We start from the raw sequence: 72,089 nt of genomic DNA, 5'->3' as shown, positions 1-72,089 counted from the left end.
TGAAAAGAGAAGCCGAGTGTGGAGGAAGATGCATGTACACCCTATACTTGAAATTTCCGCTTCCGTCAGGTCTACTGTTTCACTACCTTCCACAGTCACAATCTGCTGTTCACTGGACGTACTGACATACACGCTTCACGTACAAAAAATAGTATGCGGACAAGAGTGAGTTTTGTATCCCGCCTGGAAGGCGGCGCGTGGGTACGAGAAGGAGCAGCAGGAAAATTACGTCGGTACTGCAGTGAGTTTAAAAATGGTTTACTGGTGCGAGAAAGAATACATAACTTTGTACAGATGCGAAGTCTTCGACCCGTCATATGGAGAACCAACTGAAGCAAAGTTTCCTGGCTGGCTGCACCTGATGAAAAGGGGCGAAGCAGTCCCGGAGCTCGTAGAACTCGACAGCACCGGCTAGAGGGCGCTGTCGTCTGTGTTTCGTGGTAGTGCCAACCTTTGAAACTATGCGTTGCTATCGATACCACAGTGAGTGGAAAACAGAAAGATGACTGCTTGACTAGTGAGAATTGGCGAGCTGCCGTATCCTGAACAGCGAGTGACTGCTGCGCTAACGGTGGTGTGGTTGGCTACGTATCTGGCGCCTAGTGTAATAAAGGTCGAAGTATATGAATCAAGCCTGCGAGTCAGCAAAGGTTACCCATGCCTGATCTAAAACATCGACCGAGGATATACTTTTCTAGATTCCAGGAGATTACAAGCGCACTAAAACTAAACTAAACTGAACTCCATCCGAACAGGCCTGGAAGGCCCAACGGTACGACCAACCGCAGTGTCATCATCAGCCAGCAGGCGTCATTGAATGCAGATATGGAGGGGCATGGTGTCAGCGCTCTGTTCTCCTGGCCATTGTCAGTTTTCGTGACCGGAGCCGCTACATCTTAGTGAAGTAGCTCCTCAATTGGCCTCGCAAGGCTGAGTGCAACCAGCTTGGCAACAGCGGTAGGCAGACCGGATGGTCACCCATCCAAGTGTGGTGTCACCGCCAGACACCACACTTGCTAGGTGGTAGCTTTAAATCGGCCGCGGTCCCTTAGTACATGTCGGACCCGCGTGTCGCCACTGTGTGATCGCAGACCGAGCGCCACCACAAGGCAGGTCTCGAGATACGGACGAGCACTCGCCCCAGTTGTACGACGACTTTGCTAGCGACTACACTGACGAAGCCTTTCTCTCATTTGCCGAGATATAGTTAGAATAGCCTTCAGCTAAGTCCATGGCTACGACCTAGCAAGGCGCCATTAACCATTTTAAGATAGAGTCTCACTTGTATCATCAAGGAATGCTGTATACAAACAATGGATTAAAAGTTAAGTATTATAGCAGCTACGTACTTTTCTTGCTACCATTCATTACGTATCCTGTTTCAGACCTCTATCTAGCCTACGTGAGATTACGCGTGCCTTTCAGCTACTTCAGTGTGGCGTAGCTGTCTTGTTACGCCACAACACCAAGTGCTAGCCAAGCCAGACAGTGCTGAACTTCAGTGATCTGACAGGCACTAGTGTTACAAGTGCGACAAGGTCGTATTTAAAACATATTACTAACGTAAAATGAAGAGCAGAATGGATACACATCACTGATGTCCACAATGCAGAGAAAATTGCAGAAGAGGTCTTTGTCTGGCAGTGCGTATCAAACGGCTCGTGGTGTTTCATAATATAAATACACATTAATGACAAAATTAAAACATACAGCCACGCTCGAGGCGGGAATGGAAAATGCAACGTACGATTTAAGATTTAACGGCTCTATCCCATGATAATACAGTCTTCAACGATATCTATCCTAGGCGTCCCTGCTTGCTTCCTTGTCATCTACACACACACACACACACACACACACACACACACACATGCACTCATACACACACGAACAGACGCACGCACGCATGTGTCTATGTGCGTGCAGGTGACAGCATTATGTGTAAATGTGAGTGGGGATGGGCAAAGAAGCGTAGGTTGAAAGAGAGAGAGAAGGACAAACGCCACTGTGCCCACCCGTATTCCTAAAATCTTACTTCAGTTCCTTCAAGTTCTGAACAAAAGTCAAAATAGTTCCATATTCAGTGAACGATCATAGGGAAGCAAATGCAGAAATCCACCATAACCGTTATAAGCAATGTCCTAGAGGAGGTAGTTTGGTGTTGCCTTCCTTCGACCTGTTATTAAGTGTCATGTGTGTATCTACGCGTATGTTGAGAGGCTGACTGTGGTGAGTGGTTGACAATGTAGTGTTGGGTTTGTATTGTTATGGATGAAGGTAAGGGAGAGGGGAGACCCGGAGCCAGCACGTAGCCTACTCATCGGCATCAGCGCCGATTTCAATTAACGTATGGGCAGTAGATTAATAGGACCTCACATGCTATCAAACAACTTGCCTATATTGCAAGAGAAGGTACCGTTCCAAGAAAGGCTGGAGATAGGGTTCATACATGATGAAGCACCAGTCCATTTTCCCCGAAATGTCCGAGAACGCCTCAAACAGACGTTTAATGCGCAATGGATTGGTCGGGGAGGGCCAGCATATTGGCCAGCACTTTCCCCGGCCTTAATTCCATTGAAAGAGAAACAATTCAATTTTCACATGAGATGGTGACATTTGTTATTTGCGTACAATGTTTCCGTTCTAAGTTACAAAAGTTGGTCAGTGTCACTACGATCAGCATCCACGACACGCTACGCATACCATTTCACAATTGTCCTCAGAACTTTGGGAACAGTGTACCGTAAAATGCCGAGCTCTCGTGACACGCCTCGTACACTGCTTGAAGATCGCACATAGCGTCCAGCATTCTGAGCCATGGCAACAGTAACTTCTTAAACAATTTTTGGCCGTCGGCCTGTCCCAGGAGCAATCCCCAAATCGGTAGTTCATTTGAACTTCCGTATCGTGTCCGTCAACCTCGGTGAGGAAAGAGGACCTCGCCGTATTCCTGTAATGCATCGATGCTCTCAAAGAGCAGCATCACTGTTGTAGTTGTTTTGACAAAACAGCTTCGCGACTAAAGCCCTGCTCACCTTATCCAGACTCATGTTGACTGTCTGCAATTGTAATGCACGCTGATGCTTGTGTTTCAACCCTACGTCGCCGTACCAAAACTGGCACCTAACGGCAAATCATGAAACTAACAACAACGCAAATCCTGCAGCGCAAAGTCTGAATATCATTCCTAGAAAGTTAGATACCCGTACAATAATAGTTTTCCGTCTACACTGGCTGAAGTAGTGAAAGTTTAATTATAACTGCTATGTATTTTCATTTGTTTACTGCGTTCTGTACGTCGTTCATAATAACAAAGAGCTTGCGGTAGACGAGATGTGTTTCACAGTAGCGAAGATGGACATATCTCTTAAGGTATGCATTTTTGTTCACGAAACTTTTTTCTTGTTTTGACCCATATTTCCACCTCCCAAAATATGAAATACTTTTTTTTAAAGCCTGTATAGTTCAGTTCCACTCATCTCAGTATCGTGTCCCTGTTGCCGTAATATGCATACCATCGACTTAGTGAAATTTGAGATTGCGCTTACCCGTCCGTTCACCTTAGCCTTCGGCAATGTCATTCCTTTCTCCCCATAGTCTATAAATTTAATGACGTTAACAGCAAGACATCGCCTCTGTTCAAGAAGACATTTTCCGCGATGATTTGGAAAGCTTGCAATGCTAGGTTAACTACTTAGAACTAGAACACGGCTGTACCTAGCCATGTGACGAAGTTAGTTGCCCCTCCCCCCTTCCCGGATATACGGTTCGTTCTGTCGAGTAACGCTTCTACATCTACTTCTACATTTACACACAGACCATGCAAACCACAGCGAAGTGCATGGCAGAGAGTACGCCCCACTGTCGCAGTTCTTAGGGCTTCCTCCCGTTCCATTCAAGTGTGGAGTAGCTAAATAAACTTTGGCCCAAACAAAAAAAAAGACACACCGCTAAGGAACTATCCGAATGGTATGAAATTCGGTAGATGTGATGTATATGTACAGTCAAACCAATGAATATAATTTCCGAAGTACTGGATGATTTATTGAAGAGAAAGAGCTTCACAAACTGAACAAGTCAATAACTCGCTGGTCAGTCTCTGGCGTTGATCGGTAGTTGTTGGATGTCTGGCCAACTGACGCGATGGATCGTCAAAATCCCGAAATGATTGGAGGGTCCTGATCACGATACTCCAAACTTTCTCAATTGCTGGCTACGGTAGGGTTTGGCAAGCACAAAGAAAAACAGTATAAACTGTCATCGTGTGCGGGTGGACAAAACCTTGCTGAAATGTAAGCCCAGGATCGCCTGCCATGAAGAATAACAGAATTCTGTGTAGAATATCGTCGACGTACAGCTGTGCTGTAAGGGTACTGCGGATGAAAAGCAAAAGGGCCCTGCTATGAAAACAAATGCCACCCCAGACCATCACTCCTACGTGGTGGGTGACAATCAGGTTGATCTGTCGTCTCTCCAGGTCAACCACTTCCTGCTTGACGCTGTGTTCGGCCACAGTTCACCCGTTCCTGCCAAGGTCGCCGAATAGTGGCACCGCACCTATGCAAATATCGAGCGATTCGCCGATTACTCCATCCGACTTCTTTGAGCCCTACTACATGTCCCATCTCAAATGCCGACATAAACGTATATTTTTCACGCGCCTCTCTGCAAGGCATATTGCTATCGGACTGAGTACACGAAATAAAACTAGCAAAGACTTTACGCTGTAGTATCGATGTGCCCCTTGTTTACTATCCTTCCCAACAGCGCGGTGAAAATGGCAGCAGCGTCACACATTTCTTCTTTATACGAGTTTTGTCTTGGTAGAACAGACCAAGACAAAACTCGTACAAAGACGAAAAACGCCTTACAATAGCTGCACACGCGGTTGCAGAATAAATGAAATACAAAAGTGACTAGTTGCAGATACGATATATTTTCCAATTGAAGGTGCTGCTTAGTGAGCACACTGTGAGGCGACGACGAGCAGAAAGCGCCATCGGGGCTGGAGGCGGTGTGGCGTTACTGGGAAGCAGCGCAGCCGTGAGAAGCTGCCTGCGAATAGGTCAGCAGAAAGGAGAGCCGGCGCGGGAGGTGGGAGTAGCCGTAAATGGCAGCAGCCGCGTGGCCGAGCCCCTCGCACTGGCCTCCTTATCACACGTCCCAGCCGTACACCAGGCACTACCACGGCCAAGCAAATCGGCAGCCTTTTAGTAGAAAATATCACGGCGTCCTCCTCGATCGACGGAAACAAACATGGGATATCCTAATCTGTAAGATCCAATACGGATTCGAACCGTGCTTCTGCCAAATGTGGGACTAGTGCTTTAACTACTGTAGCATCTCGCGAGGTTAATAAACATATCACGCGGCTCAGTAATTAATTCCTCGACTCCTAGGTCGAGGAGAGAGGACACATATACTCTCAGTTTCTCTAAAAGACGGAAGTCGCACGGTGCAAGGTATTATTTCCTTCCCGAACAGCATCACTCACTTTTGTGCAGCCATTGCATTACAGTTACATGTAACACTTCATTTAGTTCAAATGCCGCCAGAATTCCATGCTGAATCTGTGTGCAATTCAGACGATTTTCTCTATATAATCGAACTGTCGCACGGTTCAACTTTGGAGATCGCGTCCTTTCAGTCCCACACTGCGACGCACTTGTTCTCCGAGCCACAGCAGAACTGGCTCTAGGAAACCAGGATCATGTATTCCCTTCTGACAATGCACCACTGCCATTGTGCAGTGGTCTTAGAGTGGGATGACATGCGCTACTTACTTTCTGAAGTTCCTAAATACCAAGCGGACTGAAGAACTGATCCACAGAAACACTGAATATACAGTACCTTTCATGCAGTTAGATATTAAATAGCACGACAGCGCTAAATGCCTCTTTACCAACAACTAAATATCTCATTGGAAAGGTGCAGTCTGCTTAGTAACATTAAATATGGCAAAGACTATGTCAATTTGTGTTCCTGCGCTTTCCCGTGACGTTTCTGTGGGATCACGTACCATGGTCCCCAGGCCAGATGGCTGCAATGTTCCAGTCACTTGTATGTTCGTTCTCACGCGTGAGAAGGGTACGCACAGAATTTCTCCTTGCCGATCATATTTTGCAAGGTGTGTATAACGGCAGAATTAATTGCACAAAATACTACTTCTAATTACTGTCGTTGTACGCATCTTTCTTCTACTCCGAATTCGTTTTAGTGGGGAGAAGAAAGCACGTGATGATTTCATTCCTCCAAAGCCAGCAATATACACTGAAGAGCCAAAGAAACTAGTACACCTGCCTATCTCGTGTAGAGCCCCTAAGAGAAGCAGAAGATCCGTAACACGACGTGGAATGGACTCGACTAATTTACAAGTAGTGCTGGAGGAAAACTAACACCATGAATCCTGCAGTACTGTCCATAAATCCGTGAGAATGCGAGGGGGTGGAGATCTCTTCTGAACAGCACGTTGCATTGAATTCCAGATATGCTCAATAATAGTCAAGTCTGGGGAGTTTTGTGGACAGCGGATGTGTTTAAACTGAGAGTGTTCATGGAGCCACTCTGTAGCAATTCTGGACGTGTGGTGTGTCGCATTGTCCTGTTGGAGTAAACGTATCACGAGTCCCGTATTACTCCAACTGCACACGCCCCACACCATTACAGAGTCTCATCCGCTAAAATGCGGGTCCATGGATTCATGAGGTTGTCTCTATACCTGTACACGTCCATCCACCCGATACAATTTGAAACGAGACTCGTCCGACCAGGCAACATGTTTCCAATCATCAACAGCCCAATGTCGGTGTTAATGGGCTCGGACGAGGCGTAAAGCTTTGTGTCATGCAGTCATTAAGGGTACAGGAGTGGGCCGGTGGCTCCGAAAGCCCATATCGACTATATTTCGGTGAATGGTTCGCATGCTGACACTTCTTGATGGCCCAGCAGTGAAATCTGCAGCAATATGCGGAAGTGTTGCTCTTCTGTCACTTTGAACGATTCTCTTCAGTCGTCGTTGGCGTCGTTCTTGCAGGATCTTTTTCCGACCGCAGTGATGTAGGTGATTTGATGTTTTTACCGGATTCTTGATATTCACGGTACACTCAAGAAATAGTCGTGCTGGAAAATCGCCACTTCATCGCTACCTTGGAGATCCTGTACCCCATCGCTCGCGCGCCAACTGTAACACCGCGTTCAAACTCACTTAAAGCTTGATAACCTATCACTGTAGCAGCAATAACCGATCTAACAACTGCGGCATACACTTGTCTTATATAGGCGTTTGCCGACCGTAGCACCGTGTTCTGCCTGTTTAAATATCTCTGCATTTGAATACGCATGCCTATACCAGTTTCTTTGGCGCTGCAGTGTAAACGATGAATAATTAATCATACCTGGACTTTTTTCACAGGAATACTAAACCATCTGGATTACTAATGATTAACCGCATTTATTCAGTGCGCTAGTCAAATAATTACAAGATTACATATGTATTGGTATTAAGATAGTGAGTCCTCACAAAGAGAATCTAAATGTTCAAAATCATTTGCAGTTAGTATTGTACTCTTGGCATCACTGGTTTTCAGTCTGGAGGCAGTACTGAATATCCTTGACGGAGTCTCTAGTTCTACATCCTGGCTACACAAATGATGTGCCTCATCTTTTTCATTGCTGTTGTAATGCACTCCAAATGCTGGTAGATTTTTTTTGGTTTATGTGGTTCTATATGTACCATCTTCTTTGATGGGACGCAAGACGTTTCTCAGAATCTTTATATCCTTTAGTTCTAGTTTCTTGAGCTTTCCATTCTGACCACGTTCAGGGATTTTGGAGCATGCGGAACTGAAGGTCTGACTACAGTGTTACGGTGATGAGTTATAAGTTGAGGGAAATGGATTTAGATCTGTAATTGATCTTTCAGAAACTGCTCTCTCCTGTTTGGTGCATCTATTGTTTATCGCCATACTGTCATTAATTTTCAGTGTAATTCACTCTCAAAGACGTTTGAAGAAGTTTGTCTTCTGCATTAACGAATTACCCAGTGGGATACTGTTAGATGCATCTGTGATGTTTGTGATAAACTCTGTCTAGTGTATGGCGAATCTCAATCCTACGTCAGGTGCTGTGTGCCTGAAGGAGGAGAGGTGGTAGGTAGTTTCTACTACACTAGATGCTACAAATCTGATATCATTTTCGAAGCCTAGACAACTGACTACTGACTGTTGTTTCTGTAATCGATTCTCAGTCCAGGGTCGTCTTTAAGTGTCTTGATCCATTCAAGAATACCTTTCTCCAGGAGGCAGCTCAAGAAGATTGGGCTTAAGTTGTCTCCTTATACAAGACAACTTGTGATCTCGAAGGTCTTTGAGACGTCTCCCATGAATTTTGCTTTGGACGGCCTATTGGTAAGCATCTCTTCGACAAAGTTAAAGGTGTTGTAGTCTAGGCTTATATCGAGTGGCATCGAGAGGAGGGAATGACTGTTTACCGAGTCGTAGGCCTTTTGGATGTCGACGAAAACTGCTCCGCTTGAAACTAAGCCAGATCCATTAGCAGAAATGCAAGTGGTACAAACAATTTTTGTGTAGTTTAAATGAAGTTATTTTGACATCTAGAAGAGTGAGAAAGAAATCAAGTGTTCAGTTTTGACTCACAGATGCACTGTAGGAGGAAAGAAATCGGTTAGATGTTACTATTCCTGCTGTAACTAATCTGGTCTCATTTTCACCTCCACTATATCATCAAAACTGTGATAGATTCGGTATGCACTACTTTGTGAAAACTGATTACTGAGTATCCATGAACTACCTTTTCCCGAAACATCTGTATGTTTCTACTGACAATTTCATGTTTGACTACGTTTGGTAAAACGTAAAGATCATTTGGTACTGACAGCTGAAATTCTCATACGTGTAGTTCATCTGCTGTATTGGCCAAATTTTCTCTCTGTAACGTATTTCGAAACCCGTCCCTCCTGAAATGGGTTTCCTATATTCAGAGCGTATAACTACGACGTGTGCGTTTTTGATGTATTAGTATGTTTGTGTTTTTTGATGAAGAAGGAGAGAGAAGACAATGAGTAATGTTAACGATAGCATTCTCACATAAACTGAATAAATCAGTGACTTTGTATGCACGCTTTCCCTCTAAACCCCGTGTTAATCCAGTATGACAAGGGTCCCACACACCCGATCAATATGCTGTTAGCTGTTTCACTTGCAGACAAGATGTGTTTACCTTCCATATAATCAGAGGACTACAAGCTGTCCTTGCCTAACCCATAACAAAGCTTGAGTCCGTACGATCATCCAATTTTGAACACCCACTTACGTTTGTCATAGTTGTTTGTGCTAAGCTACAGCTTCCAAATAATTAAATTCCTAGTGTATAATTAATGAAAAGGTTCGTATTACTTGATTCTATAGCGACCAATCAGAACATCAATATCCTGCTACCTATGCATGACGTTTCTTGTGGTATCACTCTGTCATAGATAACTACGTCTTCTGAAAACACAGTTCGATTTAAGTTTATTTTGACATATGATCTGCTAATTTAGATCTTGTACACCTATGCTCCACCCATATTATCATCTTCTTGTGCTTAAATAAAGACACCGTGGGCTCAGCTGTTCCACGAAGTGAATGGTACTATAACTTTACTGTTCTCTGCAAACAGTGCCAAGTGCGTCCCTTAGAAATGCCAAGAGCAAGCATACAGTTGCTTTGACTGCCTCTTCTCTGATAAAATACCTTTTGTACAAATAAAGACAGCGAAATGAGGTAAACAACAAGCAAAGAATATTTCACAATTAAAAAGAGGACAAGTGGCAAAATACAAATCCAAGTAAGTATGTCTGCGTTACTATAAAATAAGGAACTCTAGTGACATTTACACTAGGAATACGGCAAACAGACTGTTAATGTTCCTGGAAGGGAAAGTTTTGGTCTTAATCTTTTTGGAGAAAGAGATTACTATGGTATGGAACAAATAAATTATTTCAATACTTTTCACTGACCTCCGTTTTTCGGTATAGTATGGTATTTTCATGTTTTAAAGTCTGCGTAAGACGCTATGACATTCTTATCCAACTTCCTATTGTACACAGTATTCATCGACAGAGATCCCAGTGTTATTATCTGTCTTACATTCACAATAACGTCCTTTACTAATATTAGTATTTCCTTTACACTGAAGTTAAACTACAACATTCAACTAGCTCACATTCCCGTAGCTTCTGAAGAAAACTGTTCCTTCTACATTCAATGTGCGTAACTTGGTAAGTGTCATATCATCAGTGACTGAAGCGCCTGAAGTTCAGTCCACAGTCGATTCCACGAGTTTTTACCGCGTTTTCTCACCTATGGCAGTCAATTATGCATACGAAAGTTGCCAGGTCGCTCCATAGTTTGGAAACTGTCACACGTCCTGCAAAAAAGGGAGACCATAACGAAGCTTCAAACATTTCCACATTAAGAATGAAAAAGCGAGGATGTCGCACGGAGATACGCGCTTTATCTCGAGGTGTCTTTCGAATAACGACGTTATTGGCATTTTGCTCTTTTGCAGAGTGCCTCCCAGAAGCTAGAATAGATGGAGTGTGTGAAAAATGTGCCTTATTTTGCCTTACACTAGTAACGAACATCACTGGAGGTGTCACCACACCGTCCGCCGCTTGTTATAGTGAACAAGTTCCGAGAGTTGCTTCGTTTCATATCAGTGCTACAGCAGCGTACTCGAAACACAATAAAACTGTACCAAGTTTGCCAGACAGAGGTAAGTGGAAAAAGCTACAGTTCCACACTACAAGTTATATTCGCTTATTACCCTTTTAAAAGCTCTGAACAAATTTCAGTTCACCTCATGCTAATTAACGAAAAATCTGTAACTCATGTGAAGTTTAGAGGAGGTGGATGAAGATGAGAGAGGATTACAATACTGCGAGACGAGTTTCACAGAGCACTGAAAGACCAAAGTCTGTAGACGCCATCTGACATGCCCTCAGAATTATTACCATCCTCGGGACAACCACCAATGAGAAAACGTTTGTGCTTGGTATACAGGATATATGGGACATGCGAAACTCCATCAGACTTCAAGAAGAATGAAACAGCCTCATTGTCAAATAATGCAGGCGCCGGAAAGTGTGAACATTGACGTACCAACGGTTTAATGAATCATGCTTGCAAATACAAAAAACGAATTATCTATAGCAGACTGGAAAATTTGATAGGAGCCGAAATGAGGGTGGACAACGCACAGGAAGCTCGCGTATTAGACTATATGTAGAGCGTACATTGCTTTTTAACAAAAAAAAAGAAAAAAGGGACGATATTTTGAGGTCCTCTGATGAACGCTCACCAGAGAGCGCAATCAGATCGTGTACAGCGTAAATACACTTCCGTCAAGATCTTAACAGTCAAAGCCGAAGCTCGTAACAAAGTCTCTGAATTTACCTCCTCCCAGGAACGTTGTCGCACTCAAACTGCAGTCGGAACAGAGAGCTGCATGTAACACGAAGTAGAAAGCTCCAAAATATTTAAAGAGGCATGGAACGTAATCGAAAGGGCAGGTTAAAAATCGTATGAGAAAGAGTGTTCATTGCGATCGACAAAGATATTATGCTTATCGAGGTCTAAATTTAGGGTGACTTCGAAGTTACCTGGACGCGAGTTAACGCCCCATTAATCACCGAATTTTTTACCAGCTACCCAATTCCGCTGTAATAGTTGCAGAACTGTTCGAAGAAAGTCCACGCTCAGTAGCGCGGAAGTAGCCCTATCAAATGGTTCAAATGGCTCTGAGCACTATGGGACTTAACAGCTGTGGTCATCAGTCCCCTAGAACTTAGAACTACTTAAACCTAACTAACCTAAGGACATCACACACATCCATGCCCGAGGCAGGATTCGAACCTGCGACCGTAGCAGCCGCGCGGTTCCGGACTGCGCGCCTAGAACCGCGAGACCACCGCGGCCGGCGTAGCCCTATCGTGCAATATTAGTTGGAGGTAACTTTAACCTACCAAGTATAACCTGCGACGCTTAGGGATTCGTTACAAGTGGTACGGATAGACATTCTTGTGAAGACTTTCTGAATGCTTTCTCCGAATACCTTCTTGAGCAAATAAAGCGGCAGCTCACATGCAATGAAAATATCTTACACCTCGTATCTACAAACAGGCTAAATATTGTCGACAGCGTCAGTACAGAGACAGAGATTAGCGATCACGATGTCATCACAACCACGATGGTTATTATGAACAGGAATCTGCGACTGTTTGCTGATGACGCTGTGGTGTACGGGAGACAGTCGTCGTGTCTTCCTTGAGTAACTATAGGAGGATACAGAATAACTTGCACAGAATTTCTATTAGTGTGATGAATGACACCTTGTCTAAAGCTGAAAAAATCTAAGTTAATGTAAATGAGTAGTAAAAGATCCTATAACATTGTAATGAAGTGTTAGTGGTGTGCTGCTTGACACATCACGTCGATTAAATATGTAGGAGTAATGTTGCAAAGACACATATGTAAGGTCGTTTGTAGGAAAGGTGAATGATGATTTGGGTTTAATAGAAGAATTCTAGGAATATCTAACTCATCTATAAAGGAGACCGCATACAGAACACACGTGAGACCCATTCTTGAATACTGCTCGAGTGCTTGAGATCCCCAGCATGTTAAATGAAAGGAAGACATAGATACAATTTAAAGACATTAGGATATGTAGATTTGTTACCGAGGGGTTCCATCAACACCCAAGTATTATGGCAATGCTCCGTGACCTCAAACGGGAATCGCTGGAGGAAAGAAGACGCTCTTTTCGTGAAACAACGTTGAGAAAAGTGAATGAACCGCTATTTGCGACGGATTGTTGAATAATCCTACAGACATCAGCATTCATCTTGCAAAGGGACCAAGAAGACAAGAGAAATCAGAGCTCGTACGGAAGCTCGTACGAAAGACAGTCACTTTTCCCTCGTTCATTTGTGAATGGAAGAAGAATGGGAATGGATATCAGTGATACGAAGTACCCTTCGTCGTGCACCGCATGGTGGCCTTTGTATTATGTAAGTAGATGTAGACCAATTTAGGTTCCCGAGAAATGTATCATTCCATGAGCCAACTCTGATCCTATGACTTATCTCAGAAGATGGTTGAAGAAAGGCAAACTCACATTTATAACATTTGTAAATCTACTAAAAGCTTTTGATAATGTTGACTGGAACAAACTCTTTGACTTTCTGAATTTATCGGGGACAAAATACAGAGAGCGTAATGTTACCTACAACCTGTGCATAAGGAAGATTACAATACTAAGATTCGAAGCGTGCAGCAATATGTCTCCACAACGCATCCCACACGTGCTCGATGGAATTTAAAAAAAGTCGGGAGAATGGGCAGGCCAGACCATTCGCCCAATATCCTCTCGTTCCAAGAGCTGCTCCACCTGCACTGTTCGATGCGGTCACGCATTGTCATCCATAACACTGGAGTCAGGGCCGAATACACCCCTGATAAAATGCTCATGGGGAAGGAGTACAGTGCCACAATAACGCTGACTCGTGAGTGTACCCTGTTTGATTGATGATTTGGAGGTGAGTGAGTACGTCCGTGGAACTTTATGTCTGCCCGCATCATAACACTTCGACCGACAAAACAACACGTTCTTCGGATTTCCCGGGTTCATTACTTGTTCCCATCTCTCAGCATATGAGGGTACGTCCATAACCGCTATTCAGACTACATCTGCTTTCATCCGAGAAGAGCACGCGACTCCACTCCTCGTTGTTCCAGTCCTATGCTGTTGGCACTATCGCAGACGGTGCCGCTGAAGTGCGGCTGTAATCGGAACACAGCGTCGGCTAAAGAGGCAACAGTATGCAGTCGCCTGGGTACTGTGGAGGGTGAGATTGCTTATCTTGCAGCGTTGTTAACTGTTGTTGCAGTTATACCAGCCGGTCGACGTGGGTTCCTTGTTGCCTGTTGCACAGTGTAACAGTCATCTGCTGCTGTAGTTGACCACGGTCGACCACTTCCTCTCCTTCGAGCAGGGGTGCCGAGGGCTCGTGGAGCAATGCTGTGAGCAATACCAAACTCCTGCGCTACACTCGTCACACTTCATCTGCCTTCCAGTATCCCGATGATTATTTATTTTCGAAATCATCCAAACGTTGTCTTCAGGCCATGTTGTAATGAAGAAGACGGCCACACTGAGCTGTAACTGCTCGCTGATTGAATCACACTACGTGTTCCAGTTCCTTCAACAGCCCTATGTTGTGGGGCCAGCCCCTTTTGGCACCGTAATTACGCTGATCTCACTCCATGTGACGTCCAATTTTCATTGCACGACTGGGAGACCTTCGGCGACATGCTCCCGCACTTTCATTCATTTCCACTGTGTTGTTAATTTGTTATGCTTCTTTATCTATCTCGTCCTTAAGTTTTACACAGCAGTGTATAATATACATTTATCAGTAATTACGGTTTTCATTATAGACTGGATCGAACTTATCGTTGGATAGATTGTTTTAACAAATGGCTGTACCTCTACTTTCGCAGTTCTTCCTTTCTGTACGCCATGCTGAGGAGACATCTTTGGCTACGTCAATGCTGATACGCTGTTCTACTTTCGTCGTTGCACTGGGGAGTTATTTACTATGCCTTGGTCGGTCTATCGTCTGATGCAACCGAGTTCGTCAACGGGATTCGAAGGCTCGCACGTGTTGCTGGCCAAAGGCATTCGGCAGCGGGATTACACGGCTGGAGATGCCCGTGGCAAGCGTTGGTTAATGAGATGACCACTGCCTGCGTGACTTTGCAAATCGTAATCCGACATATTACCCCCACAAAAAATAGCAATAACATCTAGTGTCTTGCTTATCCTGTGCGAGAGTCTTGCTCAAGAGGCCAGTACGGGGTCTCACAATGAGATGAGCATATGTTATACATCATTTAAACTTTATGATACACTTTTTACCATTTAAATGTGAGAATAAAAGCAATTATTAAATTTCAGTGTATAGAGTATGAAAATGACATTGAAGAATAATAATGCAGGGATTGTACACATTCCTCTGTAAACATCCTTTCTGTACACGATGTTCATACGAAGTCCCATGAACATTGCACTGGCAGACAGACGACTTAAGTAACGTACGTAGACTGTATCCCTGAACTAATAAGTAATTCACTGAAACTACAGGAGTAATGTCTCTCCAAAAAGGCAGATCTGCATTTTAGAGTATGTTACGGAGGTCACTAAAAGCTACTATCACATACAACATCATTACTTGAGACAATTGTAGAATACATTGATGCTGGAATGTAAGGCAGCGTGACAACTAACACATCAAGTGAACAAATTTTACTGCTGTGTCACAGTGAGAAGAATTTATCTCAGGAGTTGTGCCTTCCTCTGCCAAGAGCAGTTCTTTAGCTTTTCAAGAAACTTGTACACTGCTACTTGTTGGCAGGAGGGTAATGCTTCTGTAATACACAGCATCAGATAATGATGACTATCTCTCACAAGTGCAAAGAAGCATACCTCCTATTATCTTCTAAACTTAGAGCAACAGAATGTTACTGGATAATGTGTGCTGTATACTCCCCAATATCACAAAGTTATGTTTATATTGTTTTAGAATCTTTGCATAAAACGTCTAAAGTTGATATATCACTTCAGGGGGGGAACAACTTCCATCACAGACAAAACGTTTGCTAACGCTACCGGGTGACATTAGATGACCTTCAGTATTTGCCAGCCCTGGGATGACTAGATTTTACCAAACCATCAGGTTCTACTAACAAAGTGTATTGTTTACTATCTACCCCAGTAAATCATTAGAGTGATTTTAAACAATAATTTTAGAAGCAAACAGGAGCTTCAATTTTGCTGGGCCCTGCCCTTTCATACAAAGCAGATAACTGGGAAAAAGGCAACATAGGATGCATACACACGCCGCAAAGTACTTATGCCCTGCTGCCTCTCAAGGTCATAAACACTACAAAACGATACTTAGTTTCGTCAAGAGTAGTGGACCTACAGGAGTACAGGCACAGTCTACATTGTTGCCAGATTTCCCTAGCACCTCTCCTCTATGACATCATTGATGATATCATGCATTATTACCAGATTTGACCCTCCATCTCCCACCCATCCCTGTGATGTCAACGGTCCATTGCCCTATGTTGCCTAAAAGACAACATAGGAGGCATACACATGCCTCAAAGTACTTATGCCCTGCTCCCTCTCAAGGTCTTAAACACTACAAAACGATACTTAGTTTTGTCCAGAGTAGTGGACCTACAGGAGTACAGGCACAGTCTACATTGTTGCCAGATTTCCCTTGTACCTCTCCTCTATGACATCATTGATGATATCATGCATTGTTGCCAGATTTGACCGTCCATCTCCCACCCATCCCTGGGATGTCAACAGTCCATTCCCCTATGTATAAAATGGTGGGAAATTCAAATTAATGATAGGAAATGCAAAAATAGTCCACTTGTGATACATGGTCCCCCCCCCCCCCAACTAGTTTGACTTTACTGTGGATGTAGGGCAGTTATCCTAAATGTAAATTTCTGGCAAATCCAGGAAATCCAAGATGGACCATTGTCTTGGTGGTGCAGAAATCAAAATTACAAAATGTTGTACCTGGTAATGTGAGTGCAACCTATGACATAAAAATCCAAGGCAGTGATCCAAGATGAAGGAACTGAGAATTACAGGTGCAGTGTCCGAGGTTGTCATATTTCCTCCAGTTTTATGATCTCAGAATCCAATATGGTGGACCTATGGAACATGGCTGCACACTGTGTGGTTGTCAGATTTCATGTGTTCGAAGTTTAGAATCCTATCCTGAGTGTAGAGGGATTGGAAATTCAAATATTCAGTTATCATAGCTTTAAAATGGTCAGAAATTAAAAAATTCACTTATCATGAGTTCAAAATGATGGGAATCCTACTGATTGTCACAACTAGACCACTCGTCCTAACTTTAAAACTCTATAGCTCACTGCTCCTACTTGTTATTCCTAAATGTATCGGTGTTCCACATGCAAATGTGACGAAGATTACTTTTCAACGGCCTTTCTCCTTATCATTTACAGTGGATATGACACCTCCGAGGAGATGAAGGTACGCAACTGGAATTTGGTCGTTGGCTAATTGCAAGTTGTCTAGCATGTAATATAGTTAATACTTCTACTGTTGAAGCCATTTTCATTCGTGACAGTATCAATAACACTCGTCACTGAGTATCCGGACAACCACGAAAACATATGTTTCTCATATTGGGTGCATTGTGCTGCCACCTACTGCCAGGTAGGCCTACTCCATATCAGCGACCTCTGTAGCCATTAGACATCGTGGGAGAGCAGAATGTGGCGCTCCGTGGAACTCACGGACTTCGAACGTTGTCAGGTGATTAGGTGTCACTTGTGTCATACGTCGGTACGCGAGATTTCCACACTTCTAAACATCCCTAGGTCCATTGTTTCCGATGTGATAGTGAAGTGGAAACGTAAAGGAACACATACACCACAAAAGCGTACTGGCCGCCCATGTCTGTTGGCTGATAGAGACCGCCTACAGTTGAAGAGGGTCGTAATGTGTAATAGGCAGACATCTATCCAGACCAACACACAGGAATTCCAGACTGCAAAAATGGTTCAAATGGCCCTGAGCACTATGGGACTTGACATCTGGGGTCATCAGTCCCCTGGACCTTAGAACTACTTAAACCTAACTAACCTAAGGACATCACACACATCCATGCCCGAGGCAGAATTCAAACCTGCGACCGTAGCGGTCGCGCGGTTCCAGACTGAAGCGCCTAGAACCACTTGGCCACAGCGGCCGGCCTCCAAACTGCATCGGGATCCATTGCAAGTACCATGACAGTTAGGCGGGAGGTGAGAAAACTTGGATTTCATGGTCGAGCGGCTACCCATAAGCCACACATCACGCCGGTCATTGCCAAACGACGCGTCGCTTGGTGTAAGGAGCGTAAACATCGGGCGATTGAACAGTGGGAAAACGTTGTGCGGAGTGACGAATCACGGTACACAATGTGGCGATCCGATGCAAGGTGTGGGTACGGCTCACAGCACAGGCCTACATTGATGTTTTAAGCACTTTCTTGCTTCCCACTGTTGAAGAGCAATTCGGGGATGACTATTGCATCTTTCAACACGATCGAGCACCTGTTCATAATGCACGGCCTGCGGCGGAGTGGTTACACGATAATAACATCTCTCTAATGGACTGGCTTGTACAGGGTTCTGACCTGAATCCTATAGAACACCTTTGGGATGTTTGAGAACGCCGACTTCATGCCAGGCCTCACCGACCGACATCGATACCTCTCCTCAGTGCAGCACTCCGTGAAGAATGGCCTGCCATTCCCCAAGAAACCTTACAGCACCTGACTGAATGTATGCTTGAGAGAGTGGAAGCTAACGCTGGGCCAACACCATATTGAAAGCCAGCATTACCGATGGAGGCCGCCACGAACTTGTAAGTCATTTTCAGCCAGGTGTCCGGATGCATTTGATCACATAGTGTAGGTGGTCCGACAAAAATTCTCTTGCCTTTGCGAAGATATATTTTCAAGAACACTTCCGTGTAAATCTGTGGAGTGATTTGACAACAGTTTATTGGGCCTGTTTTTTTTCTGCATTGTATTATTAGGCCCCATTATCTAGACTTTCTTGAAAACAAGCCTCCAGCGGTGTTGTAAGAAGTTCCTATTGCTACAAGGATGGATACGTTCTTCTTTCACGAGGGGGATTTGGCACGCTCTAATAGTCAGGTAACACACCTCTGGAAGATGGAATAGCAGTAATGGTCACGTTTCGTGGCTGCCAAGGTCCCCAGAACTTACCCCTTTAGGTGTTTTCCTGTGGTGTGGTTGAAAGGCGGAGTCTAAAAAGAAAAAGTGAATACAATGAACGACCTGTTAAGTCGGATTGTGAGTAGTGCTGCGCCCATAAAAGAACGGCGAGACGAGCCAAACGACGATTCGACAGTGCATTGAAGTAGGAGGTGTAATTTATGAAAATCAGTTTGGAAGATAATCATTTGTCTTTTTTTTTCAATGCATTCTCTTAGTATTTGTTTGGGTTATATTCTAACATCTGTCGCTCTGTAACCAATAAGTGTTGGGCAGATCTTATACGGAATGTTTCCTTCGAATAAGTCTATAATAGGACCTACTAAAATGTTTCCTATTTCTCCTCACCCACCGTCCACGTCGTAGCCCTGCTCAAACTGCGTTAGACATAGTTTACGATTACACCCACACAGGACAACTGGCATGTAACTAAAGGAGGGAATGCGCACGACACAAAATTCTAAGATGCAACCTGTCTTCTCTGCACAAGATAGAAGCTGATACCTGGGGATGCATATGGATACAAAATGGAGATTTCGACAACATTAGCTAATAATATAATAACGAGCTCTTAATATTAAGCATAAAGCGTTCAGAGCTACGTGTCATCAGGAACTATTTACAAGAAAGTTTAACTGATGCCGTCCGGCTTGTGGTGCATAAATCAAGTTAACGGTTTGTACCTTTTGTCGCATTTTCCATATCACTAGCAAAATCCTGTGACAAATATTAGGACTCTTCTCTACAGGTGTTGTGGATTTACAGCAAAGGGAATGTTGGTAATTTTCGGGATATTACGGGCTGAAGTATTTAATAACAATGGAAAGCTGAGCAGCAATAAATAGGAACTTTGGTGGAAGCTGGTTAGACGATTGCTGTCGGAAGTACAGAAACATTTAAATGGGTTCAATCGTACAGGACGCATAACTCCGTACATAAAGGAGGTTTGAGGTACTGTGTTTTTATCTCTGGCTTTCTAAATAAAAAAGTGAAAGAACTATTCATTGAGACATGCAAACGCAAGGAATGTAATTTTTACTGCGGAGCTATGAATATTCAGTTGTTATCAACAGAGTTACAGAAAAGAGTCACAATTTGTAAATAGATCGTTACTTTCTTATGTCGAGTAGTTGATGTATTTAAACTAGCTGCGTACAAATCAGTTTAAATTTCTTTCAATTTCAGATAGGAAGACAGACAGCTGTAAATTATTAGGGGTGTACATAACTGGCTGTGTTCAGATTAATATTCTGAAATGACGTGTTCGAACGAGTCCTCATTTTCCTGAATGTACAACTCTATTTGCCTTCTAAAGGACCTGGGGAAGAGACGGAAAGTTGTCAATGACGCACAGCTACAAACATCCACGATTTACTGTTTGAAGTCATGTTCTGTTGGATTTTATAACGTATCCTTACACTGCAGTAAACAAGACAGGTCGGAAAGCACAGACAAACGAGGTTCGGTATGACACAGATATAGATGTCAAATAAAAGTCGCATACGCATCCAAAGAGTATGTTGACATGGTGCAGATGCTCGGCGAATACCGACACGATGCCAATGACACATCCATAGTTTATGCCTTGAGATATGCTGGTCGAAGTGCTTCATCAGCCATTACATTGAGTTCTAAGTTTTTTCCTTACTGAGTTTAAATTTTAATCATTGTTCTTTCAGTCTCTGTCTGTCTAACAGTTCTTACCCTCTACAACACCCTCAAGTATAATGGAAGTCATTCCTAGATATTTGAACGCATGTCCTATCATTCTGTCCCTTCCCCTTCCCTACGTTTTCCATATATTCCTCCCTTCGCAGAGAATCTACTCAGTTCTTATCTTATCAGTCCACCTAATTTCCGACATTCCTCCACAGCTCGATTCTCTTCTTCTTTATTTTCCTTTATAGTTATTTCACCCCTCACATCCTACATGGGCGTCGGTAGACTGTCAGCAGTACAAACTTCCGCCCTCCAGCTAAGATATTTTCTAAAAATGCAACAAAGGTGAGAAAATTATTAAAGGAAAAACGCTACATATGGTTTTAAAAACAATAAATAGGATTAATTTTTTTGGCATTTACGTAAAAAACATTAACACCGTTTTCTTTTTAAATTAAAACTCAAAGGGCTAACAATTAAAAACAAGAAAACAGGAAAATATCGCAACACCAAAAAATAATTAACGTAATGTAATGAAATTTCGGGAATACATTTGACTAGGTAACATATTTCAGTGTTTAACATAGCAAGATCACTGGTTAATGCAAGCGCGAGATAAGCCATTGCAAATGTGAAGTACTGGTACATTAATAACTGATGTAACTGCTAGAATGTTGAATGCAAGCATGCGAATGCACATGCATTATGTTTTACTCGTGCCGTATTTCAGTTTGTGGGATGGAGTTCCATGCCTGTTGCGCTTGGTCTGTCAATGCAGGGTCGGTTAATGCTATTTGTGGATGACGCTGGAGTTGTTTATTTATTTATTTATTTATTGTTCCGTGGGACCACATTAAGGAGAAGTCTCCATGGTTATGGAACGAGTCAATACATGAAATTATAACACGATTGTAGAAACATATAAAATGAAATATAAGAAACATATTCAGTTGTAGATTGTAGAAACAGATAAAATGAAATATAAGAAACATATTCAGGCGACACATTGTTAGTTTAAATACAGAAAATCAAGAATGTAACACTGGAATTTGCTTAATTTTTTAGCTCTTCCAGGAGCTCCTCGACAGAATAGAAGGAGTGAACCATGAGGAAACTCTTCAGTTTAGACTTAAAAGCGTTTGGGCTGCTGCTAAGATTTTTGAGTTCTTGTGGTAGCTTATTGAAAATGGATGCAGCAGAATACTGCACTCCTTTCTGCACAAGAGTCAAAGAAGTGCATTGCACATGCAGATTTGATTTCTGCCTAGCATTAACTGAGTGAAAGCTTCTAACTCTTGGGAATAAGCTAATATTGCTAACAACAAACGACATTAAAGAAAATATATACTGTGAAGACAATGTCAAAATTCCCAGACTATTGAATAGGGGTGACAAGAGGTTTTCGAACTTACACCACACATAGCTCGAACAGCCCGTTTTTGAGCCAAAAATACCCTTTTTGAATAAGAAGAATTTCCCCAAAAAATAATACCATATGATATAAGCGTATGAAAATATGCGAAGTAGACTACTTTCCGTGTTGAAATGTCACTTATTTCAGATACTGTTCTAATGGTAAATAAAGCGGCATTTAGTTTCTGAACAAGATTCTGAACATGGGCTTTCCACAACAGCTTACTATCTATCGGTACGCCTAGGAACTTGAACTGTTCCGTCTCACTTATAACATGCCCATTCTGTCTGATTAAAATATCAGTTCTTGTTGAATTGTGAGTTAGAAACTGTAAAAACTGAGTCTTACTGTGATTTAGCATCAAATTATTTTCCACAAGCCACGAACTTATTTCATGAACTGCATTATTTGATAATGTTTCAATATTACACACAAGATCCTTCACAACCAAGGTGGTGTCATCAGCAAACAGAAATATTTTTGAATCACCTGTAATACTAGAAGGCATATCATTTATATAAATGAGAAACAGCAGTGGCCCCAGCACCGATCCTTGGGGAACACCCCATTTAACAGTGCCCCATTGGGACTGAACATCATTACCACTCTCAATATTGCGGAGAATTACCTTCTGCTTTCTGTTCTTAAAGTAAGAGGCGAACCAATTGTAAGCTACTCCCCTTACTCCATAATGTTCCAACTTCTGCAGTAATATTTTGTGGTCAACACAGTCAAAAGCCTTCGTTAAATCAAAGAAAACACCTAACGTTCGCAACCTTTTATTTAATCCGTCCACAACCTCACAGAGAAAAGAGACTATAGCATTTTCAGTTGTTAAGCCATTTCTAAAACCAAACTGTACATTTGACAGCAAATTATGTGAATTTAAATGCTGCAGTAACCTTGTATATACAACCCTCTCGATAACTTTAGCAAACACCGATGGCATAGAAATAGGTCTATAATTATCAACATTATCCCTGTCTCCCTTTTTATAAAGTGGCTTCACTACCGAGTACTTTAATCGGTCAGGAAACCGATCACTCCTAAAGGAAAAGTTACAGATATGGCTAAGTACTGGGCTAACATACATGGAACAATACTTCAGTATTCTGCTAGATACCCCGTCATATCCATGAGAGTTCTTGGTCTTTAGTGATTTAATTATTAACTCAATCTCTCTCTTGTCAGTATCATGGAGGAGCATTTCAGGTAACAGTCTCGGAACACTTTTTTCTACGAGCGGTATATGATTCCCTGTTGGGACTATGTTTCTATTTAGTTCACCTGCTATATTCAGAAAGTGATTATTAAATACTGTACATATATGCGACTTATCAGTAACACGGACATTCCCACTACGCACTGATTCTATATCCTCGACCTGTCTCTGCAGACCAGCCACTTCCTTTACGATTGACCATATTGTTTTAATTTTATCCTGAGACTTAGCTATTCTATCTGCATATCACATACTTTTTGCCTTCCTAATAACTTTTTTGAGCACCTTACAATACTGTTTGTAATGGGCTACTGCGTTTAGATTGTGACTGTTTCTAACGTTTTGATATAATTGCCACTTTGTTCTACAAGATATTCTTATACCTTTAGTCAGCCACCCAGGCTGGCTGTTTGTGCTAGTACCCTGTTTTGAACGTTCTAACGGAAAGCAACTTTCAAAGAGCACGAGAAAAGTCTTGAGGAAAGCATTATATTTATCGTCTACTGTATCAGCACTATAAACATCTTGCCACTCTTGTTCCTTGATAAAGTTTACAAAAGTATCTACAGCAACTGGATCAGCTTTCCTAAAAAGTTGGTAACTATATTTAACATGTGTTGCAGCACAAAAATCTTTTAGACTTAAAATTTGTGCATCATGATCTGAAAGGCCATTCACCATTTTGCTAACGGAATGCCCTTCTAGTAATGACGAATGAACAAAAATATTGTCTATGGTTGATCTACTGTTCCCTTGCACTCTCGTTGGAAAGAATACGGTTTGCATAAGATTATATGAATTAAGGAGGTCTACCAGCACCCTTTTCCTTGCACAATCACTTGCACAATTTATATTGAAGTCACCACATATAACTAACTTTTTGTATTTCCTATAAAGTGAACCTAGAACCTCCTCTAGCTTTAGCAAAAATGTTGTGAAATCGGAGTCTGGGGATCTATAAATAACAACAGTAAGATGTTTAGCTCCACTAAATTTAACCACACCTGCACAACATTCAAACACCTTTTCAGTGCAGTACTTTGAAACATCAATTGACTCAAATGGGATACCGTTTTTCACATACATGGCTACTCCCCCACACCGCAAAGAGCTCCTAGAAAAGCTGCCAGCCAACCTGTATCCTGGTAAAGGAAGCCTCTGAATTATCTCCTTATTTAAGAAGTGTTCAGATATACCAATAATTTCAGAGTCAACATCTATAAGCAGTTCACTAACTTTATCTCTAATGCCTTGCATGTTTTGATGAAATATACTAATTCCCTCATTAATCGGATACCTATGCTTTGTCTAAAGTGGTTTCTTTGTTAGAGAGACTTCCCTTAAGCAGGAATACCTGTCAGCTGACTTCAATCTAAAAAAGGTACAGCTCTAACACCCACAACTACCGGAATTTTCCCATGAGTGATCCCACCACCCCCACCTTTGCTGTCACCTATAAGCTTTGCCAACCTCCCCTTTCCATACCTGTTGAGGTGCAGGCCATGTCTAGTGAAACCCGTCCTGCTGATAGACTCCACCGACACCACTGAAATGTGACTTATGCCTTTTTTCATTAGCGCACCCCCAAGTCTCATGTTATTACGCCTGACGGCTGTATTAAGATGAGGCCGATTGTGACGCTGAAACAGTTCCACGAAATGCACATTCGTGTTGCCAGTCTGAGTGGCTATCTTTTCCAGGTCACCATCTATGTCATACTCCCCATCCCTATCAATACTATTACCAGCCCCACCCACAATCACTACCTGATCCTCTTTTGTAAAATCCCTACATAACCCCCCTATGTTAAAAGTCACCTGAGCCAATCGTGCATTAGGCTTCACAATGCTGGTGACCAGGTACTCACTCCCCAAAATTTCCTGCAACTGCTGGCCTACACCTCTACCATAAGAAATACCTAACAGCAGAACCTTCTTCTTTCTCTTAGACTTTGCAACTGTCCTAGCCACCGTAACTGCTGAGGTCTGCTGCATACTTCCTACATCTACAGCTACTAGAGATTCCTCTCCACTAGGCTCTGGCAGTTGGTCATATCTATTACGAACACCAATAGTAAAACTATCTGAAAATCTCCTTCTCTTAGCAGATCTCTTGCCAACAGCCAGCTCCCATTCCCCAACCCCCTTCTCCCTCCTCATCCTATCTAGCTCCTCCTGTGCGTTTTTCAACTGCACCTGAAGGGCACAGATCTTACGCTCCTGCTCCTCTATCAACTTACTCTTGCTACATAACCTGCAGTTCCAAGAGAGGATCTCACCAGAATGCCCACTGGCTTCCCCACTGCATTCCCCCCAGTGAAAATACTTCGAACAAGTCTCACACCGCAATCCACTACTCACGAACCTACGGCAAAGCCCACACTTCTCACTCATGGTAAAATTTTACAGTTATTGAAACAAGAAAACAACTATATCTAAGTTCCGCTACTACAATAAGAAGATGTTAAAAACTGACTACAATAATCACAAACTTGCTCTACAAGGAAAGTAACTACTATTATTGACGGTATTAATCAACAACAAATGAGAATACAACAAAATACAAACACAGAATGAAAATCAAACGTCTAATGACAGTAACGAAACTGAAAGCAGTTCGCAAAAATTTCTTTTGAAGTTATTTCACCGGAAAACACCAAGAACACCGGTTGAAGACTACTAAAGTTCCTAAATAAACTACTATACACAAACAATTAATTAGTACTTAGCTTTCGATGCGCCGCTACAGCTGCAACTGGTCAGCGCGGAATGTAAACACGGGTAAGAGGTTAAGTTGCTCGATACGAAACACTCACAAATATCAGGTCACAACACAAGAAAGGCAGAGGTGAATGAGGAAACCACTAATAAGTCACTTAAATTGTAAATATTATCACAAAAACCGTTAAAATATATATCTGCAACCTAAAAATAGATGAAAACTTAGAGAGCGATCTCACACGCAGTCACGCGCTTATCGTCCGATGATGTCGATTGGAAACAGATCTGGTCATCGAGGAGGCCAAAGCAACATGTTGACACTCTTTTAGAGCATGTTGGATTACAGCACCGGTATGTGGGCGAGAGTTGTCCTGTTGGAAGACACCCCTTGGAATACTATTGATGAATGGCAGCTAACAGGTCGAATTACCAGACTGACGGACAAATTTACACTCAAGGTGATTGGGATAACATCGAGAGTGCTTCTGCTGTCACACAAAGTCGCACACCAAACCATAATTCCAGGTATAGGTCCAGTGTATCTAACATGCAGACAAGATTTTTGCAGGTCCTCAAGTGACCTTCTAATCAACACACGGCCATCACTGGCACTGAGGCAGAACCAGTTTTCATCAGAAAACACAACAGACCAACCCCCCTCCCTCACCCCCCCCCCTCCTCACACACACACCCAATGAGTCCTTGCTTGATACCACTAAGGTCGCAAATGGTTGTGGTTTGGGTTCAATGGAACATATGCTACATGGCGTCTGACCGATTTGTGACAGTTCATTGTGTCACTGTCATACCAGCTGCTGCTCAGACTGTTGCTGCAGATGCAGTGTGATGCGCCAGAGCACACGCCGAATACGATGGTCTTCCCATTCAGTAGTGCAATGTGGCTGTATGGAGCCTGGTCTTCTTGTGACCTTCCATTGTCTTGACTAACGCTACCAGTAATCAGGTACAGTAGCTGCATTCCTGCAGCATTATCACAGAAGGAACACCCCGCTTCTCATAGCTCTGTGAGGTGTTGATAATGGAGTCTTTGTCGCATCTAAGGCATTTCTGACTGACTTCAGCTCGCCACGTCGAATCTCTAAGGTAACTAACGCTGACTACAGTTGCAGTGTGTATGTAAAGCAAACGTGATTTCCATCCACATAATGCCCTACTAGCGCCACTCTTAAGCGAATGGCGCGAAATTTCAATAGACACCATTTTTCAGTTCTAGAAAGACACCTACCAACTTTCGTTTATATCACACAACTACACCTTAGTGATGTGACTTTTTTCCATCAGTATACATACATTTTAGAAACATATCGCAGAAAAGGTGAAATTCTTCTAAGAAAAAACACTTCATTTTGATTTAAAATCTGAAGGACCTGTACTGGCAGAGAAGGATTTCGGGAGGAGAGAAAAAGGTTATGTAGGGTTGAGAGGTGTGGGTAGAAACAGATAGGGCTCTGTTAGGTAGGGAACTGTGGAGGCGCTGTGATAAACAGTGGGAAGTCAGATGGTGGGAAAGACAGAAGATATGGAGAAGTTTGGTGTGTGGGTAGGGTGTTGGTGGTATCATGAGGAAGAGGTTGGGATTAGGTTTGGATGGAGAGGGAAAACGAGAGAGGAGTCGTGATGCGAGTAGGATGGTTGGGGAAGAGTTAATGTTAGGTGAAGGGATAAACATCTGGGTGGATCTCGTTGCCTGGGAGTGGGAGTTGGCTTAAGTTGCATTGGGATGGGATGAGGAGTGTGGTGTATGGATGAAGAGATGGTTGGATGTGTTTGTAAAGATGTGGCAACATACTAGAGTTGGTGATCAGAGGCAAGACAATCGGGTTATTGAAATCTAGTTTGTTGATAGTATTGGAGATGCAGAGGTGTTCGATGTGGTTAAGAAGTGTTGGGAATTTGACAAGATGGTTGAGTATCCATGCAGGGAAAGGTAAATGGACTTGGAAAGTGAGACAGAGTGCAGTCGATTTGAGGATTTTGAGGGACCAATAGAAATTTTTTGAGGCGGATATCCATGCAATATTTGCATAAGAGAGGATGGGTCAGATCAGGGTCTTGTATATCTGGAGAATAGTGGAGGATTGTAATCACCAAGTTCAGCCAGTTAGTAGTTTCAGTAGTTTTTGTCTATTGTAGGCATTTGGTAGGAAGGTTACTAGTAAGGTTTCCACGTTAGTTGCTCGTTGAGGGTTTTCTTCTTCTGTCTGTCATACCGGGTCTCCCAAAGTAATGTATACAGTCTTTAAAACTGAATATCTCTTTAATTAAAGGAGACAGAAATATGCCGGCTAGAGTGGCCGAGTGGTTCTAGGCGCTACAGTCTGGCAGCGCGCGACCGCTACGGTCGCAGGTTCGAATCCTGCCTCGGGCTTGGATATGTGTGTGATGTCCTTAGATTAGTTAGGTTTAAGTAGTTGTAAGTTCTAGGGGACCTCAGAAGTAAAGTCCCATAGTGCTCAGAACCATCTGAACCATTTGAACAGAAATACAATTTTTATGGGTAATAATTTAGAAGGTGGTGAAAAACATAACAATGATTTCTTTTGTTTCAGGGTTGTCAGCAAACATAGCGTTATTGTTTGAACATCGGAAATGGGTGCTAAAGTGTTACTGGAAAACAGAGATTGTGAGTGCGGTTCGCCGACGTTGGAGAGTTGAATTTGGAACACTACCACCGACAAGAATAACAATTACAAGAATCAGAGATAAGTTTGAAGTCGAAGGAACGACGCACGATATGAAGAAGGGACATACCGGACGAAAGAGAAGTTCAACAGACAATGAGAGTGTTGATGCAGTAATCCAGGCATACACACGATCCCCGAAGAAATCTGTGAGGCAATGCTCTCATTAGGCTGGAATCTGGAGAAGCAGTCAGTGTTCATAGAATTTTGCGGTCTCAGAACTTTAATCCTTACATTCCAAGACTTCACCGTGGTCTTAACGAGGATGATCCTGATAGGCAAAGCGAATTTTGTGAGTGGTTCATTAACAGATGTAAAGAAGAGCAACGTTTCCAAGCTCGAATTCTTTATCAGATGAAGCGACGTTTAAACTTGATGGAACAATTAACGGCCATAATTGCGTGTACTGGGAGAATCTACACGTAACCGAGCAAAGGCATATTAATCTACCAGGAGTAACAGTCTGGTGTGTTCTGTCTTTCAGTGGGTTAATCGGGTCGTGCTTCTTTGAAAACACTGTCACGGGCTACTCGTACTTGGAAATGTTGAAAATGATAACTCCTGGTCTTAGCGTTGTGTTTTTGGAAATGAAGATTATAATTTTTAACAGGATGGGGCGCCACTTCACTTTCACCTCGATGTGAGGGCATTTCTCAATCGTACATTCCCTGCCGGATGGATAGGACCAAGAGGGAGTGTGGAGTATCCCTCTAGATCTCCAGATTTAACTCCTCTAGATTTCTCTCTGTGGGATAGTCTAGAGAACACAGTTTACACTGCGAGACCACACACACTAGATTATCCTAGAGAGCAAATTGAGCAAGCCTGTGATGCTATTCTGTTGGAAACAATAAAGTTGGCATGTCGCTCAGTCGTAAGTCGTTGTGACGGTGTATTACGATGGACGGACACCAGTTTGAACATTTACCACCTTAAGTCGGACCATGATGCATCTAACGCCACTAAAATTGTACTTCTAACCCGTTTCATTAAAGAGAGGTTTAGTTACAAAGAGTAGATACATTATTTTGGGACACCCTGTATATTGAAGGTCTCCGCCACGTTTTCCTGTTTGTATGTTCAAGCTAATCTAAGGACCTACTGTAGAGTTCTTGATATAGATTTCACTAATAGGGAGACTGCTTTATGACGAAGTTTTTTGCAAATAATTTATAAATATTTCTCTCAAATTGGCTGAAGTACGATGAATTAAAATCTCCTAGCACTGTGAAAATGATACCATTACCATCTGACAGTGAATGGCACAACTCCCTGGAATCGTGGTAGCTTGCGCAGCTCGCCGCTACAGTCTTTGGCGTATGTCCTGTGCCTGAGGAGCCCCCCCCCCCCCCCCCCTCCAGTTACTATTGGCTCTATCTTAAAAATATCGCATTGCAGATGGTGCTTCGTACTGATGTTGAGTGACAGAGGGTGCTTCATATCAGTGTTATCCAACAGATATTACATCCTGCCGATGTTGCTTGGCAGAGGGTGTTTCATATCAGTGTTTCATGGCAAAGGGTGCTTTGTAGTGATTTATAATTCTGAGGGCGCTTCATGCCAATGTTGGAAGGCACAGGGTGCTTTTTACCCATGTTACATGACCGAGAGTGGTTAGTACCAGAGGATGCCTTACACTGATGTTGTGTGATGGAGGATACTTCTTATTAGTGTTGTGTGGCAGTGGGTGCTTTGTGCCGCTGTGTGACAGAGGGTGCTTCTTCCAGCGTCACATGACAGAAAATGCTTAGCACCAATGTTGTGTGGCAGAGGATTCTTCATTCTTATGATATGTGTCAGAGGGTGCCTTGCACATATTATGTGATGCATGGTACTCCATACTGATTGCGTGTGGCAAAGGCTGTTCCGAACCAATATTCCATGTCAGAGGGTACTTCTTAGCTGTGTTACGTTGCAGGGGGTGCTTTGAGCCAACATAAAATGGTAGATTGTACTTCCTACGAATGTTACGTAGCAGAGAGTGTTTCTTACCATTTCTGTGCGTGAGAGAGGGCTTCTTGCTGATGTTGTGTGGCAGAGGGTGCTTCTTACCAATGTTAAATAGCAGACGATGCTAGATACATACACTCCTGGAAATTGAAATAAGAACACCGTGAATTCATTGTCCCAGGAAGGGGAAACTTTATTGACACATTCCTGGGGTCAGACACATCACATGATCACACTGACAGAACCACAGGCACATAGACACAGGCAACAGAGCATGCACAATGTCGGCACTAGTACAGTGTATATCCACCTTTCGCAGCAATGCAGGCTGCTATTCTCCCATGGAGACGATCGTAGAGATGCTGGATGTAGTCCTGTGGAACGGCTTGCCATGCCATTTCCACCTGGCGCCTCAGTTGGACCAGCGTTCGTGCTGGACGTGCAGACCGCGTGAGACGACGCTTCATCCAGTCCCAAACATGCTCAATGGGGGACAGATCCGGAGATCTTGCTGGCCAGGGTAGTTGACTTACACCTTCTAGAGCACGTTGGGTGGCACGGGATACATGCGGACGTGCATTGTCCTGTTGAAACAGCAAGTTCCCTTGCCGGTCTAGGAATGGTAGAACGATGGGTTCGATGGCGGTTTGGATGTACCGTGCACTATTCAGTGTCCCCTCGACGATCACCAGTGGTGTACGGCCAGTGTAGGAGATCGCTCCCCACACCATGATGCCGGGTGTTGGCCCTGTGTGCCTCGGTCGTATGCAGTCCTGATTGTGGCGCTCACCTGCACGGCGCCAAACACGCATACGACCATCATTGGCACCAAGGCAGAAGCGACTCTCATCGCTGACGACGACACGTCTCCATTCGTCCCTCCATTCACGCCTGTCGCGACACCACTGGAGGCGGGCTGCACGATGTTGGGGCGTGAGCGGAAGACGGCCTAACGGTGTGCGGGACCGTAGCCCAGCTTCATGGAGACGGTTGCGAATGGTCCTCGCCGATACCCCAGGAGCAACAGTGTCCCTAATTTGCTGGGAAGTGGCGGTGCGGTCCCCTACGGCACTGCGTAGGATCCTACGGTCTTGGCGTGCATCCGTGCGTCGCTGCGTTCCGGTCCCAGGTCGACGGGCACGTGCACCTTCCGCCGACCACTGGTGACAACATCGATGTACTGTGGAGACCTCACGCCCCACGTGTTGAGCAATTCGGCGGTGCGTCCACCCGGCCTCCCGCATGCCCACTATACGCCCTCGCTCAAAGTCCGTCAACTGCACATACGGTTCACGTCCACGCTGTCGCGGCATGCTACCAGTGTTAAAGACTGCGATGGAGCTCCGTATGCCACGGCAAACTGGCTGACACTGACGGCGGCGGTGCACAAATGCTGCGCAGCTAGCGCCATTCGACGGCCAACACCGCGGTTCCTGGTGTGTCCGCTGTGCCGTGCGTGTGATCATTGCTTGTACAGCCCTCTCGCAGTGTCCGGAGCAAGTATGGTGGGTCTGACACACCGGTGTCAATGTGTTCTTTTTTCCATTTCCAGGAGTGTATGTTGTGTACAGAGTATGCTTGTTACCAGTATTATATGGCAGACAGTGTACTGTACCAGTGTTGTGTGGCAGAGGTGCTTTGTACCAATGCTGCATGGCGGAAGGTGCTTTGTAGTGATGTTACATTGCAAAATGTGAAAACAGGTCACACAGAAAATGATGCTCACACTGGACGATGCTGGAGTCAGGTGGCCAGCAAGGAGCTGTAGTTCACATCGAACTCCATTGCAGTTGAGCAGACTGCGCTGTACTGGCACTGCAGCTGAGCAGCTGGAAAGTGGCTGTATGCCAAACTAGCACTGCAGTCAGGCTTACTGAGCAATGTGGTAGCTCATAGTTCCTATCATTACCACGAGATATCACTCCAAGTATCAATTAAATACAGAACGGATAACATTTGTGCCTTCTGAGAATTTTCTTGGCATATGCTTCTTAATCTTTTAAGTTATATGGAAGGATGATATTCAGCTATCTAACTTCGTTCTCTGAGTTTTAATCATAACTCTCCACAGTGGATGGTAAACAAAATGGTGGTCATGCCAGGCAAGTCGTGCACCAGTAGACACTCCTACCCGTATGAAGCTGGGCCAGTTCGCTAGTTTTATCATCTAACCGACACAAGAAATTTATTGAAATACATTCTCTGTAGCTTTCTGTCAAGATGTTTGCAGTTTAATAGTTAAATGCAACTGGACAAGCTTAAATTTTTACTCAAAATAAGGTTCAGTTGTTTAAAAAATGCTCTTGTTCTTCCATTCCTTAGAGTTCATCCCGTCTAGTATGGAGTCTGCTTTCTCAGGATTAGGAAAATTTTTATGTTGTTCTTTAAATATGTGTCCAGATGTCTCTCCTGACACCACAGTCGGCAAAGTAATCTAAGGGAGGAAGTCGTACGAGCTATCTGCGTGTGGATCGTGCAAACATTGATCTGCGTGTTATCGTATTTCAGCTGTTTGTATGTAGTATTTTCTCGGGCAAACATTGAGGACCAGACTAGCTCTGCTTAAATGAATGTGGAAAACCACCGAAAAGTCACACTTAGGCTGGCTGGTGTACCAGAGAAATGGTCATTACTCTGCAATGTGGATTCGATCCGGGTCTGAGATAGTATGCTGCAAGTTAAGCTATGCTAGGATGTTTCAGTGAGTCTTTGGCTCGTTAATGATAACTCAGTTTGACACTTCAACAACTCTGCTGTTTGAGATATTCGGTACCTACGAAAGGATAAGTTCTAAGACTTTACTTTCTCTTACGTACTGCTATATGCTTGTAAATACAAGGGTTGGAACTTAAATAGTGGAAACTATATATTCACAACCGATGCAAAAGAGTTACGTGTTTGCACCTGTTACTGTCCTTCAAAGTAGTGACCAGCGTTGTGTAGAACCAGTTGCCAGCGATGCGGAAGACGTAGTATACCGTTAGTAGAGCCTGTTCTGTTGATGTTATTGGGGCCTGTAATTCCACTACATGAGAAGGAACGGTTACACTAAGAATTACTTCACAAAACACAACTCTAAATGACTGTACGCTTCCCTCTCAATAGTGGCTAACACCGCATCTTTCTAGGCATCGGAAGTGATTGTAACGAAACAATGAGTTCCACTACAGAAAACACACTGACTCATATTTATCTCATTTGTTGCTCGATCTGACAAATAAGGCTTTTAATTCCAACAGTTAGGCTATTACAGACTCCACTACATTACAGAAGACAAAAATAACGCTGCTGTTTCCCTTTAACACAGGTCTCTGTCTCTTCCTGACCTCTATTACTACAACCCTCTCTCACTCTCTCTCTTTCTCTCTCTCTCTCTCTCTCCCTCCCTTCCTCCCTCCCTCCCTCCCTCCCTCTTCCTCTCCCTCGCTTCCGGATTCATTTCATTCATTAGACGGAGGAAATTAATTTTCTTCGACCGTCGCTCATTAACATCCTTAGAAGTCTGTTTTAAAATTCGCATAAAGTAACAAACTTATCAGTATAATTCAGTTACAATGATGAGCCAAAGCGTTATGACCTCTACCCACCAGAGTCTGAATGTGGCCTGTGACCTTTCGACCATGCGGCACGTTGAGAAAAGCAAATAGGTGAAGCAGAGATGAGTGAGGAAACATTCTAACGACGACATAGACCGCAAATGGTCAAACCCTCTGACATTATCGACTTTGACTGTCCACGAGACACCTCTCCTTCACTCTACTTGAATATAAACCGCTATGTGTGCCTACCACTTAAAGGGTAAAAGAAAATGGTTCCAAGATCACAAATATTAAATAATATTATAACTTGTTAACGATCGTACGGCGTTGATAGGTGCATGCAGCACATGCTGTCACACAGGGATGACTGCTTACCAACTCCATCTGCCGCACTCCGCCTACGGACTACCTCAAATAAATAGCAAAGTAGAAAACAACTCGACATCATCTACATCAAATAACGTCTTTTTCCACTATTTAACTATCGCAAACAAATATTTGAAGAGATACAGGATAGCGTATGCATCAAATAACGTCTGTTTATACTATTTAAGTACCGCAAAAATCAAAATAAAATTAGTTTCAGACACGTTTGTTCATTTATTGACAACGAGGGTACAGAAAATTTCGCAGTTCCATTGCTTCTCGAATTTAATTGTGCCAAATTCTGCGCCTTCACAGAACTCATACATACAACTATTTCACAAATCCTGTTACAACATAAAACACAAGCCAGAAATCTGTATTTGACACCACGCAAACATATTCTGGTTAATACCCTGTTATATCACTACACAGCAGACGATGCAGCAAAAGAATGAAAACTAGGGAGTAGCAGTGCGTTTAGCAGAAGTTACGTTGGTAGCACCACTAGTAAAGGTATGTACTCGATTACATTTTATTTTATCATTAAATTAACTATTAAAATAACAGTATTGTCCGTAATCAACGGCGTGCTGGCCATAAAGCCGTTTAAAGACTGTAATGAAGAGGTTGCAATGTACTTACTGCACACAACTGATACGAAGTGTTCAGTATTTGTATACGAAAGCTAACAGCTATAAATCAATACACAATCATATTCACCTATAAACTAATCTAAAGATCGAGTAGCAATCCAGCGCGGTGTCGCATTTAGCTGTCGATAGCCGTTGCAGCTGTCAGATAAATTCATAATTTTGTCTACGATAGCTTGAGGATTATGCGATTAGACACAGTTTGAGCCCGAACTCTATAACAGACTTTCAGAAGACCATCAGAATTGATTGCTTAGTGTCTGGAATGTGCGTCTACGAAGAAAACACATCAGTTTATACAGGGCACTCGCTGTTGTTAAAACAGTTAAATGACTTCTTGCCCCTTTCCTTCACGGCTTGAGTTCTGACAGCAACAGGAAATAAAAATTTAAGAAAAAGAAGAGTAATGCAGCTACTCCGTACAAGACAGCACACAATAAAATAAAACTCTTTGTCTGTAGGAGCCGTTCAAAAAGTAGATCGCCATAATCACTACAGAGCGTGCAGCAACGTACCATGGACTTGTCCTACGCACTCAAGAATCCCAGGGCACGAAAGCAGTGGTTGCGAAAACCCTGAAACCCGGGCGACTGGTACTATTCTGATCACATGACGCTAGAAGAAGATCCCACTGATGACAAGTCCGGTGAGCGAGCACACCACGACAAAACTATCATTGTCATCAATGTAGTTCCTAGAATCTAGAGCAAAAGAAAATATACCGACGAATTCTCTGTGACACTTCTTATAGCCGGCCGCGGTGGCAGAGAGGTTCTAGGCGCTACAGTCTGGAACCGCGCAACCGCTACGGTCGCAGGTTCGAATCCTGCCTCGGGCATGGATGTGTGTGATGTCCTTAGGTTAGTTAGGTTTAAGTAGTTCTAAGTTCTAGGGGACTGATGACCTCAGAAGTTAAGTCCCATAGGGCTCAGAGCCATTTGAACCAACACTTCTTATAGTAGCTTTGGAAGAATATGCAGACGACACTGTCACTCTATCCGGAAGTACATAAAGTACGGTTATTAAATTGTTGACATTACTAGCCTCTATAATCACAGCAGTGCGTGTGAGGTTTCATCGTACACATATAGCTAATCGCGATGCTGAATACGTCATTTCTTGTAAACATATCCTTGTCTGTGTGAAACATCTAACAGGAAAATAATGGCTGTTTTTCAAACAATTGTGACAGGAACACGGCGCCGTGCTAACTCATTGCATTCGTATTTGGGAAGACGGCTCATCACATATCGCTCCGGCTATCCACATTTAGGTTTTCCGTGATTTCCCTAAATCGAATGATGTGAATAGTTTGTTTGAAAGAGCGCTGCCTATTCCTTGCTCCATTCTGCCTCAATCCGCGATTGTGCTCCAGTCCCAACGACTTTTTTCTCCCTTTTCTGAGCCATGACTGTATCTCTTCTCTGCCAATCGCGTGATTCACAAATTTCACTTGTCACAAGATCGCATCATATCAAGATACCTCAGACCAGTCTCTAGTCACATGCTGCTTCTTCCAAATAAAAGACACGAATGAGGCGTGAGGACAGAGATCCAGGGTTATAAAGGACAGAGGATGTTTGCTACATGGAATAAGTACAACGTTTCGTTGCCAACCTGCTCAAGTGGTAGAATAAATTGGGGAAATCAACAGACCGACAGGAACGGAAATAGTTTCCTTAGGTTCCCTGAATCTACCGCTCCGCGCACCGAAGTGTCTCTCACTAAAGCATCCGTCAGCAGACACGTAAAAGACGACCGTTCTGAACGAAACATCCGTTACATCGTCTACATCTATATGAACTAAATTGTTAGTTAATAAACCATGATCCGGTTAAAGGCGCTGCAGTCTGGAACCGCGAGACCGCTACGGTCGCAGGTTCGAATCCTGCCTCGGGCATGGATGTTTGTGATGTTCTTAGGTTAGTTATGTTTAACTAGTTCTAAGTTCTAGGGGACTAATGACCTCAGCAGTTGAGTCCCATAGTACTCAGAGCCATTTGAACCAAACCATGATGGGTCTCTTTATGAAATTGGATAACCAGTTACTCAGTTAGAGTCTTATCATATAATTACCTAATAAAAATAAACACTAGAAGTGTTCGACTGTATCCGTACAATTTAAATTTCGTGGCATAATTTGTCTGAAACGTCAGAATCTTTAGCGTAGGTATAAAGTGAGTCGTCATAAGAATAAGGAACAAACAAGGTTTTCGTTGTGGCGAGATCTTCTCACGAGGTTACAATTACTAACCTCGTTCTCTGAATACGAAAATATGTTGTTGACTCTTACCCACATAGGGAGAAACGCCTATACTGGTAATCCATCGAACTACAGACCTATATCATTGACGTCGGTTTGCAGTAGGGTTTTGGAGCATATACTGTATTCAAACATTATGAATCACCTCGAAGGGAACGATCTATTGATACGTAATCAGCATGGTTTCAGAAAACATCGTTCTTTTGCAACGCAGCTAGCCCTTTATTCGCACGAAGTAATGGCCACTATCGACAGGGGATCTCAAGTTGATTCCGTATTTCTAGATTTCCGGAAAGCTTTTGACACCGTTCCTCACCGCCTGAGTTGTGCGACTGGATTCGTGATTTCCTGTCAGGAAGGTCGCAGTTCGTAGTAATAGACGGCAAATCATTGAGTAAAACTGAAGTGATATCAGGTGTTCCCCAGGGAAGCGTCCTGGGACCTCTGCTGTTCCTGATCTATATAAATGACCTGGGTGACAATCTGAGCAGTTCTCTTAGGTTGTTCGCAGATGATGCTGTAATTTACCGTCTAGTGAGGTCATCCGAAGACCAGTATCAGTTGCAAAGCGACTTAGAAAAGATTGCTGTATGGTGTGGCAGGTTGCAGTTGACGCTAAATAACGAAAAGTGTGAGGTGATCCACATGAGTTCCAAAAGAAATCCGTTGGAATTCGATTGCTCGATAAATAGTACAATTCTCAAGGTTGTCAATTCAACTAAGTACCTGAGTGTTAAAATTACGAACAACTTCAGTTGGAAAGACCACACAGATAATATTGTGGGGAAGGCGAGCCAAAGGTTGCGTTTCATTGGCAGGACACTTAGAAGATGCAACAAGTCCACTAAAGAGACAGCTTACACTACACTCGTTCGTCCGCTGTTAGAATACTGCTGCGCAGTGTGGGATCCTTACCAGGTGGGATTGACGGAGGACATCGGAAGGGTGCAAAAAAGGGCAGCTCGTTTTGTATTATCACGTAATACGGGAGAGAGTGTGGCGGATATGATACGCGAGTTGGGATGGAAGTCATTAAAGCAATGGCGTTTTTCGTCGCGGCGAGATCTATTTACGAAATTTCAGTCACAAACTTCCTCTTCCGAATGCGAAAATATTTTGTTGAGCCCAACCTACATAGGTAGGAATGATCATCAAAATAAAATAAGAGAAATCAGAGCTCGAACAGAAAGGTGTAGGTGTTCGTTTTTCCCGCGCGCTGTTCGGGAGTGGAATGGTAGAGAGATAGTATGATTGTGGTTCGATGAACCCTCTGCCAAGCACTTAAATGTGAACTGCAGAGTAATCATGTAGACGTACATGTAGAGTGGCGCCATCTGGTATGGAATGGCAGCGTACAAGGCCTTGCATAGTATGAATAAAATGTCCTCTGTCCATTAGATTTCATTTGTCCCTTACCTCCTCAAAAATCATACCAAGCAGTTGGACCCTGTTGTTCAAATTAACACTATGTACTGAGAGTATGAACGGCTGTGTCACATTTCCTACGGAAAATCCTTTGCTCCTTGGCTCCGTCAATCAAAATCTAGCCAGTCACATATCAGTGAAGATAGTCCGTGCTCTCACACTTTTCAGTACATTTCTTACAAGAAGCGAAACAGTCATCAATCGCTTACTGAAATCGGCATTACATTATAAATAAAAACTTCATTTACATCTACATGATTACCCTGCAATTCGCACTTAAATGTTTAACAGAGAGTTCATGCAGCCACTTTCAAACAATTTCTCTACCACCTCATTCTCGAATAGCACGAAGGGCAAATGAACACAGAAATCTTTCCGTGTGAGATCAAATTTCTCTTATGTTATTACGTCGGTTATGTCTCTCTATGTAGTTAGAAGTCAACAAAATATTTTGCCATTCGGACCAAATTGTTGGTGACTGATATTTCGTGAAAAGATATCAGTGCAACGAAAAATGTTTTTGGTTTAATGGATGCCCCCCCCCCTACTTGTTATATATCCGTGACCCTCTCTCCCATATTTCGCTATAATACAAAGCAAGATGCCAATCGCTGAACTTTTTCGATGTCCTCCGAGAGTCCTATCCGGTAAGTAACCCATAATGTGCAGCAATACTCCAGAACAGGACAGACAAGTGTAGTGTAGGCAGCCTCCTAAGTACATTTGTTGCACTTTCTAAGGGTCCTGCCAGTAAAACTAACTGTAAGTCTTTTGTTAGCCTTCCGCGCAACATCACCTCTCTCTTATCGTGACGCGTACGGTAGTTAACATGTGGCGCACATCAAGTGTTCCTGTGCGTGTTTGTCCTGCTGCACACACTGTGGAACTTAACGCTGTGAATCGTCTCTCCCAGTCGCCATCGACCACATTTGCGCCGCTTCAACGAGGCAGTGAGCTGCGTATATCGCAACGTGCAGCCTTGTTATCATTTCTGATCTTCAACGTTTTGACACGGAATAGTGATTGCTGAAAGTGGGAAGAACTGAAAAATACATTACACGCCATGAATTAATGTAAGAATAAGTCGTACATTGGCACTGCCTCTTCGAAAACCTCTTCCAGTTGAATTATTCAAGTTAAATTTTTTCTCCTTATCTTCATAATTCGATAGTTGATTTTCAACGGTGTTGACGGACTATCAGCCCGAGAAGAAAGGGTAACGCAGAGAGCATGACTACAGTTTGATGGTCACTGCTGGCACAAGAGGAAAATACGGCAGATAGTGTGACAGGCTGAAATTCTGAGGCCCTTCGTGAGGTGTGTGTGGGACACTTCAATCGAAAAAGTACTTTTCCTTCGCAGGAGAACTTCTGTGACGTTTCGAGGTTACGAGACGAGATACTGGCAGAAGTAAAGCTGTGAGGACGGGGTGTGAGTCGTCCTTGGGTAGCTCAGATGGTGCCGGCACGGTAGCTCAGTGTGTTCGGTCATAAAAAACTGAGTAAAGGAATCAACGATCAACTTGAACAGATGTCTTGTGATGTCTGCCCAGACCAAACACAACGCACAATACCGAACAAAAAGAGAGAGAGAGAGAGAGAGAGAGAGAGAGAGAGAGATGGTAGAGCACTTGCCTGCGAGAGGCAAAGGTCCCGAGTTCGAGTCTCTGCCCGGTACACAGATTTATTCTGCCAGGAAGTTTCAAGATTTTGCATGTTTGTCTTTAGTTAGTAGGCAGTGTTTATGTAGGTGATGTTTGCATTTTTGTCTGCGGTGAAGGAGCGTTTTGAGACAACAGATTTTGAATTGTGGGCCGTGCCAAAGTTGCGGCTGGACAACATTTATATAGAAGAGAGTATGTTGAGGTAGTTCGATGCCAGGGTACGTATGAACAAATTAACAGTTTGAGCGGGACATCTTATTAATGTTTTTGATTTTTTTTTTTTTTTTGTAAGAGCACGAAATGCGCGTGATACTGGGTGGTAAGCATGGTTTCTTGGCTTACAAGAAATGCAAAGGGCAACATGGCACCAAAAGGATGTAAATAACACATAGAGAATTCAGACTAACAACCGTCTATAGACATTCTACCGACAGCAGCCTAATATTAAACTTGATATGAAGAATATTGCATAATAATGTTTTGAATGTTTGTTTATTTACTATTCAGTAGACCGAAGATCGTGTTAAGACAATGTGATTGCATATACGAAAGAAACACATATGCTGTTAACATTACTGGATTGGAGAACGTAAAAAAGACGTTGGTACACTAACGAAATGGTATGTAGCAACTAATAATTACGTGAAAACAGCGTGAACACTAATGCTTAACCACGACAGCGTTTCGAATGTCCAACCAAAATTTTTATGTCATATTTTGTTGCTGATTTTGTGGAAGATATTTTTCGCAGATGGAGAATGTGACAAAGAAATCACTCAAGAAGGAGAACCCTGGTGCAAAGGAGTAAAAGATAAACATGTGGGTCCAGAAGTACACAGACCTGGGAGGCAGGAGAGAATAATTTGAAAAAAATGTGGCAAGAAAGAGGAACCATACAAAGATTACATCAGTGACTGGTGTCGGCTTACTTATTTAACCAGTTACTTCGTTTGTTTGGTCGAGGATAATTAGGACACAGTGAGTATGCAACTAATTTGTACTGCATTGATGCTCTGAGATAGCATGGGAATAGTACAGTATACTACTAATCATATAACAACACACTAACATTGTGCCAGTCATGAATTTACGTATGTAACGGTGAACCACTATAATATACAAGTAATTTTTGTGCCATGATAAGAAGAATTTAACATGTATGCTGGCTAAATGATAACTTTAATTACCGGAATCGATAACGTTAGAAATAATCTAATAGATGTTTAATTTGTTTGTACATTTAGAGAAAAACTAGCATTATGCAAGGGAGGTTGCATTAATGTCCTGTAATGTCTCAGCTACAATACCGGTAAGCAAGCAAAGTGATGTGTAAATTTCTTGTAAAATACGATATGAATACACCATTATTTGTAAATATGTAAAGTAAACATGAAATTGTATAATTTGCTGCGATAATCGTTGTATTAGTATAATATTGTCTTGGGTCTAGTTATGAGAACTGTGCAGAATGACGAGTGTGGAGAGGGGTCGAGACGGAGACGTGGCCAGTAGTTGTGGAGAGAAGGGCACAGGTGCTGCTAGGTGAGAGGCAGGTCGTCAGCTGGGGAAGCTCATACGCTTCTGCAGACAACTGACTGACGCAAGGAGGAACAAAGAGAGGTGTGCTAGTCTCCAGGTGCTGGAGTCAGAGGGGTGGCCGTCCTTCAAAACACAGTACTGCCGTAACTTGGGACGCCGCCGATGTGGATGTATACACTCGCAACCTCCTATGCTAAGCCTACTTGTAATGTTGGCTCTACGGGCCGTAGGAACTGAACTTTTTTTATTCATATAGCACTTAATTTATAGACAGACTACATAATGTATGGTAACTGTTACATTTATCGTCCTTTTCTGTTAAGAACTTTAGTATTTTCTTGGTATAGTCCCTTTCATGAATGACAACCATTGTTCTTTACCTGTCCACCCATGTGACCATTGCATTGCGTACCTTCAGTTTTTTGTTTATGTCTTTGGGTATTTTCTCTTCTGTGGTTATATTGTTATTGCTTATGATATTTTTGTTCTTTCTAATAATCTCTCCGATTTCTTCTGCTATCACTCCTTTGGTTAGCTCTGCATTGGAATTTCCAGTATCTTTCCTTTCCACTTCTCTTATTACACTCTAGCTGGCAAACTCGGCAATGCCTGGGTATTCATTTTGCCAATTTTCCATTAGAAACGAAAACAAAAGTACAACTGTGTTTGCCGGCCAAGGTGGCCGAGCGGTTCTAGGCGCTTCAGCCTGGAACCGCGCGACTGCTACGGTCGCAAGTTCAAATCCTGCCTCGGGCATGGATGTGTGTGATGTCGTTAGGTTAGTTAGGTTTAAGTAGTTCTGAGTTCTGGGGGACTGATGACCTCAGATGTTAAGTCCCATAGTGTTCAGAGCCATTCGAACCATATAACTGTGTTTTTAGTGAAATACAGAAATTTCATTTCCACATATTCGTGGAAACATCTTTGAAACTATGAAACAGTCGTCCAAAGAACTATGCATAATGTATATATTTATAAGTACAGTACCCAGATTGAGAAATATGATTCCGAGCAGTTTCTGTTCTTCGGGCGCAGCTGCTTCGCGTGTCTACAACGCAATTTTGTAAACGTCTCTATGGCAAAGCCTCGTCATAACTCTGTTGAAGGCTACTGTTTCCGCCTACAGCCTTTTTCCATTAGCTGTTGAAAGCTGTCAAAAGTGCTGCCAGGTGTTTGGGATTTCCTTAATTTTACCCGGCTATCGTCTTAAAACTTTAATCATGACGCGGTGTTTTTCACGCTTCTCAGGGTTTGTGCCGTCATATCTCTCGAACTCTATGGCGTACAATGGTGTATTTGTGTAAGCACATTCAGCGGCATATGTGGATACTGTCTGTGAAGTATATTACGAGTAGAGTTAGTTGCGAAGGAGTAATAAATTTAAACGTCAAGCATAATGCAGCAGTTTTTCACGTATCTCAGTGTTTATGTCGCAATATCTCATGATCTATGTGTCATACAATGATATAATTCTTTTGGCACTTTCAGCGACATTTGTTGATACTTTCTGCGAACTGTGTTGAGAATAGATTTAGTAGAAAGGAAGTGATGAATTTAAACGTCATGTACAATCCGACAGTTTTTCCACGCATCTCAGTGTTTATGACGTCATAACTCTCGAACTGTGCTAGATACAGTGAGTCCAAAAAGTATTCGTCTAGCTGCATATCTTCAAGAAAACAAACTCTGTGGAACATGAAAAGAAATGTATACAAAATCTAAAGAGCCAGTCATGTAAGAAGTACCTCGGTAAGTCGTTTTTGTTGAAAAACAAGGAAAGAAATACATCCAAATCGACAGCAAGATTAACAAAATAGAAAATGTAATTCAAGAGCTAGTTCATAAACTATCCGTCCACCATCTGAACATGATGAAATTCTGCGCGTTGTGATTAAACTATAACGCTTACCCACGGCACACACTTGAGTCAACAGTGCGCGGCCCCACTCTATCGCCTGTTGTGGTTCTGAGCAGCGCCGATACAGTGCAATTAGCGCCCTGGTCGTAAGGGTAGTGAGACGACGCTGATCGAAAGGAAACTTTTTCTGCGCCGGCCGCTGTGACCGAGTGGTTCTAGGCGCTTCAGTCCGGAACCACGCTGCTGCGACGGTCGCATGTTTCAATCCTGCCTCGGGTCTGGATGTGTGTGATGTCCTTAGTTTAGTTTAAGTAGTTCTAAGTCTAGGGGACTGATGACCTCAGATGTTAAGTCCCATAGTGTTTAGAGCCATTTGAACCATTTTTAAACTTATTCTGCGCTTACATAGTGAGTGCAAATCTTCTTACAAGATTGCTAAAGTTGTCGGTAGACCTAGATCGACGGTTCAGTCGATAATACATCGATTTCGCGCAACAAAATCGTTAAGAAACCAACCACGTACCGGACGCCCACAAATTTTGACTGATGCAGACGTGAGATTTATCATGAGGGAAATGAAGAAGAAACCTAAAATCAGCGCTCCTAAGTTGGCTGGGGAGGTAGTGTCCAGGGGAAAGAAGATATATGCCAACACAATCAGAAATACCTTCAAAACGTATGGGTATCACAGCCGGGTAGCGCGCAAGAAATTTTGGGTCAGTGAACAGAATCGAAAGAAACGTCTTCATTTTGCGATGGGACATAGATTCAAAAAGGAAGACTTCTGGAATAGAGTAATATTTTCTGATGAGAGTAAATGTGATGTATTCAGGTCGGATGGCAGGCGAATGGTAAGGCGTAAGAATAATGCGGAGATATTGCCACCCAATCTTGTCCCAACGGTTAAATACAGTGGTGGCTCCTTGATGGTGTGGGACGTATAAGTGCTGCTGGTGTTGTATAGCCGGCCGCTGTGGCCGAGCGCTTCTAGGCGCTTCAATCTGGAACCGCCCGACAGCTACGGTCGCAGGTTCTAATCCTGCCTCGGGCATGGATGTGTGTGCTGTCCTTAGGTTAGTTAGGCTTAAGTAGTTCTAAGTTCTAGGGGACTGATGACCTCAGATGTTAAGTCCCATAGTACTCAGAGTCATTTGAACCATTTTTAGTTGGAAAATTACATTTCATAGAAGGTACAATGGATCACCATATGTTTATCAACATTTTAAACAACAATCTGAACTCTAGCACCGAAAAATTAGGTCTGCAAGGAAATTACATTTTTCAACAAGATAACGACCCAAAGCATACGGCTCTAAATACAAGGCTGTGGCTCTTGTACAATACCCCAAAACAACTTAACATCCCTCCTCAGAGGCCAGACATTAATCCTATTGAACACCTTTGGAAAGTACTGGAAGATAGCATCAGGAGAAGACACATTTCTAACAAGGGAGACCTTCAAGACGAATGAGACAAAATTCCAGAATTGATGGCAAACTTGGTCATGTCGGTACTCAGACGACTATAAGCAGTAATAGCTGCAATGGGAAACCCCACTAAATATTAATTTTCATAATTTAAATAATATTTTCAAATTGTAAATCAACAAAAATATGAGTGGACGAATACTTTTTGAAGTAGCCCTTGAACAAACTCTCCATTTTGTAAATTTGTTGTTGCTGTGGATGTATTTATTCCCTTGTCCATCAATAAAAATGACTTACCAATGTTCGTTGCATGTAACTAGGTGTTCACATTTTGTGTTCCCTTCCTTTCACGTGACAAATACTTAGTTTTTTAAAAAAATTACAACTAGATGAATACTTTTTGGACACACAGTAGGTGGTTATTACCCCCACAGCGACTGTTGTATGACAGTAAAGGACACTTTTGCCAAGTTTGGGTGAAATTGGCTAAAAATGGTTCAAATGGCTCTGGGCACTATGGGACTTAACATCTATGGTCATCAGTCCCCTAGAACTTAGAACTACTTAAACCTAACTAACCCAAGGACATCACACAACACCCAGCCATCACGAGGCAGAGAAAATCCCTGACCCCGCCGGGAATCGAACCCGGGAACGCGGGCGTGGGAAGCGAGAACGCTACCGCACGACCACGAGATGCGGGCTGGTTGAAATTACACCTGTGGTTTAGGAGGAGACATGCAACACATGCATGCACGCACTCACATATACATCCATTTATATAATATTCATGGATTCACTTTCGGTAATGATGCTTTCTGTTGTCCTTTGTGTGGCATATGTGCTTACACTTTGTTTTGGTCCCTTTTGACGTAGTTCTTCTTTGTGTGTTGAGAACTTTATTTGTATTGAATTAGCAACTCTTGCACAGAATGTACGTTTTTTGTGCAGGTATCTATTGTTATTCCTATTGTTTGAGTGTGAGTTCAACAGCTTCTTTAGTTTCTGGTTTTGTATCTCAAGCTTATTTTCTACTCCTGTTTCTATGGGAGATTTAACTTGTTCAGTAATGTCATATGTTATTTAATGAGATTGCCTAGTTGTAAGTGTTTTGTATAGTGTGGTGTTGAGCAGTCGTTCGTTCGAGTTCAGTTCTTGGACTTCTTCCCACACTACGCAAACTCTGCTTTTTTTTAGCATACTGTTTGGCAGAAACTTGCTTTCTATCTGGGCTTAACGTTGCAAAGCAATATCACCATGTGACGATTCTAGTAGGGAAGGCGAATGGTCGACTTGCGTTTATTGGGTTCAAATGGTTCAAATGGCTCTGAGCACTATGGGACTTAACTACTGAGGTCATCAGTCCCCTAGAACTCAGAACTACTTAAACCTAACTAACCTAACGACATCACACAAATCCATGCCCGAGGCAGGATTCGAACCTGCGACCGTAGCGGTCACGCGGTTCCAAACTGACGCGCTTAGAACCGCACGGCCACACCGGCCGGCGCGTTTATTGGGAGAAAATTTTTGGAAAGTGTGGTTCATTTGTAAAGGAAACGGCATGTATGATCCTAGTGCGAACTATTCTTGAGTACTACTCGAGTGTTTGGGATCCGCACTTGGTCGGATTAAAGGAAGACATCGAATCAATTCAGATGCGGGCTGCTTGATTTGTCACCGCTAGGTTCAAACAACACGCAAGTCTTACAGAGATGCTTCGGGAACTGAGATGGGAGTCCCTGGAGGGTAGACGACGTTCCTTTCGGCGACTACTACTGAGAAAATACAGAGAACGGCATTTGAAGAGTGACTGCACAACAGTGCTCTTATCGCCAACATACATTTCGTGTAAAGACTGCGAGGATAAGAGACGATAGATTAGGGCTCGTACAGAGGCGTATGGATAGTCATTTTTCCCTCGCTCTGTCTGCGAGTGGAACAAGAAAGGAAACGACTGGTATTGGTACAGGGTACCTTCCGCCACCCACTATACCGTGGTTTGCGGATTATGTATGTAGATATAGATGTAGAACTACTAAAACTACTGACCTTGGGGACTACACCATCCACTATCCTGCGCACCTACAAAACCTTAACCCGAACCATCGTCTCCTATGTAAGCGGTGCATGAATACCTGTCCCACCAAAGTTCGATAAGCCCCTCCATATTCTAGAACGTCATGCACTTCGCCTCGCTTTCCGCATTCATTCGCCTTTTATCAAGTGTACCCTTCACCATCTCATCACATTAGCACTTCTCTTCACCCACGTCGAACATCTCGGAATATCCTATACTATCCACAAGCTAGAGTCCAGTAACACCACTCTTCCCGCTCTGAATACCAATTCTGATATGCTGCCTTGCATTTAAAAACACAACCACTCTGCACATACTCCATATCCTACACCTGCGCAACACCAACTGACTCTATCTCCCAGGCAATGAAATCCGCTCCGATGTCTGTCCGTACTACCAACTATAACTGTTACACGCCTATGACACTCCGCATCACGGTTCCAGTCTCCTTTCCCCTCTTCATCACTACTCATCCCTTCTCCTCCTGGTCTCCCTGCGGGTCTGGGAGTTAGAATAGGCCCGTGGTATGTCTGCCTGTCATAAGAGGCGACTAAAAGGAGTCTCACACGTTTCGGCCTTTATGTGATGGTCCCTTGTAGGGGTTGACTTCCATTTTTCGAAATTTTTCCTAAGAGCGAGCCAATTGGGGAACGGCGCCTTACATGGTGCATAGCATCCATCATGTACTGAGACCTCTCGCATCCATCGTCGACGTGGATCTGCACTTCCGATCATTCTCCAACTGCTGGGCAAGGCCACCCTCCTGGGTGAGTTTTCCTCCATCCTCTGCGCGGTATCGCTTTCTGCACTGTCGACGATAACGGACTTCTTAGCTCGTTTGTGCCTGATATCCAGCACTGTAGCCAGCCCGTTGTGGTGGGGCCGCCGTATACCCTGTTGGTTGTAGCCCCCTGACCACACAGGGATCACTCTGCTGATGCCTGCGCCGTTAACTCCCCATGTATGCCGAGGAGTAGATGCCCATCAACCTGTAGCATCGGTACTCCTGTCAATGGCCACCCTGCCAGGTGGCCTTTGTTGCAGCTGGCTGGCGCCCATGGGGAAGGCCCCTGGTAGGAGTGTGACGCATCAGGGCGGATGACATGCCATGAAGCGTAGTACGTAATCTCTTCCTGGTGGTCAAACACCATCAGTCCCTAAGAGATCAAGGTCTAACTTCAGTGCTAAGAAATACGACCCCAAATCGTCCCCCCCTCTCCCTTGGCCCCTGGCCACACCATGGGAGGAACGCTAGGCAAAGGATGGCAGTGAAGCTTATTCACCCCGGTACCTCGTATGTACGAGAGTTGGTGGGGAATCTTTCTTGTCAATGAAACCTCAGTTTTTTGTGGAGCAATTAGAGGACAAGTTTGGGGAGGTGGAGTTCTTGTCCAAAATGCGGACAGGGTTGGTCTTGATCAAAACAGCATCCTCTGCCCAGTCATGGGCACTACTATCCTGTGACAAGCTGGGGGATTTTCTGTTTCCATCACGTCCCATAAGAGCTTAAATATGGTCCAGGGTATCATATTTCACAGGCACCTTCTTTTGCATATATATACTAAGATGGTATCTGTTCTTTCGGGCATGTCTGAAGGAACAGATACCATCAGTGACCATGCATCTCGTTTAGAATGAAATTACAATGAAATGAACACCCTTAGCTGCTTACAGGCGTTGATAAACGTCAACGGGGACAGATGAAAATGTGTGCCCCGACCGGGACTCGAAGCCGGGATCTCCTGCTTACATGGCAGACGCTCTATTCATCTGAGCCACCGAGGACACAACGGATAGGGCGACTGCAGGGATTTATCTCTGGCACGCCTCCCGCGAAACCCACATTCTCAACGTATTGTCCCGCACTACATTTGTAGTACCCCCGCCCATTATACTCATTAGTCGCGGCGCGTTGCCGATTCCCGTAAGAGGTCGGGCAAAGTTTGTGCATTCGCACAGAAGAATAAGATAGTCAAGTGGCCGGTGAGCCTTAACTATATATATACTAAGATGGTATCTGTTCTTTCCGACATGTAATGAGTATAATGGGCGGGAGTACTACGAATGTAGTGCGGGAAAATACGTTGAGAATTTGGGTTTTGCGGGAGGCGTGCCTGAGATAAATCCCTGCAGTCGCGCTGTCCTCTGTGTCCTCGGCGGCTCAGATAACAGTCGGCTTTCTGCCGTGTTACCGTGCGGACGGGCTCGGCGCGCCGGGCAGTGCTCCGCAGGTGTTGTTGTTTACCCGCTAGCGCGCGGTCGCGTCGTTGTCTTGCCGTATAGGACCTGTACCGACCCGACATGGCGTTCTCATATCGAAAATCTACAATCAAACTAACGTTCAACGCATCGTACACGAGACCGAAGGCCCATGAAATTGAACGGTTTCTACGAGACATCATGCACATCGAACCACAAGAACTGATAGGAATTCATCTGTCTATTGTAACCAGCACAGTGTACCTCAAACTGATTGACGAAGCGGCCTGCGACAGATTACTCCAACGATCTGCAAACGGCTTTCGCTTCTGTCACGCAGACGGTAACGTGAGCGTGGTAGGAGTTGACCATGCTGGTCTCGGGGTGCGTACCGTGCGCATCTTTGAACTACCGTTCGAAGTTCCTGCCAACCTAGTCGTTGATGTGCTGCGGCCATACGGCACAGTTCTGAGCCACACAGAGGAGAAATGGAACACATTCGAAACGTACCCTGTCCTTAACGGGGTACGACAAGTGCGCATAGAACTTAAGAAGCACGTTCCATCGTATGTTTTCGTTGGTGGCTGCCGCGCAATTGTTATATATGATGGACAACCGAGGACCTGCTCGGGCTGCGGCCAGGAGGGCCATGTTAGAACTGAGTGTCTGCAGCGCCGCCTCGTTCAGGTGCCCCGCAATGAACTTCCCCAACGATCCAGTATGACCTCTCTCCCGCTAACATATGTGGAGGCGGCACGACATGATGTGATGGATGGTCAAAACCTGCTACCTCCTCAAGCCGCTGCCAGCTCCGTTGGAGAGTCAGTGCCGTCGACGACGCCGCAGCCCAACGGTGCAGAGGTTCCTACAGCCTCCGCCCACCGCAGCGTCGTGGGCACCCAGCCACCGTCACTGTCGGGATCAGACACAGGGGTTCCTAGCGACCGAGAGTGTGTCGATCCCCGCCCTCCAGTGGATGTCGAATCTCGGACCCGAAAGCAAAAATCACCCAAGCGACACAAGAAGAGGCGATTGTCAGCTGACGAACAGGACAGGAATGTGAAGCCGGCGGACGACATCGACTTCGTTGACTCGCCCACAATTGCAACGGACTCCAGTGGCATCATTCACCAGAAGGTGCCTGAAGACAAGGAACACTGTCCTAAATCTGGTGGCCCAGAAAACGAGGCGCACTGCGTCGACTCCCAAAATGTGGGCTCCTGTGAAAGCGTCCAGCCCCCAATGACATCACAATCGTCTCTTGGTGATTGAGCAGACGATATGGAGGCAGATGATGCACAGCAAACATCGATATCTCCACCAGAGCCCATGGCTGACATTGAGCCCGGAAGTCTCTGCCAGTCAGGGACTCATGTGGCACAGTAATGCACAGCATGCAAATGGATGGCTGTGTGGTGTGTGGTGAGTGAGATCACTGTGGGATTGCACCGGCACACGGCCTACGCCACTTGATATGTCTCAGTCATACCGTGTGGGCACAGTCAACGTAAATGGTGTTCACTCCACTGTCAAGACCCGCATGTTACACGACATGATCAGAGCGGCAGACTTGGACATTGCCCTTCTCCAGGAGGTCCGTCCCGAGCTGTGTTTAGACCTATATGGCTACACCACGTACAGCCTACCCGTAGGTGATGGCGCAGGAGGAACGGCCATCCTTCTCCGAGATGGCATAGACGCGACGGACGCGACGTACTTGCCGAACGGGCGAGGCATCGCACTCACACTTGGCGCAGTGCGCCTCATTAACGTCTACGCTCCCTCCGGTAATTCGCACCGTGGTGACAGGCATGTCTTCTATTCGGAGGAGTTGGCCCCACTTTTGCAAGGAAATATGGACCATTACATAGTGGGCGGCGATTTTAACAATGTTCTGCGGCCCGAGGACCAGATACCGCATTACGTCCCATGCCCGGCTCTACAAGCATTGATACGTGACCTCGCGCTCCACGACACATGGCTCTTACATCATGGGACCCAGAGTGGATATACGCACTTTACCAGCCATTCTGCCAGTCGTCTGGACCGGATATACGTCTCGCGTGCCCTCCGCACAGCAACCCGTGATGCAGAACTCTGGCCGACGGCCTTCACGGACCATCTCGCGTACATCTGTACTGTCACCTTGCCCCGACAACTCACAAGACGCAGCAGGGGCCCGTGGACGCTGAACGTCTCCCTCCTTCGCGAGGAAGCGTGTCGGCGAGCAGTCACTGACACGTGGCGTCGATGTATCAGGCGCCTGTCTATGTATGCTTCCACGTTGCTGTGGTGGCTGGGATGTGTCAAACCTGCCCTCCGAAAGACCTTGATGGCCTACGGGCGTGACAGATCGACCTGGCAAAGGGCAACATCGGAATTTTACTATACAGCGTTACGTGAGCTGGCGACGCAACCGCCGTCTCCCGAACGTCAGATGTCCGTACAACGCATCAAAGCTCGTCTACTTAGCATCAGGACAGAGCAGCTAGACGGTGTCCGCATCCGTGCGCGAGTCCAAGACTGTATCCCCAACGAAACAGCGTCAGTGTATCACATTGTGCGCGAGAGGCGCCACCGCAAACGTCAGCTCATTACGGCAGTAAACACGGAGGACGGCGGGCGCACAGTGACACAAACGGACATCGCGCACCCGTTCGCCAGACACTATGGGACCTTGTACATGGAAGATCCGCGAAATGTACGTGATTATGACGAGCTGTTGCACGATTTTCCCGCCCCTCGGGACGTGGCACCCGATGATAGTCTGCTGTTGCCCATTACACCCGACGAGCTGACATCGGCCTTGGCACGTGGAGCAGCGAACAAGTCGCCTGGACTGGACGGTTTACCCCTGGAATTCTACCGCACTTTTTACCACCTTATGGGTGACAAGTGGCTCCAAATGTTTCAAGACCTGATCCGCCCTGATTTCACTGTCCCCACAGAATTCACAGAAGGCATCTTGATCCCAGTTCCGAAACCGAATGGTGGTTGTAGGTGGCAGGATTTTCGCCCACTCACACTCCTCAACAACGACTACAAGATCTTCGCCCGTATCCTCAGCGCGCGTCTCCACACCGCTATCGGGAAAGCCATCCACACCGATCAGACATGTTTAGGTGGTGTCAGCAACATTCATACGGCGTTAGGAGCATACCGCGACGTAATTGCTTTGACGGCGGCCTGCAAAATACGAGGCGCCCTTGTCGCCGTAGATTTTGACCACGCATTCGACCGCGTCGATCACGGCTTCTTACGCGCAGTTTTGCACCACATGGGCCTCTCTCCGGAGTCTGTACAGGTGGTCCTTCGACTGGTCCACGGAGCGCGCTCCCGCATGAAGGTCAACGGTTATCAGTCTGGTCACATTGTTGTTGGACGGTCAGTGCGACAAGGGTGCCCCCTGTCGGGCATATTATTTGCTGCAGCGCTTGAACCAGCTTTACATGGTCTACGGCAGCGATTAACTGGTATCTCCTTGCGGGACGTGACCTTTTGTTGTGGTGCATTCGCCGATGACGTGGTGTTCCTGGCCAGATCAGAGGATGAAATGCATATGGCGCTACAATGGCTACGCCAGTACGGGACGGTCGCTGGGAGCGTCATCAACGTGAAGAAGACAAAATACATGGATGTCGGAGGGGGGATTTCCCACACAACGGCGGTGCCCTTTGACAAGGTGCCCGTACTCAAGTGTTTAGGAGTGCAATTCTATAGCAATGTCCGCCGCACGGCGGCGGCTACGTACCGCCGGCTCCTACACCAGACACGTGCTCTGCTGCAGGACAACAAACTGCGTCGCTTGGATATGCTCCTCAGAACACGTTATGTCAACACCTATCTTGTCTCAAAACTGAACTATTTTGCGCATATCCTTCCCTTGACAGCTACGATGACCGACAGATTTCAAGCAGCATATGGACATTTCGTAAGCACCGGTCTGGTTTTTAAAGTCCGATACGCCACCCTGACACTGCCGCAGCGGGCGGGCGGTATCGGTTTAATTCACGTATATAACCGTGCGCGATCGCTTTATATCAACACTATGCGTCGCACGTGGACCTCTGCCCACGCCACTCTGACGGGCACCCTGATAGCGGAAGTGGCACCACACTCTCTGCATCCCCCGGTTTCTGTAGGACACATTTCACCGGCACTCACCCACATCAGAGACTTCTTTATTGACTTCAGCTACTTACGGTCAGAACTTCCGACGACACGGAAGCCCAGCACAAAAGACTATTATCGCCTCTATCAGCAGCGGCAACCTGTAAATACGGTCACCCACAGACATCCTGAAGTTGCCTGGAACACGGTGTGGCGAGCGGTACACACGCCTTTTCTACCTACGACGGTGCGTTCATTGTGGTACGTGGTTGTGAATGGGAAGTTCGCTACTCGTCAGAGATTACATTCCATACATCTGACGGACGACCCCTTGTGTCCGACATGCTCAGTCGCTGACTCGGATGCACACCGTCTGACGTGTGCCGCGACCAGCGAGTGCTGGCTACTGACGCAGCGCATGCTTGCATTACTCTTGCGGCGATTGCCGGAGTCTATCTCCCGTGATGAAGTATTGCGCCCCGACGTCGTATACTTTCCATCAACCAGAACGAACGCTGTTAACTGACTAAAAGGCATGGCCGTTTACCACATATTTTGCGATGCTCCCAAAGGCACACTCGACTTTTGGTCCCTATTGATGACGACACATGCAGCTTTCAGCCGCCACCCGAAGTACAGAACTCGTTTCGCAAATTATTTAGGTTCATTATTTGCGGATCCTCCTGCTCACTGGGGCGTTCCGGGTATGAGATGCTGAAAATGAAGAAGAATCCTGGAGCATATTGATCCTCTACGGACGGAATAGGGGGGAACCCCTCCCAACAGACGAGAAGACGACTCGGACGCTCGGCTACGGCAGTTGTAGGATCTTTCTTTGTAAAGAAACAAAAATAAATCTATAATACAAAAAAAATGTTATCAAAATTAAAGAAATAAATAAATAAAAAGAACAACATCGACAAACCCACTCCATCCTCTTCCTGATCCTTCGATCCTCGAACTCGAACACGTTGCTTGGGCGTGGCGGCGGGATGGCCAGGCTTCGGGTGTCGACCCCTGCCCTACCCGTCGTTCATTAAAAAAAAAAAAAAAAAAAAAAAAAAAAAAAGATGGATAGAACGTCTGCCATGTAAGCAGGAGATCCCGGGTTCAAGTCCCAGTCGGGGCACACATTTTCTTTTGTTCACGTTGACGTATGTCAACGCCTGTAAGCAGCTAAGGGTATTCATTCCATTGTAATTACCTTCTTTTGCAGTGAAACGATGAACTGTGCACCAATTTATAGCGGCGAGGTGTCCATGTCGTCCAGCACGTCCATCGGGGTCCGAGGGACAATCAGGTTGCCAACGGTGCGTTCATCTTGGCCTTTGAGGGTGACACATTACCCGAGAAGGTCAAGGTGATAGTCTACCACTGTGACGTAAAGCCGTATATGCCTCCTCCAATGTGTTGCTTTAAGTACTTGAAGTTCTGCCATATGTCTTCCTGCTGTACTTCCAGCATCACCTGTCGGATTGTGGACGTCCTTCACGTCCCAATACTCCCTGTGCCCTGCCACCCATCTATGTCAACTGTGCAGAGCACCATTTGCCATGCTCGCCAGACTGCGTACAGTTGGCTCTCAGAGCCGTCAGACTCTACCTGCCCCCTTGATGTTGAGGGGCACTTCCCTCCCTGTTGCTCCTGCACAGCCTACTTCAGGAGTAACACCCCCACCTCCAACCACCAGGGATGCGAGGCCCCACTTCTCAGCAAGAGAAGAGTAAGTGATCTTTGGCTCCTCTTGCAAGGAAGGGAACCCTTGGGTCAGTCCCTTTCCAGGATCCTACCAGTGGCAAAGCTGACACCTGCCAGTGGCTGAAGCAACCACAGGTAGCTGGCTGTAGGGCTTCACGGTCCTCCTGACTGATTGACCAACTCCATAAACCTTTCCAACTTTCGGGAGATTCTAACAAACATAACCCCTTGTGGGGTGGCGCCATGCTTACTTGCCACGGTAGGGAGGTCGATAATTTACTGCCACAACTCGACCTCTGCCTCTTCAATACACATTTCAGTGTGGCACATGGTACACATGAGACAGTGAAACCCTCCCAGCTGGACACATCTAAGGAGCAGCAAGGGAAATGTAAAAATAAAAAGACCCCCAAGAACCAAGGCACTGTGGTGGCACACACACTTGAGTCTGAGGATGAGGTGGAGTTCTGGCGTCCGCTGAGGACCTAGATCTCGCTGGACCCTCAGACACATTGGATGTCGATCGCACAGGTACTCATCTGGTGGCGCCAGGTGACCCTCAGGCGTAGACTGCCTCATTGAGTGTTTCATGTCTTCCCAGTCTCACGATTACGTAATCCTCCAGTAGAACTGCGGCGGTTTTTCTCATCACCTGGCTGAGCTACAGCAACTGTTAAGCTTTACACCTGCTTTCTGCATTGCCCTCCAGAAAACCTGGTTCCTGACAATGCAGACCCCTGCGCTACGTGGCTATAAGGGATATTACAGGAAACATAGCGACAATAATAGAGTGTCAGGTGGAGTTCGCATCTGTGTCCTGAACTCAGTGTGTAGTGTACCTGTGCCCCTTCAAACCCCTCTTGAAGCTATGGCTGTCAGGGTAAAGACTATGCAGGAAATAACTATCAGCAATTTATATCTTCCTCCAGATGGTGTAGTACCCCTGAACATATCGGCTGCACTGACTGATCAACTCCCTAAACCATTCCTACTTTTGGGAGATTTTAACGCTCATAACCCCTTGTGGTGTGGCGCCATGCATACAGGCGAAGGTAGGGAGATCGAAAATTTACTGTCATATTTTGACCTCTGCCTCTTTAATACAGGTGCCCCCAAACATTTGAGTCTGGCACATGGCACATATTCGGCCATTGATCTCTCGATTTGCAGCTCTGGCCTTCTCCCATCTATCCACTAGAGAACACATGACTCACCTGTGTGGTAGTGACCACTTCCCCATCTTCCTGTCACTCCCCCAGCGTCATGCTCACAGATGCCTACCCAGATGGGCTTTAAACAAGCCAGACTGGGAAGCCTTCAGCTCTGCTGTCACCACTGAATCTTCCCCACATGGTGCCATCGATGTTGTCGTTGAGCAGGCCAACACAACGATCGCTTCTGCGGTGGAAAACGCGATCCATCGTTCTTTAGGGTGCCCCCAGCGAAAGATAGTCCCTTGGTTGTCGCCAGAAGTCTCTGAGACAATTAAAGAGCGTCGGCGAGCTCTACAGCGACATATGCGGCACCCTTCCCTGGAGCAGCTAATAGCCTTTAAGTGGCCATGTGCCCGCGTTCACCAGCTTATAAAACGATGGAAACAGGAGTGTTGGGAGAGGTAAGTGCCGACCATTGGGTGCCATATGTCACCTTCCCAAGTCTGGACGAAGATCAGACGTCTTTTTGGGTACAAGACCCCAACAGCTGCCCCTGGCATTAACATCAATGGGGTGATATCTACCAACGCAAACGCGATTGCTGAGCACTTTGCTGGACACTATGCTCGAGCCTCTGCATTGGAGAACTGCCCCCCAGCCTTTCGCACCCTCAAACAGTGGATGGAAAGGAAAGTCCTCTCGTTCACTATACACCACAGTGAACCCTATAAGACCTATTTACAGAGTGTGACTTCCTTAGCGCCCTTGCACACTGCCCCCACACAGATCCTGGGCCAGATTGGATCCACAGTCAGATGCTTAAACATCTCTCATCTGACTAAAAGCGACATCTCCCCATCATCTTCAACCGGATCTGGTGTGATGGCGTCTTTCCATTGCAATGGTGGGAGAGCACCATCATTCTGGTGCTCAAACCTGGTCAAAACCCGCTTGTTGTGAATAGCTACCGGCCCATCAGCCTCTCCAACTTTCTTTGCAACCTGCTGGGGGGTATGGTGTGTCGGCGGTTGGGATGGGTCCTGTAGTCACATGGCCTACTGGCTCCATGTCAGAGCAGCTTCTGCCAGAGTCGCTCTACCACTGATAATCTTGTGTCCCTCGAGTCTGCCATCTGAAAAGCCTTTTCCAGACGCCAATACCTGGTTGCCGTCTTTTTTGACTTACGTAAAGCATACGACACGACCTGGCGACATCATATTCTTGCTACATTGTATGAGTGGGGTCTCTGGGACCCGCTCCCGATTTTTGTCCAAAATTTCCTGTCGCTCTGTACTTTCCGTGTCCAAGTCAGTGCCTCACATAGTTCCCCCCCACATTCAGGAGAATGGCGTTCCACAGGGCTCCATATTGAGTGTCTCTCTATTTTTAGTGGCTATTAACCGTCTAGCAGCAGCTGTAGGGCCGTCGGTCTCACCTTCTCTATATGCAGATGACTTCTAGATTTCGTACTGCTCCTCCAGTACTGATGTTGCTGAGCGGCGCCTACAGGGAGCCATTCACAAGGCGCAGTCATGGACTCTAGCCCACAGCTTCCGGTTTTCAGCTGCAAAGTCTTGTGGCAATCATTTCTGTTGGCGTCGCACCATTCATCCAGAACCAGAACTTTACCTTAATGGTGATCCACATAACGATTTTTAGGACTGGTTTCCGATGCCCAATTGATTTGACTACCTCACCTTCATTAGCTTAAGCGGAAGTGCTGACAGCACCACAATGCCCTCCGCTGCCTGAGCAACACCAACTGGGGTGCAGATCACTCTACACTGCTGCAGCTCCACAGAGCCCGTGTTCAATCCCACTTGACTATGGGAGTCTGGTTTACTGTCCGGCGGCACCCTCAGCGTTGTGTTTACTCGACCCAGTATACCAATGTTGTGTTCGCCTAGTGATGGGAGCTTTGAGAATGAGTCCGGTGAGCAGTGTCCTGCTGGAGGCCACAGTCCCTCCATTGAAGGTTAAGCATGCACAACTGCTCGACAGTTACACTGCACTTGTTCGTAGTTCTCCTGTGCATCCGAATCACTATCTCTTTTTCCCAACCGTGGCAGTTCATCTCCCGCATCGGCGGCCCAGGTCAGGGCTTACGATTGCAGTTCGCATCCGGTCCCTTCTGTCTGAACAGGAGTCCTTCCCATTACCTCCTCTCCATTCACGTACACCTCCATGGTGTACACCTTGCGCAGCACGGGATTAGCCGAGCGGTCTGAGGCGCTGCAGTCGTGGACTGTGCGGGTGGTCCTGGCGGAGGTTCGAGTCCTCTCTTAGGCATGGGTGTGTGTGTTTGTCCTTAGGATAATTTAGGCTAAGTAGTGTGTAAACTTAGGGACTGATGACCTTAGCAGTTAAGTCCCATAAGATTTCACACACACACACACACACACACACACCTAGCCCGCAGAATCTTCTGGACCTTTCGCATGGTCCTAAGGACTCTGCTAATCCTGCGGCTCTCTGCTATCACTTCCTCTCGACTCTCGACATGTACCGGGGCCGTGAGGTGGTTTACAACGACGGCTCGATGACTGATGGTCACGTAGGCTTTGCGTATGTTCATGGAGGACATATTGAACAGCACTTCTTGCCAGATGGCCGCAGTGTTTTCACTGCAGAGCTGGCGGCCATATCTCGTGCTCTTGAGCACGTCCGCTTGTGCCCTGGTGAGTCATTTCTCCTGTGTACTGACTCCTTGAGCAGCCTACAGGCTATCGACCAGTGCTGCCCTCGCCATCCTTTGGTAGCGTCCATTCAGGAGTCCATCTATGCCATGGAACGGTCCCGTCGTTCAGTGGTATTTGTGTGGACCCCAGGACACGTCGGAATCCCAGGCAACGAACTTGCCAACAGACTGGCCAAACAGGCTACTCAGAAAGCACTTCTGGAGATGGACATCTCCGAAACTGACGTGCGTTCTGTCTTACGCCGCAAGGTTTTTCGACTTTGGGAGATGGAATGGCATAACAGTGCGTACAACAAACTGTGTGTCATTAAGGAGACTACGAATGCGTGGAAGTATTCCATGCAGTCCTCTCGCAAGAAATCAGTGGTCCTCTGCCAGCTCCGCAATGGCCATACGTAGCTAACGCATGGTTACCTCCTCTGTCGCGGGAACCCACCTCTGTGTCGGCTGTGGCTCACAAATGACGGTCGTCCACCTCTTGCTGGACTGTCCACTTTTAACCGCTCTGCGGTGGACTTTTAACTTTCCCAGCACCCTACCTTCGGTGTTGGGCGAGAATGCCTCAACATCAGCTTTAGTTTTACGTTTTATTCGTGAGGGTGGGTTTTATCATTTGATCTAAATTTTAGCGCATGTCCCTTGTCCCTCTGTGTCCTCCACCCTAGTGCTTTTAGGGTGTAAGTTTTAATGTGTTGGAGAGTGGCTGGCTTCTCCTTTTTATTGTCATGGTCCGCCAGCAATGGTAACCTGCTCTCTGGTTTTGATCTCTTCTACATGTTTCTTGCGTCTCTCTGTGGTTTTCTTGTCCAGTTTTGTCCTTTTTAGTGTTTGTTGCCCTTCTGTCATTCTTGTAGTTTTCTCCTTTATTCCAGCTTTGTTTTGTCTGTCTGGATTATTTTACTCCTGCCCTTGTGGAATTATTTTAAATGGAACGAGAGACCGATGACGTAACAGTTTGGTCCCTCTCCCCTATTTTAAACCAACCGACCAAATCTTCTCCTCTTGATCCAACGGCTCCGTCCACACATCAAACTACTCCTCACCTACTCTCCTCCCACTATCGACCCCAACACCTACGTTCATCTTGATAGTTCGTACCCCATATTTTTACCATCCACTCCCCTCAGTCATAAAGAAAGACATTTCCCCTTCCCCCTCAAAATCATAGTCTACTAGTGTAGGTTATTCAGATTTTAAGCGAAAGTGCAGTGCTGTTTCTCAAAGGAATGTCACCGTTTGTGCGATATGTTTTTAGTAGTATATACTTTCGTTTTTTATCTTTTTTCCTCCAAATTTTTAATTTTTTTAAAACCAATGATCTTTGTTTTTAATGTAAACGCCAAAGAATTCATCCTCTTTTATAGTTTTTAAAACCACCTGTAAACTTTTCGTGTTTTAATATTTGTTTTGTCTTAGTTCGTATTTTTAAAGGCTCTTGGTTGAAGAGCGGAGTGTTGTACCGTAACAGCCCATCCCCCGCCCATATCAAGATCTACATCTATATCTACATCTACATAGATACCCCCCAGCGCCACGGTACGGTTCGTGGCGGAGGGTACCCTGTACCACTATTTGCAATTTCCTTTCCTGCTCTACGCTCAAAGAGAGCGATGGAAAACGAATTTTTATGTGCCTTCCGTATGAGCATTAATCTCTCGTATCTTACCTTCGTGGTGCTTAAGCGGAATGTACATTGGTGGCAGTAGAATCGTTCTGTAGTCAGTTTCAAAGACAAAAACGGAGGGTTCGCTGTACCGCTACTAGTCGTTTCGTTTCCTGTTCCACTAGTAAATAGAGCGAGGGAAACATAACTGCTATATTTCTCCGTATGAGCCCTAATTTCTCGTATCTTACATTCGTGATCCTTACAGGAAATGGGTGTTGGCGGCAATGGAATCTTTCTGCATTCAGCTTCAAATGCCGGTTCTCGAAATTTTCTCAATAATGTTCCTCAAAAATGACGTCGCCTTCCCTTCAGGGAAACGGATGGACGCAAGGGGGAGGGCTAGGAGAATGAAATAGTAACAGAGAAATGTTTGAAGCTGCTACCTCCGAGTCGAGCATCACAACACAGAAGTACGCTGCTGACCTCAGGTAGCAAAGAGGGTGCAAGCCATGAACTGAACCACCATGACAGCCACGTGTTCGTCTTGGGACATACCGACAACGAAATTAACAAAAAGACCACCAAAAAAGTACACACTGCAAACACTCACAACAACTAGAAGGCTTGTCAGACTCACCATATGAAGTGCTTATTGAGGAAAAAGATTTTAATAGTCATAAATTTTGCAGAAATATTTTGGACTTCAATAGACATGAGTAAACTTCGTGAACGAAACACATATTTGAAAACATGCCATTCTCATTTCGATTCTATATTGCCCTGCTGCGACATCATAAAATATGGACATGCGTCTCATGCACATTCGCAGAAATTACTAGAGCTACAGGAAATGGCTACCAAATGCATTATAAATTTGCCTTCAAGATTTTCGTGCAGAGATAAATTTAAGAGAACTAAATAAATTAGCTATGTCCCCACAGTAAACTAGATTTAAATAAGAATTCCATATTCAAGCGGAAAATGGTATACGTCAAAGCTAAAAAGAGGTCTGATTATTACACAGAATGTTTCTTAACTCGACAGCAAAACTTCGTGGATGGATTCCTAATACAATAAGACGAGAAAAGTCTAGTAAATACGGGCTCTAAAATGCATACCTTAACAGCTATGAGCACTCGTTTATCTTCGCTACTGTGGAACACGCATCTTCTGTTGTACAACTCTTAAGGTATCCATTTTAGGGCCCATATTCAATAGACTTATTTTCTTCTTGTTATATATGAGGAATCCATTCCTGAAGTTTATTTGTGTTGAGAATGTACAGTATTTAGTGGTGATCGGTATCTTGCTGCTGAAGGTTGTTGCTCTTTTGCAATTTTTATTTTTTGTTTTCTGTATACTAACTGTTCCACTGACGACAGTCCTAAACAGATTACAGTTCCGACAATGGATAAGGGCTCAATCGGAGGCAGGATTCGCTCAGGGAGGAATAACTGAAATAAGCACCTGGAACTTCTCGACGGATCATTGAAACAAGAACTTTTATTTCATTTAATTCCAAAATGTGCAGGAACTGCACGTGTCAGACTTTTAGGGCCGTACATTTTCCTGGGCACATTAACAGGTGCTTAATAGCAGTAAATTCTGCGCGGAAAGTTAGCCGTGCCACCCCATCTTTGTCGCCTAGTGCAACATTGTCTTACCAGAATGCTTCACGAGAGATCGATTGGGCGAGAACGTCAAAGCGCATGATCACCCATTGCATCTCAAATTAATCCTTTAAATTTCTGGCTGTGAAGACGCTTCTAGATGAGACGGCGTGGCGCACACAGTTACGAAGTGGCCACGTTTTGCATGCACTACCATGTATGTGATCAAATCCGAGGGCAAGCATGAGTGTTGTCACGGGTTTGTGATCCTCTTAACAAAGAAGGGCAAATTATGTTTACATTATTTATCCCACGCACTTTCTTCTATTACCAACTTGACTATTATTTCTTAACGCCTTAGCATATAATCCGTCAACCATACACTTCTTTTAGTCAATTTCTACCTAAATTTCTCTCGTCCTTAGTTCTGTTGAGTATCTCCTAATTGGTAGTCATTTCTTCCCATCTAATCTTTCACATTCTTCCATACCACACCATTTCAAAAGTTTTTGTACGTCCATCCTTTTTTGACTGGAGGTCTCGGGTCCACAGCAGTTCACTATTGGAAGAAAATGAAAACGCCTAGAGCTGTCCTTGTGACCTTCATTGTTGGCAGTTGATGTCTGGAGTGCTGACATCACAGTTACATATAATCTGCATAAACCTGTTATGTTGGACGCTGATGCAGCGTATATACGGATCGTGATAACCATTTAAGCATCAACTAAGGCCTGAAGATGGCACATTGAAGCGCCGAAACTGGTAGCTACACAATGAATAAGATCATAAGGACGGCTGTAGGCGTTTTCATTTTCTTACAACATTTCAAAAGCTTCTATTCTCCTCTTGTCTGAACTGCCCATATTTCAACTTTTACCAATGCAGAAGATGAAAGTTCCGTGGCCAAATAAAGATTAGAAATTACATCAGACGTAACAATCAAAAAGCGTGAATGTATTCCTTGTGACTAGTTATAATTCATGAAAGCTGGACTAAAATAAGAAAATAAAATACTCTGAAGCCATCGTATTACTAACAAAAATATTCTTAACCAATAAGTTGCAGTCACGGGCAGCCCAGGATGAAATGTTTGTTGATAACATTACTCCTTTCATTCCTTAACAGATATTAAAAATTCAGGGATGAACTTTGCGAAAGTTAAGGCCAACTTGTATCCTTCTGTTGCTAGTTGTCTTATAAGCAGTTGCCGAAACTGTTACCACCACGACAATATAGACTTGGCTCAAATAGTACTCGTCTGCAATTTTTATTCCAACTCACGCGTCTCTTTCAGGGGATTATAGGAGAGCGTTTTCTAAGCGAGAGAATACCCACTTCCAGGAAAGCTATGAATAAAGCTCCACAGGTGGTATTTGTGGCGCTACGTGAACCGGAAAGCAGTGGCGGCGCGCACGCCATCCATCGATCGGAAGAATTAATCCCCCTCCCCTCCCCTCTCCACCCCCTACCACCAGCTCAACTTCACTCCCCAACAGCGAAAGCTCAACTCCGAGTGGAACAGCTTCAGCTTGCACGAGCGACTGCGTCGGCGCGTAGCTACCAACACCATAGCAGCCACACAATGACGAAATGCACGGTGTAATTCAATGCGCGGGTTTTGTTGGCTCCATATGGAAAATCTTCATAATATGTAAGAGTGCGCACCGTTTATTTTGTACGTGCGTGCTTGTCTGTGTGTGTGTGTGTGTGTGTGTGTGTGTGTGTGTGTGTGTGTGTGAGAGAGAGAGAGAGAGAGAGAGAGAGAGAGACTGTGTGCCAATGCAGTTAGCTAAGCCGCATGTTTCTTGAAATGGTAGTACACTACGGGTTTATACGGTTAACACTCTACGGTTTAGTAATTTGAAGAGATAAGGAAACAATTAAAGTTTTCCACCTGATAAATGAATTTCATTGATCGTGGGAATACGAGTAAAGTGATAGAGCTCTTGTATATATTTGCTGCGAAACATAAAGAAAACGATGAAACTTGTTTCACACGGTTCTATTTCTGCGCCCCCTACTCGTAATCATAGCCTGTAAGGACACAGACTGTGCTATGCTGGCAAACGTCGGCCTCGCGTAGATATGTCTACCGTATTACTCTTCCTATCATTTTCGATTCCACCTCTGCATGGTAACACATAGTAACGACCCGTCTAAAATGCCCACCTACGAGGTATGTGAGACTGACAACGCTTTGTTGTTCTGCTTGTGTACACCGGTGCGTTCATCCCTTCCAGGTGCTCAGTTCGAGTTTCAGCTCCGTGCAGCTGTAACGTGATTTTTAGTGTTTTTGTGTGTCCTACCGAAATGGAACAGTGAAATTTAGAGCACTGTTATGCCATTACGTTTTGTGTTAAACCCCGGGATTCCACGAGTGTGACCTTTGAAAATTTGAAACAGGCGCCTATAGGGAACATTCGTTTTCGCTGGAACATGTCGTTCGTGGAAGGCTCGGCATACGCTGAAGGTCCCTCTGAGAGAGCTCAGAGTGGCCTTCAACTTCAAAAACCGAAAACACGTCGAAAGCGTGAGTGCTCTTCTGAGGACAGACCGATGTTTAACAGTAAGGATGATGGGTGACCTGTTCTTAAGAGGAATGCCAATGACCACGAATGGATGAGTCGTATGATCACAGATCTACATCTACATCTACATTCATACTCCGCAAGCCACCCAACGGTGTGTGGCGGAGGGCACTTTACATGCCACTGTCATTACCTCCCTTTCCTGTTCCACTCGCATATGGTTCGTGGGAAGAACGATCGCCGGAAAACCTTCGTGCGCGCTCGAATCTCTCTAATTGTACATTCGTGATCTCCTCGGGAGGTATAAGTAGGGGGAAGCAATACATTCGATAACTCATCCAGAAACGCACCCTCTCGAAACCTGGACAGCAAGCTACAGCACGATGCAGAGCGCCTCTCTTGCGGAGTCTGCCACTTGAGTTTGCTAAAGATCTCCGTAACGCTATCACGCTTACTAAATAACCCAGTGACAAAACGTGCCGCTCTTATTTGGATCTTCTCTATCTCCTCTGTCAACCCGAACTGGTACGGATCCCACACTGTTGAGCAATACTCAAGTACAGGTCGAACGAGTGTTTTGTAAGCCACCTCCTTTGTTGATGAACTACATTTTCTAAGGACTCTCCCAATAAATCTCAACCTGGCACCCGCCTTACCAACAATTAATTTTATATGATCATTTCACTTCAAATCGTCCCGAACTCATACTCCCAGATATTTTACAGAAGTAACTGCTACCAGTGTTTGTTCCGCTATCATATAATCATACAATAAAAGATCCTTCTTTCTATGTATGCACAAGACATTACATTTGTCTATGTTAAGGGTCAGTTGCCACTCCCTGCAAAAATGTGCCTATCCGCTGCAGATCTTCCTGCATTTCGCTGCAATTTTCTAATGTTGCAACTTCTCTGTATACTACAGCATCATCCGCGAAAAGCCGCATAATGAAACCTGGACTATCGACTCCTATTAAAATGGCTCTGAGCACTATGGTACTTAACATCGGAGGTCATAATTCCCCTAGAACTTAGAACTACTTAAACCTAACTAACCTTATGACGTCACACACATCCATGTCCGAGGCAGTATTCGAACCTGCGACCGTAGCGGTCGCGCAGTTCCAGACTGAAGCGCCTAGAACCGCTCGGTCACACCGGCCGGCAAGTACTGCCCTGAGTCAAAGCGGCAGAGTGAGTAGTGGCACACTGAGACATCTCCTCTGCCGAAAAAAACTCGTATGAGCAAGTCAAAGAGCAAAACGATGCTGATTAGCTTCTTTGACGGTAGTGGTATCGTGCATACAAAATCTGTTGCTCCAGGACCAACTGTCAACCAAATGTCTTACAAAGATTTCCTTGAAAGACTCAATATTATTATGAAACTTCCTGACAGATTAAACCTGTGTGCCGGACCGAGACTCGAACTCGGGACCTTTGCCTTTCGCGGGCAAGTGCTCTACCAACTTTTTTTCAGAAAAATCTTAACTTACACGAATAACAATGTGTTGCATATATGAAGAAGAAAAATAAAATTTGCACCCATTCCCGCGCGAGCCCGTGCCTTTATACGTGTAGCGTTCCCTCGCGCTAACCACTTTTTTTTTTTATGTACCGATACTAGAACTCGGGACCTCTGCCTTTCGCGGGCAAGTGCTCTACCAACTGAGCTACCCAAGCACGACTCATGCCCCGTCCTCACAGCTTCATATCAGCGCACACTCCGCTGCAGAGTGAAAATCTCATTCTGGAAACATCCCCCAGACTGTGGCTAAGCCATGTCTCCGCAATATCCTTTCTTTCAGGAGTGCTATTTCTGCTAGGTTCGCAGGAGAGCTTCTGTTTAGTTTGGAAGCTGGAGACGAGGTACTGGCAGAAGTAAAGCTGTGAGGACGGGCGTGAGTCGTGCTTGGGTAGCTCAGTTGGCGCCGGCACGGTAGCTCAGCGTGTTCGGTCAGTGGGTTAGCTACTCTCTGTAATAAAAAAACTGGGTGAACGGATCGACGAACAACCTGAACGAGTGTCATGAGACGTCCGCCCCGAACATATATAACGAACAAAATGAGATCAACAAAGAATTAAAACAAAACCAAAAAAAAAAAATAAAAGTTGGTAGAGCACTTGCCCGCGAAAGGCAAAGGTCCCGAGTTGGAGTCTCGGTCCGGCACACAGTTTTAATCTGTCAGGAAGTTCCATATCAGCGCACACTCCGCTGCATAGTGAAAATCTCATTCTCAATATTGTTGTTTGAGACCAAAAATAAATAAAACGTTTGGTGTGAAAAAATCAGTCCCCTTGGTTTTCTCATACACCCCGTATGTCCGAGAAGGGACTCGTACCCGTTTTTACTGCGTTACGAGGCAACAACGCTATCGTGGGATCACGGAAACTGGCATGTATTCTAGTCGATACAACTTCGTATTTCCACTCCAGTTCCTGAAGCTCATTCTCGTATCTCTCGCGACATTCTGACAATTTTTGTTGGCACTACTCATTCCGACATAGGGACATAATTTTATTGTACTCACGAGGATCTCGTAGTATCCGTGACGACCTTGAATTTACAAAGCATGCAGAGTGGCTGTCAGCATTACTGGTGGCTGGCATAAAGGAAGAATTTAGATCAAAACCCGATGCAACCGGTTATGTTCAATCTTTCATATTTTAGACAACGTACTAAACGTACGCGTTTTGATTTCACAGAAATTGCACAACCTACTACTTTCATGGGTCAGGTGAAAATGTTTATCTCTTATTGTTTCTCTGTCGCATTAACTTTTCACTATAGCGTAAGAAAACACGCCGAGTGTGTAGAAGTCACTGCTGGTGAGGTTTTTTTTTTTTTTTTTAAAAAAAAGAGGTGGAGCCCCTCCACGCCCACACCGGCATGATGGCCAACACAAAAGGTCTACTGCCATCTCTGCATAAGGGTTAGTATTCACTAAAGTGAGGTGTCGCAGGATGTGGGTACTGCGATGTTTGCGTACGTCTGGTTAGGATTAACCATTAATACGCGCTCATCTGGAGATAGATTGGTCGAAATCTGACGAAGGGTAGCGGTTTGAAGGGCAGAGGAAAAAAAGTGCCAAGGCAAGAGCCAAGGGAAAAAACCTCTGCGAAAGTTAGGTCGGGCGGCAAGAGCAGTAGCGGTTGTCTTGCTGCCTGCGATAGGTTGTGCAAGGATAGGCTTTGTTAGTAGTGGGTATCATACATGTCGATACCTTGACGTTGTGCGTTTGTGCTGCTCGGCGGCTGGCGCTGGGTGCTGGTACAGAGTCCTCATTCAGCGTCCTGCAACCTGCAACAGTTATGTTTGTTATCGGTCTTGTGTCCGATAGGTCATATACCGGAGGCACAGTGTGAGGGAGTGTTGGGAGATTGTTCGTGCGTCTGTGGGCGAGCTCGTCGGTGTCCCTGCTGTGGCCTGTTGGTCGGCTCTAATAGCAGCTGGTTGTTGCCAGTCAGTATTGCTGATATGCAGGGGCTTACCGACGTTTGTCGCTGTTTGCGTATGTTAGTTTACCATAGGTGGTTATGCCCTACCTAGCAGTGTCTTTGGTCGCTTGTGTTTCCACCTGTGGTTGTGATCGTAGTTTCCCAGAGTGAGGATGAAAGGATTGTTCGAGTGTCTCGAGTTCCTGTATAGTCGTGTGGCGTGTTTCTTGAATACTTCCTTGAGGGTATCAAGGCGGTATTCATGGTGAAGATCCACGGTGCGTGTGTAGCGTGGAGCATTGCTAATGATTCGTAGCACTTTGTTCTGTATGATCTGCAGGCGGCGCAGTCGTGTGGGAGCTGCATATCCCCAGACGGGAGCTGCGTACGTCATCAGAGGTCTAATCAGTGTCGTGTATAAGGACCTCGACACCCTCCTATTCAGTGTGCTTTCCCTGTTGAGCATTGGGTAGAGCTGTTTGAGCCTCGCGTGCGCTCGGTTGGCAACGTATTCGATGTGGTCCCCCAATGTAAGTTTCCGGTCCAGCCAGACACCAAGGTATCTGACTTTCTCTCGGAAACGTATTGGGCGTGTATGTAGTGTTATCGGTCTACAGTGTTGGTGTTTGCGCAGTAGTTTCGGTCTGCGTGTGAACAGAACTGCTTCGCACTTGTCGACGTTTACTTTAATACGCCATCGCTCCAGCCAAGGCTCAGCTGTTCTGAGTGCTGTCTGTATTCGTGAGTTGATGTTCGACGGTTTCCAGTCTTGCGCGAGGATGGCTGTGTCATCCGCGTAGACGGCTAACGTCGTGTTTCGTGTCGCTGGGTAGTCATTAATGTACAGGTTAAACAAGATGGGCCCCAGAATGCTTCCTTGAGGTACTCCAGCTTGGATACCGTGTTGTGTTGATTGTTTATCCTGCACGTTAGTGTTGAAACATCTGTTCGTGAGATATGAGTGTATGAGACGTACGAATCGGTCTGGGAAACCAGCTTCGCTTAGTTTGCGTATGAGTCCGTTGTGCCAGAGACGATCGAAAGCCTTTTCGATGTCTAGGAACACAGCCCCTGTGGCTTTGTTCATGTTGTAGCCGTGTGTTATATGTTCGACTACGCGGAGGAGTTGTTGTGTTGTCGAGTGGTGATTCCTAAAGCCGAATTGCTCCGGTCTTAGGGTGTCGTTGGCGATGCAATGCCTAGTGATACGTTTTAGTATTACCTTCTCAACAATCTTGCTGAGCGAGCACAGCAGACTGATGGGTCGGTAATTTTGTGGGAGGGAGTGGTCTTTCCCTGGCTTCCTGAACATCAGGACCTTGGCCGCCTTCCAAAAGTCAGGGAAGTGTTGGTGTGTCAGGATGGCATTCGTTAGGTGTGTGAGGTATTCTACGGCTTTATCCGTGAACTCCTGGAGGACACGGTTTTGAATGCCATCAGGCCCAGGGGCTTTTCTAGCGTTGGTGTGCTTGATAGCCCATGTGACTTCATTTGTGCTAGTACGTCTGATTTCGTCGCGCGAGGGCTGGGCTACAAGTCGTGTAACCTCCTGGTCCGTTTCAAGTGTGAATGCTGGGTCTGAAGGAACCAGATTCGGCATGAAGGACGCTGCAAGTGTTGTGGCCATAAGCTCTGCCTTCTCCGTCGCGGAGTAGGCTGGGCCGTCTGGTCCTTGTAACGTGGGAATGTAATGTTTCTCCCTGGTGAAGTGTCTGGCCAGCTGCCACACGCCAGGACGTGTGGTATCCAGCCGAGCGAGTCTCTGTCCCCATTGTTCGTTTCTGAATGTTTGGATTTTATTCCGTATTATGCCCTGGAGTCTGTTGACGTGCAGTTTATAGAACGGGCGCCTGGTACGCTGCCAGTATCTCCTGAGGCGGTTCCTCATTGAGATAAGGCCCAGGATTTCCTGGGGCAGGGCCGTCGAGTGTTGTCTTGGTGTTGTAAATGGAATGGCGTCAGTCATTGCGTCTTGGACGGCAGTTGTGAGAGCCTCCACAGCCTCATCGATTTGCTGTGTGTTGTTAATTTCGTGGGTGTCAGGAATGCGACTATCAAGCGTTTCCTTGAACAGTGTCCAGTTCGCACGCTTGTACTTAAGCATCCTGCGTGGTTCGATGTCCTGCAGTGTCTCTTCCATGTGCAGTATTACAGGCATGTGGTCTGAGTCCAGATCGTTTTCAACCGTTAGGTTGAGTGTGCATGTGATGCCCTTAATGAGGGCTATGTCTAACACGTCTGGCCTATGTCGGGCCTGTGTAGGCACGAACGTGGGAACGTCCGGCCCAAGTATAATGTAGTTTCGGCCTAGTGCGTGTTCGTACAGTTTCTTGCCGTTGGAGGTTCGTATTCGTGAGTTCCAATCGGGGTGTTTTGCGTTGAGGTCTCCAGCGGCTATTACCCGCGGTGCCATGTTGAGTACTGTGCTGATATCGCGTGTTACTATGTTTTTAGGAGGATTGTATAGCGATACCAGTGTGGTGTTGGCTCCGTTGAACTTGACCCTAACGGCCGTAGCCTCCAGTCTTTCAAGTGCTGGGAGCTCGATGTTCGTGTGGTCTATGTCTCTGTGTATAATGATTGCCGTGCCGCCTCCCCTCCTGCCATCCGCTCGGTAGGTACGATAGACGCAATAACCTGGGAGGTTTAGTTGTTTGCGAGGCGTAAGCAGTGTTTCGTTCACAAGAGCGATTCGGATACCCTTTCGCTCCATGAACGCGGCCATCTCGGCTTTTTTGTTTGCGATCCCGTTGGCATATCAAAACAGGATCTGTGTGATTGTGTTTAAGTCTGCGTTTCGGGGCTGGTGTGGTGTATTATCCATGTAGTAGTGTAAAGAGCGGTGTGATAGTGGCTTGGAAGCTAGTCCAGTTGAGCGTACCCGACATGAACTGCATGAAGAGTTGTGAGACACACCCCATAATCTTCGTGACTATTTCGGTGGTCGTGCGTCCGGGGAATAATGTTTCCATTATTCTCTGGAATGTTGTTGTGATATTGGTCATGTCGGCCTGGGAGTTGTTGGTCGTGTTAGCGGCCGCTTGTTCCAGTGTTGGCGTTTGGTGAGGGCTGGCCTGCGAGTCGGTTGTTCGTGTGGCATTTGTGGGCGCCTGTGTATTTTCTGAGGTGAGTGGGTGTGTTATGTGGGTTGTTGAGTTAGTGTCCGGGATGTGTTCGTGGGTGTTGGTGTTCTGTTGACTGTGTACTTGTTGTGGTGCGGTCGTGTTCCTCGTGCTGCGGCTGTTTCTCCTTCTCCTCCTCCTCTGGCGCTGTGGTTGTCCCTGTGTGGGTGCGTTTTCTGTAGCTTGTGGTGGGCTGCAGTTCGCGATCTCAGGGGGTAGAGTGGTGTTGTTGCTTGTTTCGTGTGGTGTGCCCGGTGCGGGAGTGGTGTCATTTGTTGTGCTTGTCTGTTGTGTGTCTGTTGCTGGGGGTGTTTGCTGAGCGTGTTCTGAGCTCTGGGGCTCCTCTGACCGTCCCGCGCTGCTGGGGCTGCCAGCGACCGCTCCAGCGAAGGATATTCCACTTCTTACCGGGCGCGGGGGCGGTTTTGGAACTGTGATGGCGGTTGGCTTCGCATGTTTCGCGATTTTGCGCCTCAGAGCCGCTTTGTATGCAATGCACCCTCTGTAGTTTGCCGGATGGGCAGCACCACAGTTGGCGCACTTGCGAGGTGC

Source organism: Schistocerca serialis, chromosome 3 (assembly GCF_023864345.2).
Source record: "Schistocerca serialis cubense isolate TAMUIC-IGC-003099 chromosome 3, iqSchSeri2.2, whole genome shotgun sequence".
Lineage (NCBI taxonomy): Eukaryota > Metazoa > Arthropoda > Insecta > Orthoptera > Acrididae > Schistocerca > Schistocerca serialis.
The sequence above is the reverse complement of the archived record's forward strand: the minus strand, read 5'-3'. Positions refer to the sequence as shown.